Below are 72089 nucleotides of genomic sequence, written 5' to 3' on the forward strand. Positions count from 1 at the left end.
GGCCTACTAAATAATGCATAATCCAATCATAATATGACACCAGACAATGTTTTTCTTTTCATTTTCAGGATGACTGGGGAAAAAAACAGACATTCCTCCTGTAATTGATGTAAAACAAAAGTACAGCTTGTGGTCTTGAAGTGATGAAGGGTGACATCAAAGTCCTCGGGCAGAGGGGCTGTAATCCAGACAGTCACGTGACTAGGAACCCCTTCTCTAACCCCTGTGAGTGTAAGGAAGGAAAAACATTGTCAACGTCGAGGGTGTGCATGTGTGTGTGCGTCACCAAAAGTCACATGCATGTGTGTGTCGACAGTGTGTGTGTGGTAGGATGGAAACGAGGAGGGTGGAGCGAACGTCTACTGTGGGTTTAGCATCACTGTACACCCCCTCCTATTCAATTAAGAGCTAAAGCTCATTAGTGGCAGCGCCACATCATTACCTCTGAAATGGTTAATGACTTCAAATCCATTTAGATTAATGTAGCAGTAAAATCACGGCTAGGCCTGCTCAAATTCAACAAGGCCATGCTTACACATACAGTATACACACACACACACACACGCACGCACGCACGCACACACACACAGTCTATCTAGCCTATCCATTACTCTTAGGGAATCATGTTGGTGGTGGCGGACTGAGCTTTCTTGCAAATTCACTTTCAAATTGGACTTGTGGTTAATTTGAAAACTAAATCCGAATGATAGATGACTTTGGGAGATTCGGACACTAGGTGGTATTTTACCGATTAGTGTCAAATATTTCATGCCATCGTTGAATATTCAGTATCCCCTGAATTGCTGTCTTCACTGCAATTTGCAAATTAGATGCAAATATTCTGCCTACCACAGGAGGGTATTTTATGTGTGGAGACTACACAGTACTTTCTACATCAAGTCTGAAGTACTCTAGGTACTCCACCATTTCCTGCAAAAAAAATAATAGTGTAGTGGATCAAACGGAAAGGGACAAAGATATTACGCAAGTAGAGAGAAACCAACACAATTCGGAAGAAATTCGGAGTGTATGTGAAGTGTGGATATTATAAGTGAAGAAAAGGAGACACATTCCATGTGTCCTGCCTGCTGACACAAGGACAAAAGGCTGGACACAAGGTGTGTGTGTCCTTGCGTGCGTATTTTCATGTATGTGTGTGCACTGTATGTGTATGCATGTGTTTGTGTATTTTTGTGTGTATGCATGTGTGTTTGTATATGTGTGTATTTGTGTGTGTGTGTGAGTGTGTGTTTACACACCCACAGCACCGTCAAGAATCACAGCGTGGCTGTATCTCAGAATGACCTCCAAGCCAGTCGGCAGCTGTGTGGACCTCACAGCCACGTAGGTACACCATCACGGTGGCTGGCACACACAAGGCGAGCCAAACCCCCTCCATTCTCAGCCCCCAAACCCTCCTAATGATTCAACGCTCTGTCTCTGTTGCATCACTTTCTATCACCACAGCAATACCACTCCTAGTAGTGTGACTCACATTCAGCTGTGGCCTCCTATCGGCCTCAGTCCAGTCCAGGTTTCAACATAATGGGGGGGGGGGGCGGACATTCTCTCAATGTGTCAAGTACTTTTTTGCAACAAAATAAGGGTGAGATTTACTCAGCATGTGAAGAAAATATGCAAATACGGTGAGTGTACAAAACATTAAGAACATCTTCCTAATATTGGGTTGCACCTAGCCTTTTGCACTCAGAACAGACTCAATTTGTCGGAGCATGGACTCTACAAGGTGTCGAAAACGGTCCATGTTGACTCCAATGCTTCCCACAGTTGTGTCAAGTTGGTTGGATGTCCAACTTGACGTAAAACTGTTGAGCGTGAAAAACCCAGCAGCATTGTCGTTCTTGACACACTCAAACCAGTGTATCTGGCACTTACTACCATACCCCATTCAAAGGCACTTAAATATTTTGTCTTGCCCATTCAACCTCTGAATGTCACACATACACAATACATGTCTCAATTGTCTCAAGATCTTTTTCTAACCTGTCTCCTCCCCTTCAGCTACACTGAATTAAGTTGATTTAACAGGTGACATTAATAAGGGATCACAGCTTTCAACTGGATTCACCTGGCCAGTCTATGGCATGGAAAGAGCAGGTGTTCCTAATGTTTTGTACACTCAGTGTAAATTGCACCTCTTATTTCTAGCGTGGAAAATGTCTGTATATCTGCTTGTCTGTCGGTCTGTTGGTCTGTCTGTCTGCTTGTCTATCTGTCTGTCTATCTGTCTGTCTGGAGGTCTGCCTCACTGTCTGGAGGTATACCTGGGGACCACAAGGTGGTAGACCTACATTGGAACCTGTTTTGGGAGGTGTGATGGGAACTGGAGCACTGGGATTTGGAATAGCTCCATGCTGAACTGATGATGTCCAAACCAGAGGTCCCCGTAAAAGACCAGTGAAACCCTACAGTATACGGCCAGCCCTAGCCAGTCAGTCAGCCAGCCAGGCCATGTGTGATCAGGGGCTAAATTGAAGGGGAACAGAGTGGAACAGATGGGAGCATACAGTGGGAATTGAAGCGATTCTCTGTTAAAAATGGTCATCGAAATTGCAACCCCTTTTGGGGACAGTTTTATAGCACTTTAAAAAATAATTCCCATTTGAACCTCTTTGTGCGTCTAGGTGTGTGTGCGCGTGCACACTCACACATGCGCGCCTGTGCAAGTTTGTGTGCGTTGTGCATGTGCGTGTGTGCGTGCGTGCGCGCGCAAGTGTGCACTCAGTGCCGTCAACTGTTCTTTTGTGAGCACTGAAGACCATCTCAGACTCACTATTTTTTAATTAACATATTCCCTTTATTTCAACTGTATACAAATCAAATTCCTGGCTCTTATTTGATTGTGTAAATAAATAAAAGATATCAGCCATGATAATTGGGATGTTTCAATTGAGCCTATATTTGACACACTGAACTTCATCTGACAGTTGTTCCATCTTTGATGTCTTGTTTAAATGTGATCTCCCTACTGATGCTCTGATAGTGTGTTAACTGGGACAGCTCAGCTCTAATTAGGACTCAGATAGATAATTCTACATTGGTGCTATAATTATCATTGGGAGACACAGCACTAGGGCTAGTGGAATGAGTGTGTGTGTCTGTGGGTGAGCGCGCGTGTGTCACACAGCAATCACAAATGCACACGATAGGCTACATTCCCAGATTGTTCTCTAAATATGGGACAATGGTTATTGATTTCTTATTTTCAATTGTTATTTTTTATCAGCACGCTATTATAAATGATACATAGATTAAAAGTATCTGCTTAGACAGATCCAATCTCATAGCCTACAATAGTCTACTGTAGCTTTTACTTGAACACAATCACGAGCTTCTGCTTATTTCCCAATACAATGCCGCCTCGATGTCTATTGGTATAACACGATAATAACCTTGCATAATTACCCCTTTACGCGGGACTTTGAATTTCTGGTCTTTGCAGCTAGACGCATGCGCAATGCAAGGCATACTGGTCAGTCTCCGAAGCAGCTGTTTTAGGGTTTGAAATTCCAACATGGCAGTGGCTGTGGTCAGTGTTGCCTGCGCTAACTTGGAATGGTTTTAAATCGCAGGCAGCCTCGCTTAACCCACCGCACACTCATTCATCAGCAAGCTCTACCGTGGATCGATGTTGCTCTAACCCCAGAGGTCGACCTGTCGCACATACAGGTAAGCCTTTCCAGAACTAGTTTCGAGATGTCCGCAATTAAAGTAGCCGATATTAGGCGAGTCTTGCCTTAGCAAGGCACCCAAGCGCTTTATACGTAAAGACACCACCACCCTCCGAGACGCAATGGATCATACGGGATTTAAGTATTCACAGTTAAAAACAAGTTTTAGTGGTTTTGCAAATCATGTATCAACGAGTTTGTTCGTTTTAGAATTGTAAAGTAGCGCATTTGCGTTTTGGATTAGTGGCACTTAAAACCGCATGGGTATGTTGTGTTCTTATTTAGGCGATCCAAGGGCTATTGCTCGGTTCGAATGACAGTGCACGGGGGGGTTCTTTGAATTGTTTCAAAGTAGCCAACTTTTATACATGCACACGGTGATTACAACAAGTATCCATCCCTATGTATCTTATCGTTCGCATGAGCGGATGCAATATCACAGTCCTTATGACACGCTATCTATTGTTAAAGCACGAGAGTAGCCTATGCTAGAGCTTGTGTATTTTTATTAGGCGAGAGCGAATTCACCACATGTAACTTTCTCGATAACATAATAACAGTAATCAATGCGCAAATGATCTGGTGTGAACCAAGTGGGTGCACCATCATATGATTCCCCCCCCCCCCCCCCCCCCTCTCTCTCTACAGCGCTATCCAACAGCGTTTTGCTGCCAGGGTCCACTTTCCCTGTAATAGTATGCATGTAGGCTAGATGAGTATTGAGTAGCCCTGACTAGAAGGACTCACGTTAAACTGAAATGTGAGAGTGGAGAGTATTGCTTCTTATGTAAAACAACATTTGGAATTCCTCCTCGTCCAAATTCCAATTCCAATGCTCTCCCCTCTTCTTCCCCGTTATTCGCAGCGAGACATGATCAGTAGCAGCAGCGTCTATGGTAGGTTCTTTTTTTCCCCAATCTTTCATTTGATGAACTGTTGTTGTTATTTATTAAATTGTGGTTGTTTTGACCGTGCTTGTTTTCAAGCATGCGTTTTGTGTCAGTTTCTTTAAAACAATGTCAGGAAATATTACTGATGTACGATGAGATATGTTGCATGCGTGTACATTGTTTTGTGAGAGTTTAGCAATGTAGGCCTACATGTTGATTTTTCCACGCTATTAGGTCTATCATCTTCAGGCTTGTGTCCAAGTTAAAACGATTCAAATATCAAAATGATTTTGCATCATACTCCATCTTGGCCGAATTGTTGCCACTCTCGGAAAACAAATGATTACTATATTATACCTAATGGAATATGCCTCGCATCAGATGGTCGCGGTGAATGCAAACGGACCCTTGACGTCTGTCTTCTGTGCTGGTTTTGAATGCACATCACTATGACGCCGATATGTTTTCTGAATTGCTGCACCCAGAACCCCTTTCACACGCTGTGCTTGGGCAATAGTAGGCTAACAGGAATGTCTCCCAGGTCCACTTGTTTTGTCGGCTATATTCAGAATATATTAGTCTGCTTAAATTATGACTAATATACCGGTACACGTGTTATACTAATCTTCTAACGTTGTTATTATGGATATACTACTAGTAAATGAGTATAATCAAATTATTAGGAGAATAGACTGTAAGGTTAGCTTTTGTTAGTCTCAGGTGTGGCAAACAATCTGTAATGTAAACACAATATATCAGTCATTTATCAGTAATTTGTTTTAATAGAATGTTTCTTGTACCAGAAACCTACCCTACAAATAATAAATATAGATAGTAATTTATTATTAACCTCATCAGAAATGACAAACAGCAGTTTTAAGCAGCTATTAATTAACACATTAAGAGGTCATATTTGTCACCATTAGGCCTTTATCAACATGGAACACTGAAATATATAGCCTAGTTAGGCTATTAGACACATATTTCAAATTGATAAAAGACTATTGAGATATTTTGCATCAAAAACCAAAATATCCCGAATGAGCATGACAATAATTCCACTTTGTCCTGAATATGTGATTGTAGAAGATTTTGGCCTATCCCATTTCCGGACTGGCTTTGTGACGTTGATCCGTATGCATCGTACAAACTGTAATGTGAGGTGTGCAATTCAAAAAGGGACAAGAATGAACTTTAAAAAAAAAGAGTGTTTGTTCTTTAGATAATGTAGTGGAACAGTCATCATCACAAGGTAGGCCAGACAGAATGTTATGCACCACGTCTAATGTGTATTTCTCTGTGTGTTCCGAGAAATAACAAATAGGACTTAGCCTACTTTCTTCAACATCAACATTTTGTTAATTTGTCATGTTAATTTGTCACTAAGTTTTCACTTGTTGTTTTATACCTTAGTATAGAGATGAATGTTAATATTAGCCTCTCTCTCGCTCTCTCTCTCTGAAACGCACCACAGCTCGTGGTCACATATGTCGATTGATTATCCATTTCCACCCCCGTACTTTACTAATTCATTCATTTCATGTAAATCCACTGTATATTTGCTGAATGATAGAATAGATTCGTTTTCATTAGATTAGCCCACATAATGCAGCTTGTTATAGTGTAGGCTAATACAGCCAAGAACTTCTCTGGAATGAAGATGAAGACTGTTTCAGATGGAGATATTTCCACTGCATTGTAAAAAAGTCCCCTTGCTATAGTGCTGTTGTTTGATTCATTCTCAAATGTATTTTGCTTGATTTATACAGTACATCTCTGTTTTCGATTCTATTACGCACATCATAGAGCCTGTTTGCAAATCCAAATATCTCAGTTTGGGCCCCTACAGATGAGTGATCTCTTGTCGTATAAGTCAAGGCAAAAGCCTGTGTGAACATTAAACACGATTTATTCCTTAAAAAAATTTTAAAAATCAGGACAACTATCTGTACTGATATTTACTGGATTTAATTTGGTTATTTCCTAAATAAGGAAGTTGACGTTCTACGTCATTTAGTGTAGGGATGGATAGCAGGTATGCACCGAGCAGTCTCTTAGTGGTGTTTCTACCCGGTGGTTCTCCTGATAAATTGATAGAGAGAGGGAAGTTGTGGAGGCTACAGGCACAGAGAGTGACTTATACCCCGTGTCATTTATACTGGCTGTTGCTGATGTAATGAGAGTTGTGTGTGTGGGACGGGGGGTGGGACGGGGGTGGGGGGGTGGAGTGTGTGTATGTGTGGGTGTGTTGGATGTATGTGTGTGCGCGTGTGCATTCACTCTCACATAGTATTATCATGTTGTACTAAAGATCTAAACACTAAAGATCACTATCCACTACACATCCCTACTATATTAGAAACTGAAACTGACAGCACCAATGATTCCCCTCATTATGTACACATTGTCTCATTTTATGTCTTTGTCAGAAGCGCCGTAATAGTTGCTCAAAGAGATAATGAAGGGGATAGTAGAGATATTAGAGAGGGTTAAAGAAAACGGTATTCACAAACAGAGACACTAATATATAACAGTGTCCTCGCGATTACTTTGTTTATCTAGCTAGTGATTTTCCCTCTGACTCAGAGTGAATACAGAGAGCGGTTTGGCGTTAAGGCTAGCTGGACTATTCCCCGTGGGACTAAAGACAGGAATTAGCCTGACAGTTTCTATCCGTCTGTAATGTTTACCATTAAAGAAGCCATCTCTCTTATTAACGTTCCAAAATGACACCCTTGCATATACTGAACCCTGGGGAATTACTGCTCAGGAAGATGTATGTAGATGGATTCCTTGTAATGTTAAAGAAAGAGACACTTGTCAGGCGCTCTCTCTCTCTCTCGCGCAAATATCAGTGGACTTTTCTCGTCTGCCGCTCCTGACAAAGGCCGGCTTCAAATGAGATCTAGGTAGGGTTGTCATCTTTTAGCAAATATGTTAAGTGTTGTCTTTTGTGCTCTCCCCGTTTCAGCGAGCGAGGAATGACCCCAAGGGAGCCTGGCTCATGCAAATCCCCCTCCCCCCTCTCTCTCACTCTCTCCAAAAACTAGTCCCTGGACTTGTGGCAGCTGGCTATGTTGTCTTTGTGCGTGTCTCTCTGTGTGTGCTGACAACCCTCTCAGTGATCTAAGTTAGAGAGGCACACAGCGCTGGAAACGGGAGGCAGCTGTCTGTTGCTATACTGTCTGTGAGACGAAGAAGCATTCGTTCTGCTGCTGCAAAGATGAACGGCCGCCAATCCGTAAATCCTTGACATCCAGCCTGCCCCTCCTCGCTCTCCTCCTGCGCCCCCTCCTCGTCTTCCTCCTCCTTCATTTCTTTGGATCCGTCTGTCAGCACTGGATGTCTGTTTAGATGTTTTTTTGTGTTTGGTGTTCCTCTGACTGACAGTGTATGGGCAAAGGCATTCTTTTGGAAAGTATGATAGTCCCAGAGACAAACGCCTAAATCCTTCCTCTAGCCATTTGAACAGTGATCTGTTTGTTCTTCCCCTCTGTCATCAGACTGTTATCATTCTGAGTGCTGACAGCCCTGTGTCTTGTGGGGGTTTAGGAGAGAAATAGGCCTCCTGATGTACAGTATCTGGTTTAGTACAGTAATACTTGTTACTGAATCTGGTCTAGGAGCATATATACAATACATTGCCCTCAGAAAGTATTCACACCCCTTTACCTTTTCTACATTTTGTTGTGTTACAGCCTGAATTTAAAATGAATTCAATTTAGATTTGTTGTCACTGGCCCACACACAATACCCCATTATGTCAAAGTGGAATTATTTAAAAAAAACATTTTTACAAATTAATTAAAAAAAATGGAAAGCTATAATGCCTTGAGTCAATAAGTATTCAACCCCTTTTCTATGGCAAGTCTAAATAAGTAAATAAGGAGTAAAAAAAATAAGGAGTAGAAATGTGCTTCAGAAGTCACATAATAAAACAAGCACACATTTGATACACACCTTGGATGGTGTATCAATATACCCAGTCACTACAAAGGTACAGGTGTCCTTCCTAACTCAGTTGCTGGAGAGGAAGGAAACTGCTCAGGAATTTCACCATGAGGCCAATGGTGACTTTAAAAAAGTTACAGAGTTTAATATCTGTTATAGGAGAAAACTGAGGATGGATCAACAACATTGTATTTAACCTAACTGACAGAGGGAAAAGAAGGAAGCATGTACAGAATAATTATATTCCAAAACATGCATTCTGTTTGCAATAAGGCACTAAAGTAATGCTGTGTTAATACAACACATTACTGAGTACCACTCTCCATATTTTCAAGCAGAGTGGTGACTATATCATGTTATGGGTATGCTTGTAATCATTAAGGACTGGGGAGTTTTTCAGGATAAAAAATAAATAGAATTGAGCTAAGCACAGGCAAAATCCTAGATGAAAACCTGATTCAGTCTGCTTTCCACCAGACATTGAGAGATGAATTCACCTTTCAGAAGGACAATAACCTAAAACACAAGGCCAAATCTACACTGGAGTTGCTTACCAAGATAACAGTGGATGTTCCTGAGTGTCCAAGTTACAGTTTTGACTTAAATCTACTTGAAAATGTATTGCAAGAGCTACAAATTATTGTCTAGCAATGACCAACAACCAATTTGACAGAGCTTAATTAATTTTTAAAAGAATAATGGGCAAATGTTGCACAATCCAGGCGTGCAAAGCTCTTAGAGACGAAACCAGAAAGAGTCACAGCTGTAATCTTTGCAGGTGCTTCTGCAAAGTATAGACTCAGGGGTGTGAATACTTATGTAAATCAGACATGAATGTATTTCATTTTCAATACATTTGCAAAAAATGTCTAAAAACCTGTTTTCACTTTGTCATTATGGGGTATTGTGTATAAATGAAAATAAATAAATGCATTACATTTTGAATTCAAGCTGTTACGCAACGGTATGTGGAAGAGTGTAAGTCAAGAGGTGTGAATACTTTCTGAAGGCACAGTACTTTAGGTATCACCATATACCCAGTAATAAGGGGAGGGATATTTTTTTTGCATGTGTGGATGTTTTCATTATGGTGACGATAATCTGCACTTTGTATTCATTAGCCTATTTAGTATTTTGAGTATGCTATTTTAAGTGGGCCCCATTATTATAAAATCTATTGTTATAATTTTTTTAAATGTAAAATACTTTCCCCACCATTCAACATTACAAGTTGGTTTCAGGGAGGTTTGTTTCTGACGTTGTTGTAATTGGAGCAGAAAGACAAGTTTGAGAGCTCAGGTGTGTGTTGAGATTTGTGGTAGTAAATTAATAGACAAGTAAAGGGATCAGTATGGGGCCTGGAAGGAGAAGCAGTGACAGACAACAGTCCACTAGTGACCATCCACCGTTTAAAACACTTTTACCCATCATGCAATTATACTCATCTGTCTCAGGAACATCGCACTGTTTCCTCATCCAGAGTTCAGCTAAATTCACCTTGGTGTGAATACAGCAATTAAAAGAATATCTTCCCTGTGCATGGCAAGTGCTCAAAGTGTTTGAAGTTCCCCTGTTTTTTATGTCATGCGCCATTTTCATAGGTTTAATCAAATCGAAGCTATGGATTTTTTTCCCTCCTTTTTTCACTGCCCATCCAGAATTTTAATCAGTCATTTCTCACCCCGCGTGGCTTCTCTCCTGCTCAATCTCTCCATACTACCCATGGCTAAGATTCTCCTAGATATTAACACATTCTACCTAGATGATGGGAAAAGTTAAATATGCTAAAGACTTATTAAAGCTAACGTCCTGCTACCGGATATTCGGCTTCGTAAGATCCACTATAGACCACGGCTTATCCTGTACATTGTATTTTCAAATGAGACCTTTGATGGTTCTAATTAAGTTATTGATATGGACATCTGAGTTAAACGGTGCATTGATATGCGAATTGCCTGATGAGGGAACCAGTTATTAAACGATGACTGCTTTTTTCAGGGCTGCTGGGAGGAGAGAAAAAGACAGCAGCAGAGAGAGAGAGAGAATTGAGTCATCTCTCATCTGCCTGTGATCTGATCCTATATCTTACTCTGTGCGTCTCGGCTGGTGTACAGCTTGATTAGGCAGACGATCATTGGAGAATCGCACAATCTCTCTCTCTCTTTCTCTTGTCAGCCGCGGTCAAGTAAGTCCCTGCCTGGCATATTCATTCACCCAGCCCCTCTCTCCGCAGAGTTGTGTGTGTGTGTGTGTGTGTCTGACAGCTTGGCAGGCTGCCAGGGGGTGGCACAAAGGACCTTGAGTGGCTGGGCTGGGTGTGTTATGTGTGTGTGTGCGGCACGGCCAGCACGGCAGCCTGTGGCCTGTCTCCGGGAGGGAGGGGAGAGAAACAGACAGCGAGGACGGAGGAGAGTAGTGTTTTGTAAAGTGCCGCGTCCAGCAGAAGCGTGTGCATAATCAGGTTGATCTGCGGGGGACCTGTGGAGAAGGGTGTGTGTCTGTGTGTGGCAATGTGTATGCAAGCATGTTTTTGTCTTGTGTGTTAGAGTCTCTATCAGTTTTTGTGTGTTTGTGTCGGGTGCGGGTTTGGCTGTGTTTGAGAATGTAGACTCTGCTAAGGATGGTACTGTATGCACTGGGTAATGAGATGCAGCTCTGAGCTCCTCAACCTGGTTTCATACATTATCCATATAGGCAGATACACGCGTGGTATTGACTTTAGAGTGGGTGTGCATCAGTCGTGGGAGTTGTTTTGGGTCAAAGAGGAAGATTTGTTTTTCAAACCCAACCGATGCAATTGCTTCCATTATTTTCAGAAGGTTTTGTTTGACATGTAGAAAATATATCCTCTTATACTTGTAACTCACCACTCGCTTGTTTTAGTCTTATTAGATAGAAAACATGCAAAAATCAGTGTGTGTGTGTGTGTGTTCTTCTTGTATGTGTTTCTGTTCTTAGAGTGTGTATGGCAAAAGAACCTCATCACATTTAGACAGAGTGTTGAATTGAGAGACTTGGCCAACTTCCACCCTCCACCCGGTCCACACATTAATCCTGTTCTCCACACTCCTCCGGGCCAATGAGAACCCTGGGGGGTCTCAATGACATGATTACTAATGTGTGCTTTGGAATAAAGACTGCCGTTGTGTCCTGCAAAGCTCATAAACCACTGTGTGATTTGTCCATTGTTGTCAAATCACTTTGCTTTCGCCAAGAACGAGGCATTTCACTGAGGGCTTAATGCTTTTGAAACCGTCAGCGACGTATTCGAGTTCCTCTTTTGTTACTTTGGCCGGGAAACTGCCAAGAGCGCTGCGCTGAATATTGTTGTCAGGATAGAAAAGGGGGGGTTTTGCCAGAAGAGTCCATTGAGCAGACTGAATGGACCATTCATATTTAAGAAGAATTACCGAGGCGCCATATTGTTGGCGCAACAAGGCTAAACGCTCTCCAACAAGGGAGAGATTGTGCGTATTTTGACGAGTTGTGAAAGTGTAGAAAGCATGGGTCCTTAAAATTTTTTCAAAAAGGACTGCGGTGGGCCGTATGAATGGAATTAAATCATTGTTGCAATATTTTGAAAAGTGGTGTGAGTATTTTGAAAGTGGTAGTAGATAGGGCTGGTAATTGGCAGGTGTCGATGCAATATGTATTGTGATTCTCACGATTCTATATGTATTGCGATTCGAAGATGGAGAACAAGCTATGAAGGGAAAATACTGGAGTTTTAGTGCAGGTACAGCCAACTAGCGCAAAAATAATATTGTAGTTTTGTCAAAACGGTACGATGCGAAATATCTTCAAAAATAATATCCCGATATGTAACTGTATCGATTCCGGTAGCTGTAGATTTATCTCAGGGTCGAACACATTTGTCATTTTAGAGACGGCTAGAGGTGATAGTTTTATGGTTGTACTTCAAAGCACCATATTAAATTCACAATGTATTGTTAAGAAAGCAAAAGGTTCACTTACTGTTCTCCAGAATGGGTTTTTATTGAAGCTCGTGATACTGCAACATTTCAACTGACCCATATTTGTCCCGTGCCAGTGTCAGTTATCCCTCTCTTTCCATGAATTTTGCAATGTAACCCAGTTATTTGCTACAGACACCTTTCCCCCAGCATTCTCCACTAATAATTCTAATAGCAGAATATTCTTAACAACAGAAACAACTTTTAGAATGTACTACCCAGCCCAACACATTTTGATTCCAAGAACGTTGTAGGAAAACCAAAAGAGAACCTTTCGGGAATGTTACGGGAATGTTCTGTGCTAGCTGGGCACAGTACCACACCCTTTAATTTGTTCTGTAAGCACTAGAATCTCTGCTCCCTTGGAAGGCAGTCCAGTCCTGTTTACAGTACGGTATTAGCTCGCTAGGCTATCCCTTAGCATAGTGTCATCTAGTCTAGGGCCTTTATGTCACCCTGGCCATGCATTCACCCGGGTATTAATCACCACTGTGGATCTGCGTATTAGAGGATTATCAAATTTATTGTTTGGCTGTCTGGGACTGTAATGGGTGTTTAATTACTCAATAAAAGCGCTTTTATGGATTCCAGTCCTCCCGTGTATCGAGCAAATGGTATTGATCTGGCTCTCCGCTGCAACACGATCGCCTGTGAAGGAGAATTAGAGATGCCCGCCTGCCTGCCAATGGGCCTGCTCGTTCATTAGTAGCACATTACATACCGGGTTGGTTCAGACATAAGATTGGTAAGATCAGGGTCTAGACAAGACAAACAGTTAGCTTCTGTACCTTAAACGTGTAGATTTCCTGATATTACACGTTTTCCGGAAGTTAGTCTGATTTCAATAGTATCATTATGAATATGGTTATGTGGTGTTCTGTTAGCACAATTAAGACTCTCTCCTATGACTTGCTATAGTCTAGCTGAGATAGAGTTAAGCTCTGAGATGTCTACCTGCTAAACAGCTTGTTTCTGTAATCTGTGTGCCCATTGTGGTCCCCCAGGCACAATGCTCATAATGCCGTATTTCTCCCAGCCCTCCCCCGAACGATTACAGGGGTGTGAAATCATCCTAACACGAGGGAAAATGTATTTCTATTAGCAGATAATAGTAGTTGAGTGCTATCTTTAAGTAGGTCTTTCATTGTGTGTTCGCGCATGCGTGGAACGACAGTACCAAATATCTGATTTGGCAATCTCTTGGTTTTTAGGCCACACCTGAATAACGTGATAAAGACTACATCTAATCCTTAATACTGTAAGTTTATAGGTCACCTAAGGCAAATCAATCATAGTCTCTCTCATATCTTCAAGCATTTGAAATGAATGTTTCCCCACTTAACAGTGAGACAGAGGAGTCAGTGTGGAGATGTTAGTGAAAAAAAAGAGAGGGCCGCGTAGCGTGGGGTAGACGGACCTCGACAGACCATAATAGCAGCACTGTCCAATATGGACCACAGTGCCTTCGTAGATAAAGGGATTTTCATGGCGATTCACTTGAACACAGACATGAGTGAAATGTGCTCGGACTGTGGATAATATGAAGTTATTCTCACCTCTCGCAACTATAGTTGAATCCTTTGTACTGTGCCGGTGGTCAGGGAGAGATATTGTACGGTTGTATTTAATAGATATTAGATTTAGAGCTTAGTGTCCATGTGCGGCCACATCAATCATCAACCACACTCTATCACTTGTAAATAACCTGAGATGATCATTACTTCAGTCCTGGGGTCATGGTTTTCCACCATTTTCACATTGAGGACCACAACATATCTTTCAGACTGTCAAATATCCCTAGCTTCCATTAAACATCATATAGATTACTTTATGGTTAGCAGCCAAATTATTATTTTGATGAAAAGAAAAACGAGGTTAATTTGACATAGAATGGGCTATCTACATACTTATGTGCACTTGCATTCGTCTATGTCTGATTAATGTACATGAGCAATCTGTAAACATAAAGATATGCATATTCCCTCCCCTTTTACCCTCATGTACCCCCCCAGTACCATCTCTGTGGTCAGAGTGAGTGTTGGAGAAGACTATTCATTCCGTGCTGAACCGGTGAACTAAGTAATCTGAATGTGCAAGAGGGACAGGCCTATTGGTTTACAAATCAATTGGCTGCATGTCCATGCCATTAGGTTGACATGTTACGGACGCAGTAAGAAGTGGTCGTAGAGGCAGGCTGTGGTTTGTTCCCCTGCTCCCCTGGACCTAGTCCAGCTACTAGACTCGCTTATCTCTGTTTCCATTCATTCTCTCTGTCTTTTCTTCGCTTCACCACTGTTTGGCTATATTCAGTGGATGAGTGCTTCAGGGGATATTGCTTACGGGAAAGTGTTTGTGTGTGTGTGTGTGTGTGTGTGTGTGTGCAGAGGAGATATTTTGGCCAATGAACCCTTGTTTAGCTCCATCCTCCAGCTCTGCTTTCTTGGAGTGAGTAAGTGCTCCCCAGGGAGAGAGGGCTGTAGTTTACCCAGGCTTAATGCACACATGCACACACACACACACACACACACACACACACACACACAGCATACACAGGCTGGCTCAGTGCTGTGTGGTGCTGTGGGATAGAAAACAAAAGTAATCTTAAGAGATTCCCATGTTGGACACTGCCTCATAGCCTCATTTCTCTTGGCTGAAGTCAATTTAGGAATGTGTTTGAATAGCTCATTTAATACACAGTTCAAAATTGCCCCCACCTCTATAAAAAATCAAATCAAATTTTATTGGTCACATACACATGGTTAGCAGATGTTAATGCGAGTGTAGCGAAATGCTTGTGCTTCTAGTTCCAACAGTGCAGTAATATCTAACAAGTAATCTAACAATTCCCAACAACTACCTAATACACACAAATCTAACAAGTAATCTAACAATTCCCCAACAACTACCAAATACACACAAATCTAAAGGGGTAAATGAGAATATGTACGTACGTATAAGTATATGGATGAGTGATGGCCGAGTGGCATAGGCAAGGTGCAATAGATGGTATATAATACAGTATATACATGTGATATGAGTAATGTAAGGTATGTAAACATTATTAAAGCGCCATTATTTAAAGTGACTAGTGATCCATTTATTAAAGTGTCCAGTGATTGGCTCTCAATACAGTATATACATGTGATATGAGTAATGTAATATATTTAAACATTATTAAAGTGGAATTATTTAGAGTGGCATTGTTTAAGGTGACTAGTGATCTATTTATTAAAGTGTCGAGTGATCGGGTCTCAATGTAGGCAACAGCCTCTCTGAGTTAGTGATTGCTGTTTAGCAGTCGGATGGCCTTGAGATAGAAGCTGTTTCTCAATCTCTCGGTCCCAGCTTTGATGCACCTGTACTGACCTCGCCTTCTGGATGATAGCGGTGTGAACAGGCAGTGGCTCGGGTGGTTGTTGTCCTATAATAAGGCCCATTGCAAAATGTTATATGCAATTCACTACAGGTGTAGATCTAGTCTAGCTGGGCTAGGATGTTGTAATTCACTGCAGGTTGTCATGTACACATTTTCCCAGGGTGGAATAGTTCTCAATCGTTCTAATTGTGGAGTCATATTGTAAAAAAATTCACAGCGTGGAAATGTTCCCAGTCAATAATTGCATGCACACCTCTGTGGGTGGCTGAGCTCATGCAGATGATTCTTTCACACCTCCTCTCTCTTGATTTAGCTAGCTAGCATAATTAGCTGTAAACTGGTCAAGATGACTTGTTCTCAGAGGTGTGCCATTTTAATTTGTTTGTATAGCTAGCTAACTAACTAACAAACAAATATATGCACTGTCAATCGAAAACGTGGTGCCCAAGTCTTTGCAATCGCAAAAAATCTCTCCTCACATCAACCCTCAGCACTTTGGCATGTGAGTCCGGGTATTTCTATGCTGAACTCACGGCTCAACAAGCTTCTGATTGGTCAGAGTTAACACTCCTGGCCACCGTTGATTGGCAGATGTGTGAAGCAAATGCACATGCCCACAGAACAGTTTTTCGAGGTTGAGGCAGGGTGTGAAAGAAACATCCACACGAGCTCAGCCATCCACATAAAGAGACGAGCTCAGCCATCCACATGAAGAGACGAGCTCAGCCATCCACATGAAGAGACGAGCTCAGCCATCCACATAAAGAGACAAGCTCAGCCATCCACATGAAGAGACGAGCTCAGCCATCCACATGAAGAGACGAGCTAAGCCATCCACATGAAGAGACGAGCTCAGCCATCCACATAAAGAGACGAGCTCAGCCATCCACATAAAGAGACGAGCTCAGCCATCCATTAAGAGACGAGCTCAGCCATCCACATGAAGAGACGAGCTCAGCCATCCACATAAAGAGACGAGCTCAGCCATCCATTAAGAGACGAGCCCAGCCGTCCACATAAAGAGACGAGCTCAGCCATCCACATGAAGAGACGAGCTCAGCCATCCACATGAAGAGACGAGCTCAGCCATCCACATGAAGAGACGAGCTCAGCCATCCATTAAGAGACTAGCCCAGCCATCCACATAAAGAGACGAGCTCAGCCATCCATTAAGAGACGAGCCCAGCCGTCCACAGAAAGAGACGAGCTCAGCCATCCACATGAAGAGACGAGCTCAGCCATCCACATAAAGAGACAAGCTCAGCCATCCACATGAAGAGACGAGCTAAGCCATCCACATGAAGAGACGAGCTCAGCCATCCACATAAAGAGACGAGCTCAGCGATCCACATAAAGAGACGAGCTCAGCCATCCACATGAAGAGACGAGCTCAGCCATCCATTAAGAGACGAGCTCAGCCATCCACATAAAGAAACGAGCTCAGCCATCCACATGAAGAGACAAACTCAGCCATCCATTAAGAGACGAGCTCAGCCATCCATTAAGAGACGAGCTCAGCCGTCCACATGAAAAGACGAGCTCAGACATCCATATGAAGAGACGAACTCAGCCATCCATTAAGAGACGAGCTCAGCCGTCCACATGAAAAGACGAGCTCAGACATCCATATGAAGAGACGAACTCAGCCATCCATTAAGAGACGAGCTCAGCCGTCCACATGAGAAGACGAGCTCAGACATCCATATGAAGAGACGAACTCAGCCATCCATTAAGAGACGAGCTCAGCCGTCCACATGAAAAGACGAGCTCAGACATCCATATGAAGAGACGAACTCAGCCATCCATTAAGAGACGAGCTCAGCCGTCCACATGAAGAGACGAGCTCAGACATCCACATGAAGAGACGAGCTCAGCCATCCACATAAAGAAACGAGCTCAGCCATCCACATGAAGAGACAAGCTCAGCCATCCACATAGAGACGAGCTCAGCCATCCACATAAAGAGATGAGCTCAGCCATCCACATGAAGAGACAAGCTCAGCCATCCATTAAGAGACGAGCTCAGCCATCCACATGAAGAGACGAACTCAGCCATCCACATGAAGAGACGAGCTCAGCCATCCACATGAAGAGACGAGCTCAGCCATCCACATGAAGAGACGAGCTCAGCCATCCACATGAAGAGATGAGCTCAGCCATCCACATGAAGAGACGAGCTCAGCCATCCACATAAAGAGATGAGCTCAGCCATCCACATAAAGAGATGAGCTCAGCCATCCACATAAAGAGATGAGCTCAGCCATCCACATGAAGAGACGAACTCAGCCATCCACATGAAGAGATGAGCTCAGCCATCCACATAAAGAGATGAGCTCAGCCGTCCACATGAAGAGACGAGCTCAGCCATCCATGAAGAGACGAGCTCAGCCATCCATTTGAAGAGACGAGCTCAGCCATCCACATGAAGAGACGAACTCAGCCATCCACATAAAGAGACAAGCTCAGCCATCCACATGAAGAGACGAGCTCAGCCATCCACATGAAGAGACGAGCTCAGCCATCCACATGAAGAGACGAACTCAGCCATCCACATGAAGAAACGAGCTCAGCCATCCACATGAAGAGACGAGCTCAGCCATCCACATGAAGAGACGAGCTCAGCCATCCACATGAAGAGACGAGCTCAGCCATCCACATAAAGAGATGAGCTCAGCCATCCACATAAAGAGATGAGCTCAGCCATCCACATAAAGAGATGAGCTCAGCCATCCACATAAAGAGATGAGCTCAGCCATCCACATAAAGAGATGAGCTCAGCCATCCACATAAAGAGATGTGCGTGCAATTATTTAACTGGGAACTATTTCACAGATTATTACATGACACAGGTACCTGTGTGAGCAAGGCTAGCTGGGCTAGCATGTTGCTCCATCCTCCAGCTCACACAGGTACTTGTAGTGGATTACAACATGCTAGCCCAGCAAGCCTTGCTCACACAGGTACATGTGTCGTGTAGCCCAATGTACATGTTCATTGAACACTTGCTCCCTTTAATAATGTTTACATAATGTTTTACCCATTTCATATCTATATACTGTTTCTAGTCAAGGCTCATTTTATATAACTACTGCTGTACACACCTTTGATATTCATTTTACACCTTTGATGTCCATACGGTCAATATACAACATTATATACATTGTATATATTTATATATAGCTCGGGGTGGCAGGTAGCCTAGTGGTTAGAGCGTTGGGCCAGTAACCGAAAGGTTGCTAGATTGAATCCCAGAGCTGACAAGGTAAAAGTCTGTCGTTCTGCCCCTGAACAGGCAGTTAACCCACTGTTCCTAGGCGGTCATTGTAAATGAGAATTTGTCCTTAATTAACTGACTTGCCTAGTTAAATAAAGGTTAAATAAAAAATACTCTTAACTCTGACATTGCTCGTTCTATTTCTTAATTTTTATTTTGGGGATTTGTGTGTATTATTACGTATATTGCACTGTTGGAGCTAGAAACACAAGCATTTCGCTGCACCTGCGATAACATCTGCAAAATATGTCTAGGGACCAGTAACATTTGATTTGTAATTGGGTGTGAGCTAGGCTAGCATGGCTATCATGTTGTAATTGGGCTAATGTGTAGAGCTAGGCTACCTGGGCTATCATGTTGTAATTGGGTTAATGTGTAGAGCTAGGCTACCTGGGCTATCATGTTGTAATTGGGTTAATGTGTAGAGCTAGGCTACCTGGGCTATCATGTTGTAATTGGGCTAATGTGTAGAGCTAGGCTACCTGGGCTATCATGTTGTAATTGGGTTAATGTGTAGAGCTAGGCTACCTGGGCTATCATGTTGTAATTGGGTTAATGTGTACCTGGTCTTGGAGGGTCAGTCAAGTGGTGTGTCGCATTTCCTTTCCTTTATTTTCCTCTCTCTCTCTCTCTCTCTCTCTCTCTCCATCGCTCTCTCTCTCTTTCTCTCTCACTCTCTCTCTCTCGCTCTCTCGCTCTCTCGCTCTCTCTCTCTCTCTCTCTCTGATTGTCTGAAAGTGTGATCACAGTAAGGTAGGAGATGACTGACTTATTGCAGTACTGTGTTGTCCAGAGGAAGGAGGTAGACGTTGCCCATAGCAACTGATTTAGGGTCAGATATTTTCACCGAAGCTAATGATGTCATCTCCTCAGCACCGTTAAGGTTCATTGCACTCTTTCACTTTTACCATTACGAAGCCATTTTAGGCGCTCTCATTCAAATCAATGTCCTTGTTTTTTGAAGTGAGATACTGGTCAAACGTTTGACGGTGCTCACATGAAAAGTGTGTTTCTAATATCCGCTTTACACTGGTTTATCTGTAGTACAGCTTAGACCACTCTAACACCTTTCGGGTACATTAACGGTGAATGTGATTAAAGCCAGAGATCGATAGAGACTGACACACTGCTGGTGGGTGTCACCAGAGGTGTGTGTGTTTACGTGTGTGTGTGTGTGTGTGTGTGTGTGTGTGTGTGTGTGTGTCACAGTGCACCCACCCCAGTAATATGAGAGCAGACACTGCCTGTTAACAGGCCTACAGCTGCTGTCAGGCACTCTCTCTAACTCTGTTAGGGCCCTTATTGATTGCTCATTATTACTGTTCCCTGAAAGATGAGCTTCCCTTATGATTACATTAAATCTGCTCTCTCTTATTCCTCTGAGACACCGTCTGGCTTATTGCTACCCCCCATCACGTTCCAACCTCCTAGATGCCATATTAAGGAGGAGGTAGGCGTTTTGTAATCGCCGTGGTTTTGCCTGTTTAGTTCGATGCTTCCAAATACCTGTCTGGAAATTGTTTGAGGAATTGACTAACCTGGTCTCTCTGTGAAATGGAAGTAAGCGATGATTTGATATTCTTTTTGTCAATTGTAATTATACTTAAAATAACAATTTCTTTATTTCCTCCCCACTAATTTGATGTAATACTAAAACAGTTGTTGTAAAACAAAAGGGAAAATAAAGGATAAGAGATGAAATTATGACTAATGACATTAAAGATATTTTCTTTGTCAATGAAGCAAGTGTCTGTGTCTTTCCTCTTCTTGTGGTGTGATATCATGAGTGAGTTGTCTGAAACATATATTGATCAGTCAGTCACGGGCTGGTTCTTGTAAAGTTTGGACTTTTCCAAATCTACCCCTCAGTCTCAGAGCTGCATCAGAGGCCATCTTATCACTCAGTCCCAATGAATTATTCAAAGGAATCGACGGCGTCAGTTCAGTCTGAGAACCTGTGATGATGTTACGCTGACTGCCTAGCTGGCTTGATATTCACTCAGAGAACTGTAATGGATGTCCTCATAGAGTTAAACTAACAGCTTATTCCAACTTCCAAAAGCACAAATGTCTCGGGAGCAAAGAGACTGAAATATGTGTGGTGTAGTTTGGTTGGAGTTATTTATATTTTGAGTGTGTGTGTGTGTGTGGAGGAGGGGGGTGTTGCGGCTCCTCAGAGGTAGACTGGGGAACGCTAGTGAGAATCTCTTGCCCCCTCGACACGTCTGGCTCAGTCTCAATGCCACAGATCGATGGCCATATTGATCCACTGTTTGAGTGTTTAGACAACCTGTGTGAATTCCACCAGAATGAAATCCACATTGAATTCAAAGTAGAGGTATTTTAGACTACAAATGAGTCTGTAATTAACCAATGGTTTTTGTCATGTTTTACCAAATTGTAAAATATTATTAGCAATATTAAAGTAAACACATTTTTTAAATTCCGTATAATTTCAGGCATGAATGAAATAATTGAAAACGGTCAATAATGTCCTTTTATTTGGTGTGTCTGTATCCCTTCATGTAGATTTTTGTTGGATGAGAAACCCGCTGGCAGTGCCTGATGTGAAGTGTGAATGACTTGACACCTTTGACGTCCAAACTGATCCCATGCATTTACAGTTCAATATGGAGGTTGGGGTTATTTCAGAATGGTGCTGTTCAGTAGTAGAGACAGGCTGTGCTCTGCTGACAGCAGTTTTTAATCTGAGCCAACTCCTGTTTGGAGCGGGCCTTTCTGACCCCCATCTCACCAACACACGGTCGCCCGCCTTTTCCTCTTTTGGAGGATTGTCAGGGTGGCTATCGTCAGATAATTAGCAGCAGCAGAACTCTTAACTGGTGACTCCTCTCTCTGTTGGAGGGGTTTGCACTGTTGGCTATGGCAGTGTATAATTTATTCTGACACAAACCACTATCAAGAAGCGCATGCATTCGATGCACACAAGCACGCACGCACGCACGCATACACACTCATTCACAAACAGTGTCACTTTGACAGCCATGCCTGGCTCGTCTGTCAAAAGCTTAACGTTACCGTGCCTGCCGCAGCACACACACACACAGACAGAAAGCCAGTGACAACAGACAACGTGATGCATCAGTGGCTGGTGTTATATAACCATTCAAGAGGTTCCACTGTTGTCAGAAGGTTAAAAGTTATGTGACAAAACTCTTTCAAATGAAGATAATAGTAATTGTAGGTATTTCTTGTACGTGAAATGTACCAAATTGGCTTTAATTGACATTTGATTTCCATTAACAATATTTTTCAAGTCGACACCAGACTGGCACTCAAGGAATCATGCAGGAATATGAACATATTGGAAACAGCATATCTCGAGTCCACATTCGTTGTAGGGGACTTTAACATAATAAATCTAAGGACATTCCCAAAATTCCACCAACACATCTCTTGCCTCTTGCAGGAAAAATAAGTTGGACCATTCTCCATTCCGAGACGGACACAAAGCCCTCCTTCAACCCCCTTCGGAAAATCAGTCCACACCTTCATTCTGATCCTGCAAGTCAACAAACAGAAATGAAAACAGGAAAACCCATGGTAAGATTTGTGAAACGCTGGTCTGACCAATCAGAATTTATGCTCCAAGACTGAGAAATTTTCTGGGTTGCCTCTGACAATAGCATCAACGAGTACACAGACTCAGTCACAGGGTTCATCAGGAAATGCATAGAGGATGTTATCCCAACAATGACTATTCACACATATCCCAAACAGAAACTGTAGTTCAATAGCAACATCCGTGCAAAACTGAGAGCGCGAACCAGCGCATTCAACTTGGATTTCTGGGAATATGGATGAATACAAAAAGACCAGCTACGACCTCCAGAAATAAAACCAAAGATGAAAAGAGACAGTACAGGGATTGCATTTAGACGGCTCTGGTGCTAGACGCATGTGGCAAGGACTACAAACCATTACGGACTACAAGGGGAAAACTATCAGCATGGCGAACACAGATGCCTTTCTCCTAGACAAGCTAAACAACCTCTTCTGTAGGCTCGTTTCGAGGTAATCAACATTGATCCCTCTACGAGGCCCCCTACTGCTGTAGAGGACTGAGCTCTCAATCTCTGTGACTGATGTGAGTAGGACCTTCAAGCATGTGAATACTCGCAGAGCAGCCGGCCCAGACGGCATCCCCGGCCGCGTCCTCAGAGCATGTGCAGACCAGCTGGCTGGAGTATTCAAACTCTCCCTGTCCCAGTCTGTGGTGCCCACATGCTTCAAGATGTCCATCATTGTCCCTTTACCCAAGCAAACTAAGGCAACTCGCCTAAATTACAATCGCCCTTGTGAGAATATTCAACAATAAATACAAAACTCAGAGAACTAGAGATCAAGGGAGCTAGTTGTTTTTCAGTTCAACATCTGTTTAGAATCTGTGTATGGAGTCCAGTTCGGGACTCATAGCTGCGTGTGGCAAGTTCTCATTGGTCCAAACTATCTATACATTGAAGCCTGAAACAGGATACTTTGTATTTGGCCATTGGCCCAATTTTACTGCAGTGAATTCTAGTTAGTCAACCACAGGCTAGGCGTCGGTATAAACTACATCCTGTCTCAGTGGAGAAACAATGAGAACAGAGAAGAATGAACATCGAACATCCACTTTCAAGCATAACAACTATGAAATGTTCTCTTTGAATAAATCTATTTCCCCCCCTGATTTGCTTTGGGGTCTGTGATGTTGAAGAATAACATCAACTGCTAGCATCCTGTAGCACTCACTTCTGTCATCATGAAGTGCTTCAACAAGCGGGTCAAGGACCACATCTGCTCCACCTTACCTGACACCCTGGACCCACTCCAATTTGCATACCTCCCCAACAGATCCACAGATGACGCAATCACCATTGCGCTACACACTACCCTTTCCCACCTGGACAAGAGGAACACCTATGTGAGAATGCTGTTCATTGCTTACAGCTCAGCGTTCAACACCATAGTCCCCTTCAAGCTTGACACTAAGCTCAAGGCCCGGGGTATGAGGACCATCTGCAATTGGATCCTGGACTTCCTGACAGGCAGACCCCAGGTGGTGAGGGTAGGCAACAACACCTCTGCCACGCTGACCCTCAACACGGGGGCCCCATACGGGTGCATGCTCAGCCCCCTCCTCTGCTCCCTGTGGTACCAGGGAAACAGCCTCTCCCTCAGCGTCAGCCAAACCAAGGAGCTGATAGTGGACTACAGGAAACAGGGGGAGGAGCCCTACCCTATTGTCATTGACAGGTTTGCAGTGGAGAGGGTCAAAAGCTCCAAGTTCCTCAGCGTCCACATCACAGAGAACCTGACATGGTCCGATTACACTACCACTGTAGGCGCCTGAAGAAATTTGGCATGGGCCCTCAGATCCTAATGAAGTTCTACAGCTGCACAATCCACACCCTGGTACGGCAACTGATTCGCCGAAAACCAGAAGGCCCTATAGAGGGCCTAATACATCACTTTGGGCGACCTTCCTGCCTTTCAGGACATCTACACCAGGCGGTGCTTGAGGAAGGCCCAAAAGATCATCAAGGACTCCAGTCACCCGAGCCACAGACTTTTCACTCTGTTACCATCCGGCAAGCGGTATTGGAATATCGGGTCACGGACCAACAGGCTCCGAGACAGCTTCTGCCATCAGACTGCTGAAAAACTCAACCTAGCTCTCCCTGCACAGACCTGCACATTAGAGACTATTTGCACCGGAGAGACTATATATGGGCCATAGAAATTATTTGCACTGACTACCCACATATCCGACCACACACACACACACACACACACACACACACACACACACACACACACACAGTCAACGCAGCTGTTCTATTATATACTATTGATCTCACTACCCACTTAATATTAGTAAATACTGTGTAAATCCAGTCCATTATTAACAGTATAGCTTCCGTCCCCCTCCTTGCCCCTACCTGGGCTCGAACCAGGAACACATCGACAACAGCCACACTCGAAGCATCGTTACCCATCGCTCCACAAAAGCCACGGCCCTTGCAGCGCAAGGGGAGTAACTACTCCAAATCTAAAAGCGAGTGATGTTTGAAACGCTACTAGCGCGCACCCCGCTAACTAGCTAGCCATTTCACATTGGTTACACCAGCCATTAGGCTGATAGGCTTGAAGTCATGAACAACACGGTGCTTGCGAAGAGCTGCTGGCAAAACGCACGAAAGTGCTGTTTGAATGAATGATTACGGGCCTGCTGCTGCTCAGTCAGACTGCTCTACCAAATCAGACTTAATTATAACATAATAACACACAGAAATACGAGCCTTTGGTCATTAATATGATCGAATCCGGAAACTATCATTTCGAAAACAAAACGTTTATTATTTCAGTGAAATACGGAACCGTTCGGTATTTTATCTAACGGGTGGCATCCCTAAGTCTAAATATTCTTGTTACATTGCACAACCTTCAATGTGTGTCATAATTACGTAAAATTCTGGCAAATTAGTTTGCAATGAGCAGGCAGCCCAAACTGTTGCATATACCCTGACTCTGCGTGCAATGAACGCTAGAGAAATGACACAATTTCACCTGGTTAATATTGCCTGCTAAACTGGATTAGTAGTTATAACTAGTGATTATGATTGATTGTTTTTTCTAAGATAAGTTTCATGCAAGCTAGCAATTTACCTTGACTTCTACTGCATTCGCGTAACAGGCAGGCTACTCGTGGAGTGCAATGGTTAGAGTGTTGGACTAGTTAACTGTGCGGTTGCAAGAATCGGGACCCCTGAGCTGACAAGGTGAAAATCTGTCGTTTCGCCCCTGAACAAGGCAGTTAACCCACAGTTTCTAGGCAGTCATTGAAAATAAGAATGTGTTCTTAACTGACTTGCCTAGTTAAATAAAGTTAATAGTTAAATAGAAGGTATAAAAAAAAATATTTAAAAAATAAAATAATAATAATCGGAAATCGGCGCCCAAAAATACCGATTTCCGATTGTTATGAAAACTTGAAATTGGCCCTAATTAATCGGCCATTCCGATTAATCGGTCGACCTCTAATGCATATGTTGATATTGTGTCTCATTTAGTACCTACAGACCGTGAATCCGATGGCCTGCTCTGTGATTTCGTTGTCATCATGTGGATTATTCTCTGACTAGTACATTAGAATAATGAGCCTTTCTCTTCTAGTGTCTCTTTGTGCTGCTGCGGTAACAACCCCGTGAATAGTTATTTTGGATTACCTATCAAAGTCTTCTTTCCCCAAGCACCCAATAGATGGTACTTCTAGAAATGAGTCACTTGAAAATGATAATCGTCCAACACCGTATAAGGTAATGGATAACCATCACACTCCATTTCCCTGCCTCCTCACCCACACAAACGCAGCACTCTTGAAATATGATGCATCTACTGTGCTTAGCGGGCACTTAATGTCTGAAAGCACCCTGTTTGCGTTGATTTACCGACCGCAACGGTAAAAAAAAGAGTGCGCCTCGCGACATTTAGTGTCTCGCCGCTTGTTCACTCAATAATTATCTCATTTTATTTACGCAGACAGACAACTTTAGACGAGGTGAGAGCCTTCCCCTCCATTATCTGTAGGTGGGCCTCTCTCGCTGCCTTTCTACTGCACCCCCACCCTCAGAGTCCACAGTCCCTTAATGACGTCCTCCACGTCGAGGACTTTTCCAAGTTTCGATTTCACGAGGAACACACAGTGCACATAGACATGTAGGCACGCGCGCACACGCACGCACGCACACACACACACACACACACACACACACACACACACACACACACACACACACACACACACTCCACCTGTGTTAAAAAATAAACGTTGAACTGAATGACACAATGACTCTCCTCTGCCGGTCGTCCAATCAATGTGGTTTCTAAAAGGATTAGGGCCTTCAGTCTGAAATCTATTTTAATTACTTAACAAGCAGGTAAACAAAGTCGCGGTGGCACCGCCAGTATAGATCCAGGCTGGGGTGTATCAATACCACCTAGCCCTGTGTTAACCCCTGCAGACCCCCTAAAGAAAGGAGATCTTGGGCCCCTCCCAAATTGTAGCTTATTACCTATAAAGTGCACTACGTTTGAACAGGGCACATATAGCACTGGTGAAAAGTAGTGCACTGTATAGGGAATAGGGTGCCATTTGGAACAAAGTCCTGGACTACGCCACCAGGAGGATCCCATCACCTCTAACAGGTTTAGAATATATGTAGATGAGGTCCCTCAGCAGTGGCTTACTGTTTTAAATGAGCCCTGTTTTTTCTACCGTCCTGAGTGTCAGCACATTCTGGGGACGTATTAGGACATGTCCATGCTTGTTAAGGTGAATCTGCAGGATTGCAGTTTGTGTGTGTTCGTGTGTGTGGAAGGTGTTGGAGATGAGGGAGGAGTAAGAGGGGGGAGTCATTATGTTGGCTAACAGCGGTGAAAGACATTGTCGGTGTTAACACTGGGTTAAAATGATGTCTCAGTGGGCTACAGGCCCGGTGTGTGTTTATGTATGTGTGTGCTGTGTCTTTGAGAGTGCCATCGTGGGTATAACCGGGTGATTAGGCACGGTGCGCCAGTCACAGGAAATGGACTGTCTGAATGACAGGCCCGACTGCATTAAAGATGAATGGCGAGGCGCTAGGGCGTTAGCGTCCCCGTGTCGCCGCGGCGGCGGCTTAGAGCTCACTCTGAATATCTCTCAATTTCCTCCCTGACTGACACGTGAAGCCATGCACAATTTCCTTGATCCGGAGCATTTGTTTAACTGCGCTCTCCGTTTAACCCAGAGCTCTGATAGTAGGTCTAGTAAAAGGCAATTTATCCCGTGTCAATTTATTATACAGCTCGGGGGAAAGTGTCACTATATTTGCCTAGGTAGATTTGTTTGTGCTCAATGGAGTAATCAAAAGTGTCTGTATTGTCATGTATCTGTATTGTCATGTGTCTGTATTGTCATGTATCTGTATTGTCATGTGTCTGTATTGTCATGTGTCTGTATTGTCATGTGTCTGTATTGACATGTGTCTGTATTGTCATGTATCTGTATTGTCATGTGTCTGTATTGTCATGTGTCTGTATTGTCATGTGTCTGTATTGTCATGTGTCTGTATTGTCATGTGTCTGTATTGACATGTGTCTGTATTGTCATGTGTCTGTATTGACATGTGTCTGTATTGTCATGTGTCTGTATTGTCATGTGTCTGTATTGTCATGTGTCTGTATTGACATGGACTCTTCAAAACATTAGCTCACTTTTAAGGTCTGAAAACATCTGGCAAACTTTTACTGGAGAGTGAACTATCACTTTAACTATCCCTGAAAACATCTGGCAAACTTTTACTGGAGAGTGAACTATCACTTTAACTATCCCTGAAAACATCTGGCAAACTGTTACTGGAGAGTGAACTATCACTTTAACTATCCCTGAAAACATCTGGCAAACTGTTACTGGAGAGTGAACTATCACTTTAACTATCCCTGAAAACATCTGGCAAACTTTTACTGGAGAGTGAACTATCACTTTAACTATCCCTGAAAACATCTGGCAAACTTTTACTGGAGAGTGAACTATCACTTTAACTATCCCTGAAAACATCTGGCAAACTGTTACTGGAGAGTGAACTATCACTTTAACTATCCCTGAAAACATCTGGCAAACTCTGTTACTGGAGAGTGAACTATCACTTTAACTATCCCTGAAAACTGGCGGGTTATAGTTTCAAGAGCAAATCCATACATGAGGGAGAATTAGTAGGGATGAGGGATCACCAAATTACTAGGAATATTTAAAGGATATCTGTTGGATTTTCTAAAATGACGTGTCACTCAGAATTTCCAGAATTCCAGTTGGTGTTGTAATGTTTTTTAATATAAAATCTCATTTTGGTTGATGACAGTTTATCTTTTGTGTCTGTATTGTCATGTGTCTGTATTGTCATGTGTCTGTATTGTCATGTGTCTGTATTGTCATGTGTCTGTATTGTCATGTGTCTGTATTGAAAGTGGAAAGTCACTGCTCGCTGTCTGCACTTTTAACTCGCTCTGCTTTTGTGGTTGTTGTTTTCCCTCAGTCTAGATGTTGTCATGGTAGGCCACCGAACAGCGGTTGGGCTTCAAAGGCTGCAACCCTTGGTTTTTGTTTATCTTTACAGTTTCAGAGGAAATGTGTGTGTGTGTGTGTGTGTGGGCGGAGGGGGGGGGGGGGGGGTGCTTGGTCTTTGCTTGGACTGTGGGGGTTTGTAACTAATTGGTCAGGCTTTGGGTTCAAGCTATTTTATTTTAATTTTGTTTTCTATATATTTCTGTTTTGGAAGGGATCTGTGGAGTGACAGATCATATTTTGGGGATGAAATTATCTGATCCTCAGACATTGGAATTTAAACATTGACGCGAGGTGTTCCAGCTCCATCTTCTCAGACACAAAGTACCTATTTAAATCTGCATTTACATACCAACAGACGAGAAACAAATACTTAAAATATAACTTCATTTGTTTCTATCGTCTTTGAGGTTGAACCCCAGACTCCCAAGTCCTCGCTTTCCCTTCCGTTTCAAGCTCTATAAACAGGCAGCTTGATTCTAAGTGGAGTTTTCTGCCTGACAATCTATTGTATACAGCTACCCACATTTCTGAACAGCACTATGAGTAGTAGTGGGCCACCACACAATAGTTACCTTCATTAGAAGTACACAAGCGTTTAGGAATCCAGATGACAACATTGATGCAATGTTATGGTTGGGTCATACACTAAGAGTCAAACTGTAACTTCTTAGCTTAGGGACCTGACATCAGTATTTGTAAGTGCAGCGGTTCAATCAATTAACCAAAACACTGAAGCAATTTTGATTGCAGTGTCTGACACTCATTCACGACTAATTACTTAATTAATTGCATTTTAGAGGGCTTAATCACATTATTTTACACGGCAGGTAGTGTGCCAATACGCCATCGCCACTGGCTTAGTAACAGTGTCAATGTGGCAGCCTCATTAACAAGGTGACGCACACACACACACGCACGTACACACACACACACACACACAATATCTCGCTGAATTCGAGGTTAAATGATGCCCTCTGCTCTATTTCAGTAATTGCTGTGACCATTTCCTCATGAAATTTAATTGGTCTCTTATTCTCATTTGATGAAGTTAGATCACTTGTCAATCAGTTGCTGCCACAAATTCAGTCTTTCACCACATTTCATTTCAAAACTCGTCGCCGAACATGTTCTGAATATATTGCGGCATAACTTGTTTTGGCGTGCATAGTACAAGATGACTCGTCGGAAGAGAAGGATCTTTGGATGTGTGTTTGTTCACGTCTGTCTCTGTAAACGCATGGGTCTGAATTATGACAGGGCTGAAATAGGCCGTCGCTCACACACTACACTCTCTGTGCAGAATCACAAAGCAGACGGACTTCAAAGAGCTCATTAGTGCTTTCTAAAGACCTGTTTACTCCACACACACAGACACACACGCACGCATACACACACACACACCTTTCTAATATGCAGCCGCGTTGATGCCAATGTCCAGAAGCAGAAATTAGTTAGATTTGACCTTCTATATGACGGACAGAAAGGACAACAGACATGCCTTGATGCTCTCTGGACGTATCCAGATGTTGTTGGATGTTGTTGCAGATGAGTGCATTAATGCTCGGCCAGACTCACACACTCTCACTCTCTCTCAGAGAGCGCACACACACGCACACACACACAGTTCCTGATCAAAGTCTAGTTGCTCTTGACAATTTTGCTACACGGTCATTCATGGTGATCCATATTCTTGCATTGGATGTTAATATTTAGAATGTTTTCAATTAGAGTGGGATAATAGTTTTTCTAAGATTAGAGATGTGTGTATTCCATGTTTTAACCATCACGTAGACTACAACGTATGATTCAAGTGCCAGTCTTAGGGCCTGTTCCATGTCTTTGTGGAAGTGCATGAGGTTCAAAGAGTTGAGTTCAAACTCATATGCCCTCATCTGAATAACAGGAGAGTAATCAGTGTTACCTGATTTAAATAGTGCAAGTTATCATTTGGCCCTCATTTGCATAGTGGAGGTAATCACCCTGTGTGCGTCTCAAATAGGACCCTATTCCCTATATATTGCACCTCTGGACCAGGGCCTATGGGGCTATGGTCAAAAGTAGTGCACCATGTAGGGAATAGGACACCATTGAGACGCATGTTTGGCTTTACATTAACCCCCTGATTGGAGAGATGAAGGCACTGATGGAGCCTGACACGTCTCTTAGAAGTGTTGGCTTTATTGATGATGGAATTATAAAGATTCCATGTTTTCTAAATGGATTTAAATAAGATAGGGGTGATTGAGGTTTTCTATGTTAATATTACGGTGTTAAAAGGGAGGTTAGGTAGTTGTTTTAAGTGGGCTGGAATTTGGAAGATGTGTTTTATTTTTTTACTGCGTAGAAGGTCGTGTGGGTGTGTATTTATTTGTGTGTGTGTGTGTGCTTGAATCCGTTGGCACTGCATACCCTCTCTCTCACCCTCTATTTCCCCTATAGCTTCTCTCTCTCCCTTTGTCCCTCTCCCCCTCTGTCATCCCCCTCTCTTTCCCTCCTTCCCTCCTGTGTGTTTCTCTCCATTGACATGCTGGCAGCTGAACCGTGGTCCCCAGAGCAAGGCCCAGTACACAGTACTAGGAGTCAGACTGTGAATTCTCCAACACAGGCAGGGAGGAGGGAGGGAGGGAGGCATCTCTAGTTAATAATGACACTGTGAGGGGAGAGACTAGCTAGCACTCCAAGGAGAGAGACCATACTGCTGTGAAGAGAGAGAAAGAGAGAGATGTTGTTTGGGTAGACCAGGTTATTGTGAGAGAGATACAAGAAGATATACTGTTGTGTTGAAATATTGAAGAGAGATACTATATTTTTAAGAGAGTACAGAAGGCTCTTTATCCCACCCAAACTGTTACTACCATAACCTCTGAACTACTTAATACTCTGCTATCTACAATTGAAATGATCATTCTTTCAATAAATTATATTTACCCCAAAAATTGAAACGCCATCGAAGTATTATAGAACTTTGGACAAATATTGCAGCTATCGTATAATGGGGAAGTTGGGACGTTTTTGAACCTCACAATTAGTGTAAAGGATGTGAGAAATACTGCAATAACCACCCACATAGCTATCGGGTGTAATGTCTTGCTGGGTACAAGACATAACCTTCTCCATTAGCTGACCATGACAAATATTATTATGAACCGGAAAATCACAGAGTTGAGAAGAATATTTTCTGCTGATGCTTTTTTTTTTAAATGTAAATGTATTTAAATCCGGATGCATTATGTTTTAGAATTCTCAAATGACCTGCATTGGCAAATGAATACCTTTTTGTTTTTAACTCCCATCCTTACCTAAACTTCAACTTTTTTTTTACATTTTGGCAATTAGTTCACTTCTGTGTCCAACCTCTAAGCCCAAAATATACGTTGAGTATATCCAAACACATTTGACTTTTTTTTACAAAACAAGAAAATAATACAGATGCTATATGATTCATTATCAATGACAACAATTATTCCCATCATGCAGCAGTTCTTTTTCAGAAACCACTGTCAATGAAAACGTCATGTCACCAAACACACCACACTGTTCCGTTATATTAGCTGATTGCTGTTTATTGATCAATTTGATCCAGGCTGAAGTATTTCCAAGCCCTTTCTGTCCGTGGAGTTTCATATAGTCATTACAATAAGGAGCGTGACATGCGTGCCAGCCCCGGCAAGACTCCCCTCGGCTAAAACCTTGTAAATGAACACAATTAGCAAATCGTCATCCTGCTAATTAGCTGCTGGTGTCTGGCGAGACGTCTGGGAGAGAGAATCAGAGAGGAGTCTGGGGGATTTCCCCCGCTCTATTACCAAGCAAACACCATGCTATGCTGACACGCCGAACGTACTGGAGATGTGTGTTTGTGAATATGTGTGTGTGTGTGTGTGTTCACGCCAGTTCCACTTAAAAAACCCAAGAGGAACGTCCGTGGTACGGTAATTGTAAGGCATGCAGTGCTTAAAGGGCCTCCGACAGTGGATTCATAAGACATGCTACTGAGACTGAAGAAAGGACAGAGGATGGTCATAAATGATCCTCATAATCCGCTGTGTGTTAAATCAAATCAAACAGAGTCCCATCTGAGAGGAGGCTCCTACGACGATGTGGGTCTGGCCTTTGATAGCACCATGCTTTGATAGTGAGATGACTGTGTGTGTGTGTGTGTGTGTGTGTGTGTGTGTGTGTGTGTGTGTGTGTGTGTGTGTTAGTATTTGCAGATAGTCTTCGGGGATTATATAAAATAGTGGCTCTTGAGCCTCAGAGGCAACAAAGGGAGCTAGGTGACTGAAGTGTGTGTGAGATGTAGCGAACGAGCCAGAGGAGGGGGGGGGGGGGGGATGAGGACAAAGATGGGAGGGGGTAATGAGAGAGGGTGGACAGGGAAAAGGTGCGAGAGAGAAAGGGAAAGAGAAAGGTAGGAGAAAATGGAGATGGAAAGGCAGAGAGAGAAAGAGAGGTGACGGGGTGGAGGTGCAGTCCGGCACTGTGCGGTGGATAGCGGAGGCCTCATACACAGGGTGTTGTAATTCATAGCCAGCTGTGGCTCTGGTGTGTGTGTGTGTGTGTATTGATGAAAGCAGCAGAACACTGACGACGGGGGGAGATTGCTTTGCTGCACTAGGCGAGGCGCGCTCTGAAACCATCTCCGGCCGCCTGAGATGAGAGAGGGATTATGGAGTGACCTGCCTTGTCTGTGTCATATTGTTCTGTGCAGGGTGCATTATTTTGTCCTAACCTGGTAGCGACCAGCCCGGTCCCAAGGCAGAGAGGCGGTGTCCTTCATGTGATCTGTCAGTACTCGTGTCATATTTACCATCCGTATTCCTAGAAACAAAAGAACTGCGAGAGGCCGAAAAGAATCAAGACAACTTAAATGTCAAGAATGTTCGTTAGTTAGTCATTTTCATGAATGTAATATTTTACGTTTATTAAAGATGCACCTTGCAGAAATCGCTCTGCCATTTCCTGGCTGCAAAAATTATAATAGTTCGCCTAATTTCAGTTTATGTGACAAAATAAGCGAGTATAGTGTAGAGAATCATTGTACCATCTAAACCGCTGTGTAATATATTTTCCATAACCAAAAATATTGTATTTTTAGCTGTTTGAAGCTGGTGAACAAAACTCAAAGTAAAAGACGCAAAAACTAAGCTTATGAACAGAAAGCATGAAAATAGCGCACATAGAACAGATCTACCGCTTCTTAGACTTTCAATGAGAATGACAGATCTATAAAATACATTTCTATGTGAATTTGGTCGGGTCGCCCAAAATGTTACATATTGCCGCTTTAAGCCATTCACTAAATGAAACTGATGGACGCCAAAAATAAAATATACAATTATTATTCACAGTAATTATTATTCAATATACAGTAGCACGTAATGTAACATTTCATTAAACTAGAACACATTTTTCTCAGTAGTACATTAGTCATCATGGATGTTAATTATTGATCATGATGTGTGAATCATGTCATAAATGACCCACTGTATAACCTCATAAATGACCCATTGTTTAACCTCCGAGCTCAGATTCATATACACATTCATGAGTTGTATTCTCGATTTTATATTGAAGAAATGGCAGCAGTGAATCTCCATGATTAAGCAAAATACAGTGAGTACTATCATAAGCATGACAGTGTTTGATCACTCCCAATAAACTGTCATCACATCACAGCCATTATAATCAATCCGTTGACAGCATAGTGAAGACCAATTGACAGAGAGCCTAAGTGAAGAGATGCTGAATTTTGAGTGGCTGTACCTTTTCTTATAAATAAGACCATCCTAACTGTCCTGTCTGTCTCTATGCTCTTGCCGTTGCAGGCCTAAAGATGCAGTGGACCCCAGAGCACGCGCAGTGGGCGGAGCAGCACTTTGACATCACCTCCACCACGCGCTCGCCGGCCCACAAGGCCGAGGCTTACCGGGGTCACCTGCAGCGCGGCAGCAGCACATACCAGTACGCCTGGGCCAACGACGACATTTCTGCGCTCACCGCCTCCAACCTGCTCAAAAAGTACGCTGAGAAGTACTCTGGCATCCTGGAGATGCCCAGTGAGAGGGCCCTGCTGAACTCCTACGCCGAGGCCGGGATGAACGGCAGGAAGGGGGAGGGCGAGGCCTGGCAGGAGGGGGTCTACTGCGTCCCCGAGGGGATGTCTATGAGGAAAGGAGGGGTGGCGGCGGAGGTGGCTGGTATGTGCAGCTCTCCGTCCCCGAGCCTGGCCTCCAGCGGCCTAACAGAGCCTGGTTACTCCAGCAGCAGCTGTGGTAGTCACACCGCCACGGCCCTCCACTCCTCTGCAGGCTCCTCTCAGGAATACGGCCCCAGCTACAGTGGCTCCTACCTGGGCTACAGCTCCCAGGTCACCACCTCCCCGCTTCACAGCTCCGGTCTCTTGCAGCCCCCTCCTCCGCCCCCCCACCCCTCCCTGGTCCCGACCTACAATGGGGGATCCTCCAACCTCTCTGGCTACAATTACCCACATGCCGGGTACCCCTCCCAGAGCTCTGTGGGGCCAGGCTACAGCCCCGGGGGAGCCCCCCCTCCATCCTCCTACCTACCGTCAGGGATCGCCGCTCCCACCCCCCTGCCCCCCTCCTCCACACTCCCCGGGTACCCCTACCAGTCGCACAACCTCGGCCCCATCGCGCCCACGCCTCTGAATGGCAGCTCGTCCAACTCTCTGAAGAGAAAAGCCTTCTACATGACAGGGCAAGGAGAGATGGACTCCACTTATGGAAATTTTGTCTATGGCCAGGCGCGCAGCTCCGCAGAGAGTCCCATGTACAGGGTACCGGACAGCAGCATCTCAAATGCGGGCGGAGGGAACAGTTTTGACAGGATCGCTGACAAGTCATCTTTGCCGTTTAATCCCCACAAGCAGCCCATGGCCTCTGAGCAGTCTGCAGGCGGAGCACTCACCCCTCCGTCCTATGCCTCCACCTTGGGTGGCTCGCGCTCGGCCGACTCCCTGGGCAGCTTCACCTCTCCCTCCCTAAGCGACCAAGGGGACGAGCACCGCGTGCACCTCTCCCACCTCTCCCTGACGGGGGCGACCTCATCCTCCCGGCCCGCTGAGGAGCAGCTGAAGAGCAGTGACCCCCACCTCCTGGACATGGTGACCTCTGAGATCCTGCAGCAGGGACCCCCGGTGGACTGGAGTGACATTGCAGGCCTGGAGCTGGCCAAGGCCACTCTGAAGGAGGAGGTTCTCTGGCCCATGCTACGTCCGGACATGTTCAGGGGCCTAGGTTCGGCCCCGAGGTGCATTCTACTGTTTGGTCCCAGAGGGACGGGCCGGACGTTGCTGGGCCGCTGCATGGCCAGCCAGCTGGGGGCGCCCTTCCTGCAGCTCAGAGGCTCCACCTTGGCCACCAAGTGGCTGGCAGAGGGTGACAAGATCCTGCAGGCCTCCTTCCTGGTGGCGCGCTGCCGCCAGCCCTCAGTGCTGTTCATCAGCGATGTGGACATGCTGCTATCGGCCCAGCTCAACAACGAGAGCCCCGTTCACCGGCTCAAGGCCGAGCTCCTAGCCCAGCTTGATGCGTTGCTCCTTGGGCCGGCGGATGACTCCAACAACCACGTCCTGGTGGTCTGCTCCACCAGCAAGCCCCAGGACATGGACGAGGGGCTGCGACGGTACTTTGGCCGGCGGGTCCTGGTGCCGCTGCCGGACGGTTCGTCCCGCCACCGCATGCTGAGCCAGCTGCTGTCCCAGTCCCAGCGGAAGTACTGCCTCAGTGAGGAGGAGCTGGTGCTGCTGGTCCAGCGCACCGAGGGCTTCTCCGGCCTGGACGTGGCAAGGCTGTGCCAGGAGGCCCTGGTGGGCATGCTGCACACCTCCTCCCAAGGCCTGGACCTCTCGGTGAGCATTATGCCCACAGGCCAGATGCGACCCCTCACCTACCAGGACTTTGACAGTGTTTTTTGCAAATTCCAGCCCAGTATATCGCAGAAAGAGATCGACACGTACACCGAGTGGAACAAAATGTTTGGGTGCGGTCAGTGAACCTCGTGGGGTGGGGGGAGTCCTCAAGAAAGAGGCGTTGGGAATTCTTTGACCTGGCTGTGGTGCTAACCAGAGAGGAAGTCACACAAGAGGGGCGACGTAACCCCCCCCCCCCCACACACGAGACCTGACACCAGACGTGGAGAAACATCAAAAGACTTGGTTGGAGTGATACCTGATGGTTTGGCAGGTAACGAGCAGAGATCTCATTAGGATGCTTGACACTGCTAAAGCCAGGCATTGTTTACACATTTTGAAGGGGTCAACTTGAGACAGAGGAGGACCCTGTGTGTATATATATATATATATATATACCTTTGTTGTTGTCCCCTAAAATGTAGTTGGCTAACCAAGTGCCTGTAGTGGTGCTTTCTAAATTCTAATTTCTTTTTTTTATGTATAATGATTTCGTTTGCCTCACAATCTACATTAATGGCATGTGCTGATATTAAGAGCTTTAAACTTCAACAGCGAGATTAAAATTAGAGTGGCGGTTGCCAATGGAGATGGTCAATGTTTTTCTCCTGCCATTTCACCAAGTATCAACAGTATTCCTCAGGGGGTGACAGTAATCTGGACCCCCGATCCATACACTTCATCTCTTTTGATCCTCTGTCTGCAAAAAAAACTCAGGAAAGTGTTTGTGAATTGTACAGTACCTCAACGACATCACCACACATAAGCACTATGATCCTCTGAGAGTATTAAGACCAGGATTTTTGTCATTTATATAATATCTAGAGAAACAGTGTTAGGTTTACCTCGAACCTTCTAGGCGAGACGGTCAAGGAGATGAAAATGAATGTAACCAGATTTAGTTCTGGAACGACGGGACAAATAAGTCAATATGGAGGTGCTTAAAGTGAAGAATTTGGTGATGAGTTCCGTTTCCCATGTTAAGGTTTTTCGAAAATGCGATGCCCTAGTGTGTTTTTCTGATCCTGCCTTGTGTATTGATTGAATCAAGAGCGTTGTTCACCTGGTGTTTTAATGAGGCACAGATGACCACGTATAGTGGATTATATTGTTGTCAACAACCCACAACTCTTTAGAGGGAACGGTGGACTTCGGTTGCTATTGCGTTATCACAGGAAGCCATAGAACTGCTGTACTTGACGATGAAGCAGAAACCAAATGAAAGAAAGCGAACAGTGCCGTGACACAGTTGTGTGACTCCGTATATTCCCAGAATAAATGCAACATCAGGATCACACATACTTTCTGTTCCACCTTGGTTGGTTTTAACTCACCTAGGAGGCAGCAGAGCAGTCGGGGGACAGCCTCAGACCCAAAATGGCTAGTTGCTAATGACTGCTCTATGTCAGCCAGTTGAGTCGGTTTGAATGAGAAAAGGCTGCCATCTTTATTCATCACCGAGGTCAGAGGTTCAGCACCAGGGGCTCAATTCCAAACCGGTTTTCAGTTCCTTACCAGAGGTCCTCATTGGCTTAACCAGGTACAGATCTGACATGATTGGATTGTTCACATCGGTATGGCTATAGAGCCACCTAGGCCTCTGGAATGCTCTGGGGATTTTCGGTCATATTGCTAACACCTATCCAGTTGTGTCATATCTGCAAGGAGACTCAACAAGGGCTTGCGGGTAGGAGCTAGAAATTGTTTTAAGATATTTGACCAATCGCATCTTCATTGTACAGTATGTGCACACATTACCCCAAGAACATGGTCAGGGTGAATATACTACTAATTTGACACTCGTCCTGGCCCAGTACAGTCAAAAATGTGATTTTTCTGTGTTTTATATATATTTCCACACTATGAGGTCAGAATCAGAATAATACTGGGAAATTGTGAAAATTATGATAATGTAATTTTAGTGTAAGAGCTGTTTGAAAAGACTGCCTGAAATTTCTGCCTGTTTTGGTGGGATGGAGTTTTGGCCATTCGTGGTGATATCACCATGCGGTAAATTAGTTATTAGACCAATAAGAAAGAGAGTACCAAACCTCTCTGCCAATAACAGCACATGTTCTGTTTTCCACTCCACACTCAGACCACTCCCAGGATGTCCTAGCAAAATTCTTGCTTGAGAAATTGCCCTTTGCTGAGAGCTATATATATATATATATATATATATATATATATATATATATATATATATATATATATATATACCATTTTAATTGAAAGCAATCACAGTAAGGTACTTCAATGTTACCCAGAAATGATTTGAAATTGAGATAAAAACAGCTGCATTGCACCTTTAAGAAACGTCCAGTCAGTCTACTGTGGTCAGTACCAAAAGACCCACAGAACAGTGATTCATAGCTCATTGTGTTGCATTTGAATGTATTTTGTTGCTCTTCTTTTGTTCTCTGTGCGTGACTGTTGCTAAGCACCACAATGGTGATGTTGAAGTACCCTAGGTGTATTATTATTATTGTACAACAGCTGCACTAGAGCATTCCTTTGTGTGTATTTCTGTCTCGTCTTTAATAATCACGGGTTTGCAATCCCCGAGCACTGAGATTGCCAGTACCACGTTGCTTGCGTTTACGTTTTTGTTTGTTTTGTCAACTTGTGACCAGTGTAACGCTTATCTCTTCCTTTGATTGGTATTATTTCCAATTCTGGTTTGCATACCTTTTCCATTTTAGCACTCAACGGATTTTAGATGGAACTTGCTGTGACTGCACAGGCGCTAGTCTACCACGATGTCTCGGATATTTAAGATTGAACACTTCTCCAATTTCTCTCACTTGGGTAGATTAAAGGGTGGATCCACGGAAGTAACACGGCCATAATATAACCACTTACATGGCCTTTGAAACTTTGACTCAAATTATACTTCACTCATATAAAATAATGGTAGGTGGGTGAAATGTACAATGTTTTATCGATATACTACAAACAAACAAACCTTAAAACATCCATGTTGAGCTCTCCGCTTTTGTTCACCTCCGGAGTTACTTAAGAATTAGCTGAATGCACTTTCACATAACTTTAATTCATCGGAATGTTCAAATGTTTCACAAACTTGATACGGTGTCAACAGACTTACACACAGCCTGAGTGTGCTGTATGTGTAAAAGCTCATCGCTAGAAGGCTTATTCTGGAAATAGAAAATGGAGTCTCCTACATTCTCCTTGACCCGCAGCCCAGGCGTGTGAATCTCACTTCTCCATTCACTCTCACCGAGGAGAGGAAAGGACACGCTGAGGTGTGTGTGTGTGTGTGTGTGTGTGTGTGTGTGTGTGTGTGTGTGACAGCGCGGCAACAGCACATGGAAACTGCAGTGCAGTCTGTCAACAGCCTGACCAGAACGCGGTCTATCCCATAATTCAGTCTGCCATCTCTAAACTGGTGTACATGAGAGCACAAAAATCCCATTCCTTCACATATACAGTACTTTCAACACAACCAAATCACTTGAATTGTACTTTCCAACCAATCTTATATTCTTTGTTTTGTTGCTATGTACTTGGCTTCATTTTTGTCTTTGTACCAGAACTGGCAAGCAATGTTATTGGTGGTTTCTGTGTTTGTTTATTTTTCCCTTTCTATTCAATCATTTTATTATAGTGTTCTTTAAAACATTTCTACCTCATGGCTACATATTATACATGTAGTATTTCATTTATGTCTTTTGAATGTCCTACATTTGTTGAAAAATCGAACAAAAGAAAAAGAAAAAGGAAATGGGTGGGGAGCAGGAAATCACAGGTCCTTGAGCTTGAGTCTACCTCAGAGGCACTGAGCAGAGGAGATGGTGGTACAGTCTAACGTGTGTCTGACAAAACTGGATGCACACTCACTCAAGACACCGAGCGACATATAGATACACAACACCCGCAAGGAAACATTTTTAGTGGACGGGAGAAAACTGTTGGACTTTGCAGGTCCTCTCCGAGGTTTCTCTTGATGCATCAACCAATGCGTTGCTTTAATCTTTGGTGAACTGTAGTTGTGTGATTGTGTATATTACGTGGGCACACATGAATATGATTTGGTTTGTGTGGGATTTTATATATAATTAGTATATATAAAACACACATGCACAAAACTTTAACTGAGTGTAACGTGTTTCTGTTGTACATATTTATATACATAAATACAAACAAAATGCACCACATACATGTTTATATGTGTGAATATGTTGCCATACTTGCAGTCGACTTAAATGTATTTTCATGTAATCTGTCTGAGGTACAAAAGACAACAACTGATTCATTAAAGATGTTTTCTTGAAATAACATTTTCTGGTTGTATTTTTTTAAGATCTAAGGTCTTCAATTGGGTTTTTGTGTTCCTTGAAAATAAAGCTTGTTTTCATGACATCCTCTAACTGTGTTGAATGCCAACATAACAGTAGAGTTTACACTCTTAGAAAAAAAGGTGCCATACAGGGTTCTCCGGTTTGTCCCCATAGGGGAACCTTTTTTGGTGCTAGGTAGAACCCTTTACCTAAAACCCTCTATGTGGGACTCTTAAAAATAACCCCCTGTATATGGTTCTACCTAGAACCCTCTGAAGGATCCTTCCAATAACCATTTTTTATAATCCAAAGGTTCTTCCTAGAACCCTTTATGAATGGTTCCACCAGCCTTTAAATGAATTGTAACAATACATTATACACTGATTGTACAAAACATTATGAACACCTTCTTACTAATGAGTTGCACCCCCTCCCCCTTTTTGCCCTCAGAAGCTCCTTCATTTGTCAGGGCATGGACTCTACAAGCGTTTCAAAGGGATGCTGGCCCATGTTGACTCCAATGCTTCCCAGAGTTGTGTCAAGTTAGCTGGATGCTCTTCTTTATACACACAGGAAGCTGTTGAGCGGGATAAACCCAGCAGCGTTGCAGTTCTTGACACACTCAAACTGGTGTGCCTGGCACCTACTATCATACCCCGTTCAAATGCACTTAAATCTTTAGTTTTGCCCATTCACCCTCTGAATGGCACACATACACAATCCATGTCTCAATTGTCTCAAAAATCCTTATTTAACCTGTCTCCTCCCCTTGAAGTGGTTTTAACTGTTGACATCAATAAGGGATCATAGCTTTCACTTGGTCAGTCTATGTCATGGAAAGAGCATGTGTTCCTAATGTTTTGTACACTGTATATATCATGAGGCCTTTCATTGAGGGCATAGTTATACCCTAACAGAGTGGTGTTAGGAAACCCTGGTTTACAGGCACTTCAGGCCTGCAATTCACATTATGCTATCTTGCAAAGTGATGTGTAATTCCTAATGGAATCCAGACAGAGTTAGGATATCCAACAAGTCAATTTGTTTATCACCCGCAACATTCATTCAGAATTAGGGAAGATTGAATACTGAGACTACCTCAATGATCTAAACTGTAACAACCATCTCTTTAACGTGGGCAATAAGTCCAACGACTAACAGATTGGTTTAGTTAAAAAATATGTCATTTGTCTTTGTGTAGCATAAAATTAAATCAACCAATCAATGTACATGCAAGAACACATTTGAAACAATTCTAAAAATCCCCCTGAAATAGAATATGCTGGAAAATATGATATATGGTTCCATGTAGAATCCCTCTTGCCTTCAAAAGATCCCTTATTGCCTTTCCGAAGAATCCTTGCCTTCCAAAGATCCCTTATTGCCTTTCCGAAGAATCGTTCTTGCCTTCCAAAGAATCATCAAAGAACCCTTTCTTCCAAAAACGGTTCTTAGGATGTTATAATTCTAGGTAGAATCTGCCTTACAAAGAAATGTTGTCTTCCTAAAGGGGTTCTTCAGATCAAAACAGTTCTTGGTAGAACCCTATCCCTCTGCAAATAACCCTTTTGGAACCCTTTTTTCTAAAAGTGTAGTTTCGATTTAAATCAAGGCAGTACTTTTGAAAAAACAAAGTCCCTGCTCTGCGAGATCTTAGTAATATTTTTTTTGTGTGCACATTTGTTTAACAAACCCTGTGCCACCTCAACCTACAACATGTGCAATTCAAATATTAGTTATTTTGCAGTGCACCAAAAGTCTAGTCATACATTTCTCTCATTAAAATGTAACAATTCATTTATTTTTGTGGGGAAAGTGTCAAGTAAAAACACTAAATCCTTACCTCACACAAAGAATTCACATAAAATGACTACCATGAATGTAAATTAGGTGATTTTTTCTCTACCATTTTTGAAAGCATCATTATATGGTTGATGGTAAGCGTAGGAAGCTAGCTACAGTGTAATTAGCTGTGCAAAGCAGACAGAGATTTCAGGTTGCTGAGCAATGGAGTTTCTGCTTGGTCTTTGTCTATTGTACTTTGCTACATGTTATCTCTCTGAGGTCTGTGAGATTTGAGGTTCAGCCACTGCTCCTTTTTCTTGCCTTGTTTTTAAAACAAAACATGAAATGTTAAGTTGATTTGAAAAGCTACAACCAGTCCCATCCTTACTGCGTGTATGTACATTCTATTACAGTTTGGCCCAATATGTTGCAGGCCCAAGGTCTTCTCATTACAATACAAACCTTGGATGGGCTTATAGATACAGTACATAATGTTAGCTCATTCAGGTTTCATTGAAACAGTTATATATGTATGTATTGTAATGGTAATCTTATGAGTACCGGTAGATCATTGGTGGAGCTCTGTTAAATCAATGTGTTGGCATTTTGTTGATATCAAAGAGGCACTTACTCCTGTGCTCTTCATTTGCATTGCAAATATTGGTGTGTGTGGGTGCCTGCGTGCGTGTGTGTTTGTGTACGTGTATGTGTGAACTTGGAGGGTTACTCTGGTCACCACTGCACACCTAGAATCACCTGGCCAGAGCAAGACTCAATAGGATACACCTAACATACCTCTCTCCGCACAACAATTCAAATATGCAACGTGATAATTCTCTTTATGTACCCTTAAATGTGCAATAGATTCAAATTGTGAGAGGAAATTGCCCAAAGCTCTAGAAGAGGTGGATGGAAAGAATACATTATGCAAATAACACAAAGGACTGAAGCACTTGAAAGCCTAATTCCACTATAATCAGCATACTGTGTCGTTTAATATGTTTTCACCTCTTATTAAAAGTGACTGTTCTTCTGCACTGTCAGCCGGCTGGATCTGACATTGGACTGAGACAACGGACAGACCATCACGCTTTCGCATTCCGCCGCCAGAGCTTTTAGATGATGGTTACATATTCCACCCCCCCCCCCACAAGTAATTATGCGCCGGAGAGTCCAGAAATAAGGTTTAATTACACAGTAATCGCCTCTGATGGACACTAGGAAGTGGTGAGCACTGCCAGACTGCAATCCATCAATGACAAACCTCTGTCCACTTTTAATTCCTCCTCATTTGCATCATAACCTCCGCACCAAGTTGCACAACCGCTGTTAAATGCTAATGGGACCTGTCTCTCCACTCAAAATGAATGCTTAAGCCCCATTTCACTCCCTCGCTCTTTTATCCCACTCTATCCTTTCTCTCTCTTTTTTTCTCTCTCACTGTCCATCGCTTCTCCCTTTCTCTCCCTCCCTGCTCTTCCCCCTCCCTCCCTGCTCTTCCCCCTCCCTCCCTCTCTCAGCCAGCGTTAACGGGTGAAGAGAACCCACAGCGTGGTCAGTGATGCGCTAATTGGGAGCAGTTTTATCTCTCCAGCACTAATAGCGGCCCTGCACCGACAACCCTCAGCATGGGTGGTGGAGGGTGTGAGAGGAGGATGGAGAGAAGAGGCGAGGAAAGGAGGAGAGTAGTGGGCATGTCCTGTATAGGAAATGTAGATCACAGCACAGATCTAAGTATGATTGGCCCCTCCAGTCATAGTTAATGCGAGTCTGGAGGGACCCCGTACACAATTTCCAGCTTCATTAATTGAAAATTGTGTTTTTTTTTTAAATAAAATAAAACACCATGGCCATTTATCAAGCATTTTGTCTGTTTTATTCCCGCCACTCATTGACGATGAAGTGGGGGACTATCTAATAATCGGTGCCATCTTGAAGAGTCGCTATAATCCAAGCCTTGATTGTTTCACCGCTCTAACAGAGAAGTAAATACCCACAATGTTTTGCTGTGTTGATGCAGACACTGTGTGGAAAATAATAATTTGAAGTCTCATCACAACACACATCATGGAAATAAATCTGATATTAAATATTCCACACTGGCTCTTGATAGCGCACACAAACACCTTCTTTTTTCATCATTAGCGCATCTTGTTCATTGCTTTTTACCGTAATTGGAATCAACATGTATTGTTCGAATTCGTGACCTCCTACTTGTTTTCCCTCAGATGCACAAAAACAATATATTAATGTTGAGAGGGACTGATAGCAAAGAACACAAGGTACTATTTTTTTAAATTAGCATTTGTTTCATTAGCGTCATGTTTCTTTTAGCAAAGTGTTGTGGAAAGAGGCCCTTAGTGGCTCAAAGTTCTTATTTTAATCCATTTCAGTGTTTTAGAATAAGAATTTTGCATTCTTAAGAAAATACATTCTACTACTTAATCTATCATCTGTGTGTCTGTTTTCAAACAGGTCATATTTTTAAGCAAATTATTTGGGGTGTAGGTTTTTAGAACAAAACGTAAGACACATTCTTAAGTATAATCTTGAAGAGTGCACAGACTTTGTTTCCTCAACAATGTCTGTTTTCCTAGAGCTGGTCTCTTCCCAACACTGTCACTCCTCAGGCAGCCTCAATGCCTCCCTCTCAGAAGACATGACATTAATTTGTGCCCTTTAAAAACAAGCGTGCTTGGAGGTTTCAGAGAGACATCGCAAAACAATATATATCTTAGAATGTTTTTAAAGGGATAGTTCACCCAAATTACAAAAAAAGCGATTTTTTTGTCATTTGAGTGAACAATCCTCTTTAAGGTTGTCAGGACTGGATATTTTTTGCTGATGCTTAATATGTAACTCTGGTTTATTAGTCCTTTCCCTATGCAAATTATACATTATTAATAATGTATTCTTTTTATGATAATACATGATTATGATAATGAGAGACATCTTTAATGCATGACATTGACATTGAGACATTGATAACACGTTGCATTTTGTCATGCAAATTGTATGTCTGGAACTTATGGAGTAAGCCTAATTGACACTTACTTCAGGTTGTCGATAAATACATGGACAGTTCAGTCTAAGAGATAACTGCCATTTGTTATACTCAAGCCAATACACCATTCACTTATTCAGTTTCATTCATGATGCCTTATCATATCCGATAGAGACAAGATCAAATGTTCTGTCTCTTCACTATAGCACTGCTATTCATAGATGTACAGTATCTTCATTGACTATCATCACAAGTCATCAGAGATGTAGCCTATCCGTATCCCTGCCCATACATTTTAGATTAGAGTTGATAGAGCTAATAGAAAATATGGCGGGTATAACGTCCCTTATCAGTGCGGTGCTCCGTCTATTACTGAGCCCCAAACGTTCGCTAATGACTCAAACAAGCGGAGATCAGTTTCATCCAGTCCCCCTCAATGACGGGGAGTCAGATGCTGATGTCTTCACTTCATCTCCCTTCTTTAATGCTTAAAAGGGACTCTGTTGAGTCGGTCGTCACAGGAGAGTAGAGCTTTATTAAAAACAATGGCTATAAAGTAGAGGTTTATTAAAAACAATGGCTATAGAGTAGAGCTTTATTAAAAACAATGGCTAGAGTAGAGCTTTATTTAAACAATGGTTATAGAGTAGAGCTTTATTAAAACAATGGTTATAGAGTAGAGCTTTATTAAAACAATGGGTACAGAGTAGAGCTTTATTAAAACAATGGGTACAGAGTAGAGCTTTATTAAAACAATGGTTATAGAGTAGAGCTTTATTGAAACAATGGTTATAGAGTAGAGCTTTATTGAAACAATGGTTATAGAGTAGAGCTTTATTAAAAACAATGGCTAGAGTAGAGCTTTATTAAAACAATGGTTAAAGAGTAGAGCTTTATTAAAACAATGGGTACAGAGTAGAGCTTTCATAGCTATTTTAGAGCTCTTACTGCTTTGTGTTGTCAGATTACACTGTGCTTTAACGCTCTCAGACACACAGGCAGAGGCTGTCATGTTTGACTCAACCGTGACTGATGGACAGGCAGACAGATATGCAGCAGAGGCCTACTGTGGGGCATCAGCGTGCGTTCACAGCGCTAGATAGCCTGACAAAAGACAGACTGTGAAGTTCTGAAGGGATTTTTGGTGGGTTTCTCCTCGAATCTATTGTCTGGTGTGTGTGTGTTTGTCAGACTGACTGCTTGACTGCTTTTTGTTCAGATCATCGTTTCTTCCTTTCTGTAGACAGTGGAGTAAAATAGTTGGGAGAAAGACCAAAAAAAACCTAGCACATGGAATTGAAGCTGAAGCAAAGGACATTCGTTATCCTTCCCCATCAACCTGGCCTCAGAGCATTTCGTATTATTTTGTATGTACAGTTGAAGACGGAAGTTTACATACACTTAGGTTGGAGTCATTAAAACTCGTTTTTCAACCACTCCACAAATTTCTTGTTAACAAACTATAGTTTTGCCAAGTTGGTTAGGACATCTACTTCGTACATACCACAAATACATTTTCCAACGATTGTTTACAGACAGATTATTTCACTTATAATTCACTGTATCACAATTCCAGTGGGTCAGAAGTTGGGTCCAATTCCAGTGGGTCATAAAATGATGTCTTGGCTTTAGAAGCTTCTGATAGGCTAATTGACATCATTTGAGTCAATTGGAGGTGTACCTGTGGATGTATTTCAAGGCCTACCTTCAAACTCAGTGCCTCTTTGCTTGACATCATGGGAAAATCAAAAGAAATCAGCAAAGACCTCAGAAAAAAAAATTCTAGACCTCCACAAGTCTGGTTCATTCTTGGGAGCAATTTCCAAATGCCTGAAGGTACCACGTTCATCTATACAAACAATAGTATGCAAGTATAAACACCATGGGACCACGCAGTCGTCATACCGCTCAGGAAGGAGACGTGTTCGGTCTCCTAGAGATTAATGTTCTTTGGTGCGAAAAGTGCAAATCAATCACAGAACAACAGCAAAGGACCTTGTGAAGATGCTGGAGGAAACAGGTACAAAAGTATCTATATCCACAGTAAAACGAGTCCTATATCGACACAACCTGAAAGGCCGCTCAGCAAGGAAGAAGCCACTGCTCCAAAACCACCATAAAAAAGCCAGACGACAGTTTGCAACTGCATATGGGGACAAAGATCAAACTTTTTGGAGAAATGTCCTCTGGTCTGATGAAACAAAAATAGAACTGTTTGGCCATAATGACCATCGTTATGTTTGGAGGAAAAAGGGGGAGGCTTGCAAGCCGAAGAACACCATCCCAATCGTGAAGCACGGGTTGGCAGCATCATGTAGTGGGGGTGCTTTGCTGCAGGAGGGACTGGTGCACTTCACAAAATAGATGGCATCATGAGGAAAGGAAATTATGTGGATCTATTGAAGCAACATCTCAAGACATCAGTCAGGAAGTTAAAGCTTGGTTAAAGCTGGGTCGCAAATGGGTCTTCCAAATGGACAATGACCCCAAGCATACTTCCAAAGTTGTGGAAAAATGGCTTAAGGACAATAAAGTCAAGGTATTGGAGTGGCCATCACAAATCCCTGACCTCAATCCTATAGAAAATTTGTGAGCAGAATTGAAAAAGTGCGAGCAAGGAAGCCTACAAACCTGACTCAGTTACACCAGCTCTGTCAGGAGGAACGGGCCAAAATTCACCCAACTTATTGTGGGAAGCTTGTGGAAGGCTACCCGAAGCATTTGACCCAAGTTAAACAATTTAAAGTCAATGCTACCAAATACTAATTTAGTGTATGTAAACTTCTGACCCACTGGGAATGTGATGAAAGAAATGAAAGCTGAAATAAATCTCTCTCTACAATTATTCTGACATTTCACATTCTTAAAATAAAGTGGTGATCCTAACTAAGAAAGCAAATTTTTACTAGGATTAAATGTCAGGAATTGTGAAACTGAGTTTAAATGTATTTGGCTAATGTGTATGTAAACTTCTGCAGGTGTATGTAAACTTCAACTGTAAATATCTGAATTCACATTTACAGTGTTACGTGAGACCTGGCTGTCAACATAGGCGGTTTGGTGCCACTTTCTATGAGGACCTCTGTTCATAGCAGTGGAGGCTGGTGACTTGAATAATTGAGGATGATAGGAGACCCACGGTATAGGCGCAGAATGCACGGAGACAACAAAGTGTGTTTAAAAAAATCGTCAAAGACTAATTATTTTAACCTAAAGCATTTAATAAAGTCATTTATGGTACAATATTATGGGGAATGAGGGGGCTACTTACACCATGTTGGAAAGGGATCACAGCAGTGATTGAATGAAGGTATGAGGCATGAGATGAGGTGTTCAGAGGCTTGACCAATGCAGGACAGGATTTGACTGGGAAGACAAAAAACAATAACACAACACATTACACAGTTAGACAAAAGAGCTAAGAATGAGTTAGTCCAAGCAAGGAGTAAAATCACTGATGTGTAATAATGTGATTGTGCATGTGATTGTCTCTACATACAGTAGTGGGAGAAAATTTGTAGGGGTACTCACAGTGCTTGGAGGGGAAGTATTCAATGTGCGTGCCAGTGTAAGAGCGGGCACATGAGAAGGGGCTTCAGTTAATGTCAGGAGAAAGTTGACAAAGGTAGTGAAGTGGAGTAGTCATCACCTCTTAAATCAGGGAACAGGAGGGGACTTGGCTGTAAATACAAATAGCAGATACATTCCATTACAGCTGCGCCATCGTAGGTTTGAACAACGACTTGCTCTATGAAGTCTCAAAATGAATAAAGTCAAACACGGACTACACATCTCGCTCACTTGACACATCAATGTATCCAAAGAAATGTTCCTGACTAAAGCCCTGATCATCCACATACCTGATGATAACGGACAACTGCAAGCAGACTGGTGGCACCATAGGTCCCAGAGCGATGGCAATTTTTACCCACTGAGACCTGGAGTTTTTCCTTATATAACTAGGAAAACTCTATGACAGTGTATGACAGTGATTAATCAGTTGTAAAAAAGGTTTTATATGGGCTATGATGTGACCAGTTTTCCTAATCAGGTCACATGGTTTGAAAAAAACTCCTGGCCCTGAAAACTCTGTCAAACTGCAGCTACCTTTTATTTGTTCATCTAAATTATATTTAGAAAAGATTAGAAGTGGGATTTCGTCGACCCAGACACATAGATAACAACTGATAGACAATAGACCTCACAGGGCTGAGCTTGCTTTATGCATGTTTTCATCATGCAGGCCTATGCAACTGTAGGCCTTATAAAAAATGTACTCAAATCTGTCATCACTATTATGTTGATTAATTAATTCCAGTTAATCGTTTTGGATTTTAAAAATATAGGCAGCCAAGCCAGCCCAATTTTGAATAGAAACTAAATTTGATCACATACATATTTTCTCCTGACACACAAATGGACTATTAATACATAACGTTACCAATTAGTTTACCCTGACCAGATGGACAGGGTGCATAGGCTGTATGCATCTGCTCTTATTAGTAGCCTACAGTTGATCAGACTGTTTTCAACCCAGATTTCTCATGTTTAGGTGTAGCCTAGGCTGCTGCAACATTTATGTAATGACTTTTTGCTTGTGTCTGTCCGGAGTGATTATGTGTTATCATTTTTGCTAAATAAATAGCGGAAGAAAGTGGAAAGTCTACTTGAGTGTACAAGAAAAAATGCGCTGCGTCAACCGCTCCCTTTAATCTAACTTGTAATGGATGATGCGATGGAAGCTATCAAATCGTTCGGAATTGTTTTCGACAAAGCAGAAAAGACAGAGAGTTCCATATGTTCAGCAAGTGTTAGTCCATCGTAACGTGCAATTACCTCTGCAAGCTCCTTGTAGTAGTTGCCCTTGTTGGTGGAACTTTACCTCTCGTCGTGATAAGCAGCTTGATAATATCCCTGTTTCTTCTTACTTTCTAGTTGTGTTGCGCAGTTTGAATACGCAGACCTTTGTCATAATCGATGCAGCTTTTTTCCAGAAGCTTGAATCTGATGTGGGCATTTATATGCTCCCTGCTTCTGTTTTGCCATTTAGCTGAACGATCAATGTTCTTCAGGTCACTGTACCCACCTTTCGACCAAGGCTCAGACTTTCCAAAAAGCAGGTAAGGTCAGCAATAAATGCGGCTTCGATGAAAGTTCCCTGTTAACCAGATATACTTTTGATACCAGTTGGTATTGAACGCCCTCAACTTTTCATCCTTCATGAAGCTGAGCTCAGGCAGAGGTCGACCCCTGCATTTAATTTGCAACTTTTCCATGTACCCCAGAAAATGAAAGGGGTTCTTCAACAAAAAGTCCATAACATTTTCGGCAGCATTGACCATTCTGGCAGAGAAAACTACACATTCGCGCTGGTAGCTAGCTAGCTACTGAAGTTAGCAAGGCAAGTTTAAATAAATTGCACTAACTGGACACAAAAATAAAGTTCTAAAACCAAGAAAACAATTCATAATATACCTCCTCCATCTCCTGTAATTTGAAAAAACTAATTTTAATGGAATAATATCCCCAAAATGCTAAACTATCATTCTTCACTCTTAATCCAACAATGTCACCAAATTTCTCAACACATAGAATACCCATAATGCTCTGTGACACAATCCCAATTCAAGACACTAGGTTTATTCTCTGATTGGATGGACAACATGTCAGTTTATACTGCAAAAGCTTTGATTGGTTGGAGGGCGTCTTCCGGAAGTGGTCATAATTACCATGAATGTCTATGGAAGGGTGTGAGGCCTACGAGCCTCCTAGGTTTTGTATTGAAGTCAATGGAGCCAGAGGAGGACAGACGCTAGCTGACCTCAGGCTACACCATGGCGCTACCCCAGACAGTGCTTTTGAAGTTACTGTAGACCTTCATTGCAAAACAATGTATTTCAATCAATTATTTGGTGACATAGGAATATATTTGGTTTAGTTTTATCTAAAAAGGATAACTTTTTAATGTTTCACAATAATACATTAATTTCACTGAGGAGGATGGTCCACCCCTTCCTCCTCTGAGGAGCCTCCATTGGTTCATAGAGGTTAGACGATGTGATTATTCTCTCGGCTACAGAATCACATCATGTATGCCTACCAATGGTTACATCCAATTAGTAGTTTTCCTGGTTGTTTTATGTTAGTTAAGACAACTTACAGTTCACATTATCACCACCACACCACATTTTCCACACGAGTTCACCCGTGTTAGTCCAGTGGGTAGTGGGGATGGGTGGATGGAGGACCGCAATGGACAAAGAAGGGGGAGAGGGGATGTCAATGTCAACCAATCAGGTGTGGATGGAATGGCTTCATTACAACCAGTAGGATTCCAGACCAGACCCTGGTATTGTGTGTGGTTGGGAATGGGGGGTCAGTAGGGAGTGAGGGAGGGATGGAGGGATAGGCAGAAGAGGAATGAGATGGGAATCCTTTTTTTATCCTCTGTGTGATGGAGAGATCCAAATTGATGTCTGCCTGCCTGTCTACCTGTCTGTCTCTGTAGTTTGATAGCCTTCCAGTTACATTTACCAAGACCCAGCCCAAAATGTACAAACCTAGTATAGAAGATGGAAACAGACTTAGTAGTGCTGTTTCAATAGGACAAAAGTAGAAGTACAATAGAGGTTTGTGTTCAAAGACAAACACACGCAGCCGTCTCTCTCAACGCCCTCCAAGGACAGTGACGAACAGCAGAGGAGAGGCAGACAGAGGCCGGCGAGTGTCAACAGACCAAGGTCATTTCAGATTGAGAAGTTTGTCAAAATGTGATGACATCAGCAGCAGTCCGTAAAGCGTTATTGCACCTTGCTGCAGGTGCCACTGTGAAACAGTCTGAAATTACAAAAACGCACAAGCTGCCAGAGCACTGCCAAGAATGATTGCCCCTGGAGTTTTTTCTTTCCTCTCTCTCGTTCTTGCTCTCTCTCTATTCCCCCTACCTTCTCTCTCTCTCCCCCACCCCAGCACCCCCCCCCCCCTCTCTATCTCCTCTCTCTTACACACATGGATAACTGCCAGATGTGAAATGGAGGGAAGGAGGGAGAAATAGGAGGGGGGATACAGATCTAGATTTAATGATATTAAACATGTTTCTTGATGCTCAATAAGAAGCCTATTATGATTGATACAAGGCCACTGACACTTTATCTACGCAGTAACAGAATCATCTGTCACCCAACTGTATTGAATCATTAATATCCGCTCTCTCACTGTGTTTTTTTCCCTACTGTTAACAGTGACTAATCATCTGTCTAGTTGCCGATGTCTCCGGGTGCTTGATCGGATCGTGTTTGTGAAAACCGACGCAGCCAATCCAACGCCGCTCCTGGGAAGATTGAGAGGGGCCCCATTATGTTCGCTAGCTGCCTGTAGCGATACCCGGCTCTTCTTCTCTCTACATAATACAATGCCAGTAAATAAGTCACGGAGTGTCCAGCGCCACTTCCACTCTTTTATTTTGAGTGCTTCTGGTGAGTTGTTCTCCACAGGATGAAATGCTGTTTTATATGTTGGGTGCCTGTCAAGACACTCCGGCGGCAGACTAAGAGAGGCTGGTGTACAGTAGACTCTTCTAGGCTGAGCTGCATGCTCTATAAGGATACTGCCACGGATCCCTCCGGAACTTTCACCACGCACACCTGTCCCCTATTCCAACTGATTAGTGTTTGTAAATATGTGCCCTTTGATTTCCATGGTCTTGTCCATTATTGTTACAATGTCCGTTGGTGCGTGTGAGTACCTGTGCTGTGTGTTTTGGGCTTTCGTGCCCTTGTGGATTGCGCAGATGATTATGGGTCTCGTCCCATGTGTTAATCATTGTGTGCAGGTATTATTTATTCGAGGTACTGCTCGCTCTTTTGTTTGGGTTTCAACCCTGTGTTTTTGTAACGTGTTTGGTCTTCGTCCCCGTGCCTTAACACGGCACACCGTAATTTGAGTAAAATAAAAAACCCTGTTACGCTTTCCTGTGCCTGTCTCCCGAATCATTGTTACCAACATGGCAGAATAATTGACCATTGAGGGAGACAGCGGGAATGACCCGTCCGACGACGCTTCGACTGGTCCGTCCAGCGTCGCTGCAACTTCAGCAGCTGCATCTGGGTCGTCCGACGTCGCCACAACGGGTCCGTCAGACGACGTAACTTCAGCAGCTACAACTGGCCCGTTGCTCTTTGCTCTTTTGTTTGGGTTTCAACCCTGTGTTTTGTGTACGTGTGTGGTTGGTCTCCGTCCCCGTGCCCTTACACGGCACGTCGTAATTCGGGGTATAATAAAGAAACACTATTACGCATTCCTGTGCCTGTCTCCCGTATCTCTTCATACTAACGTTGACAGATACAGTGTAGGCTACAGTATCATAGTACTTTACATGATTTGTTTGAACGTTGAATTGGCAAAGAAAATATGTGTAGCCGGCCGAGGGAAAAACCTTCACTTCGTCAGATTTGGACTTTTAGATTTTTGATAACTGAGATATCTTTATCAGAACCAGAGTTCTGAGATTTTCAAGTTGACTGCAGCCAAAAAGTTCAAACTGACGAAACAGCATTCAAAGATTTTTTTCTAATTCCGCTGAGGCATGAGAGAAAAACACCAACACTCAGCTTGTTTCAAAAGAGATTGTCACTAGATTTGTTATTTTGAAAGTAGCAACTGCTGGTATTGTTTGCATGAAATAATCATTACTAGAACACATTATTATACTGTACAATAATAGATACAAATATTTGAATTGGAATTGTCTGATTATGAATCATCAACAACAAATCCTTAAAAAGAAAAACATTATAGAAAGATCTGATTGATTTGACTATCTACAACACTGGATGGCATGAAAGATGACAAAAATTATGATAATCATTTCAATTCAGCTGTCAGGAACGGGTATTAGAATGAGTTGCCAACTTCATAAAGGCAAAGTAAAAACAATGCAACACTACAAGAAGTAAGCAAAATAGCACAGCACTAGTGTGCAAAAGCCAACAAAGTGACTGTGTAGTGTCGTGTGTTGACTGCGACCTGGTGTTGTTAAAGGCCGGATGGCAGTGGCAAAGAAGGATTTAATTCATTTTGATAATAATGATTCATATTGAGAGTCATGATTATTATCTCTCTCTCTCTCTCTGACAAGCATACACAAAGAGATCTCTAAGACACACAAACACAAACTACTAGGTCATCTTATTTACCTTACTTGAATGCTCCATGGTGACGACCACGTTGGATCCAGCGCTGGCCGCCAGATCCATGAGCGTCCCTTCACCATCTTACCCAGAGGGAAAAAAACATGTTTCAGTACTTTATCAGTCTTTTTTATTTGGGTCCACATTAAAGTCAATAGTCATGGAGACCCAATTATTTTTTAAATACACACACATACTGTACACACACGCAAAGAAGGGTCTCTCTTCCTCTTCAAACTGCTCTCTTATCTCTCTCCCTATCTATCAATTAATTAACATGAACTTATTAGCTACCTAACGTGTTTTGTGGGATACAGGGATGAAAAATACCATGGCTGGTGAAATAGTCGTTGAAACATTTAGGCTAACGTTAGCTATAGCGGCTTGTCTTCAAACTTGTCTTCAATACTACTGTCACTCCAACAACACTGGCTATAGCTTACATAGAACAATACAAAGAAGATGCAGGTAGTGAAATCCTTAAGAGAAGGGGTTGAAACCGGTTCAGGGAATAGTTTCCCGAAAACCAGAAAATTATGGGTTTTTTTAAGGAACAGAAACAGAACATGGAGCAAAAGTGATCCATACTGTTCCGGGAACAGAAGCGTTATTTTTAAAGCATGAGAACCGGTTAATAACATTATTTTACATTCCAGGCACAACAAGACGTAACAAAGCGCCTATGCAAAGCCCTCACTCTGCCACTCAGAAACATATTCCAGTGTCTGCCGACAAGCTGGAAATCTTTGCATGTCGCCTGTCTGTGTTTTGGCTACCTGCTACCTGCTATTTATATTTTTGACTACTTTTACTTCACTACATTCCTTAAGAAAATATTGTACTTTTTACTCCATACATTTTCCTTGACACCCAAATGTACTCGTTACATTTTGAATTCTTAGCAGGACAGGAAAATAGTCAAATTCCCACACTTATCAACCAAACATTCCTTGTCATCCATACGGCCTCTGATCTGGCGGACTCACTAAACACACACACTTTGTTTATAAATTCAGTCTTAATATAATGAATTTTAAATGATTTATACTTTTTTGATACTTAAGCATATTTTAAACCAAATACGTTTCTACTTTTACCCAAGTAGAATTTTACTGGGTGACTTTTACTTTAGTAATTTTCTATTAAGGTATCTTTACTTTTACTCAAGTATGATGGTTGGGAACTTTTTCCACCACTGCCCCTCCCCCCTCCAAAGCATAGGCTACTGTACTGACGTTACAATTGTGATTCAGAAAATAGAGAGAGATTTTTTTATTAGCTAGAGAAGAAATTGATCAACTTTTCTAATGCTAGTTAAGGATACTTTAGGCCTAGTTATCATGTCTCATGTCAGATTTATTAACTACAAAAATGTAGGACGTGTTTTTAATTCTGGTGCCGCTCTGCACACACAAGCTTGTTAGCTAGTTAGCTCAAGATTGTTGGCTAGTTAGCTCAAGATTGTTGGCTAGTTAGCTCAAGATTGTTGGCTAGTTAGCTCAAGATTGTTGGCTAGTTAGCTCAAGATTGTTGGCTAGCTAGCTCAAGATTGTTAGCTAGTTAGCTCAAGACTGTTGGCTAGTTAGCTCAAGATTGTTGGCTAGCTAGCTCAAGATTGTTAGCTAGTTAGCTCAAGATTGTTGGCTAGTTAGCTCAAGATTGTTAGCTAGTTAGCTCAAGATTGTTGGCTAGTTAGCTCAAGATTGTTGGCTAGCTAGCTCAAAGGACATTCAAAGTTCCTCCATAGAAGCTTCTCCTCCTAGGTATAATTCTGTGGACCTAATTTACATAATGCATGTCATAACAAAATCTCCAGGGCTTCAAGCTTCCTCCACATCTCGCGCCATAGGTTACACTTGTCTGTCCATCACGCATGTAAACAACTAGCTTGCCTGCTCTATCCACACTGATTGGGTGAGGCCATTTAATGAGCTAAATGTAAACAACTGTTGAGTTCACAGGTTAAAAAAGGAACAGAAAGGAATGATATAAACCTGGACTTTTTGTTGCATTCTAACATGTTCAGAACTTTATTTTGCTGGTCGGAAAAGTGGAACAAAATTAAGAAAAAAAATACAGAACAAAAGGATTTGAAAATAATTTAGGTTCCAATCCCTGCTATTAGAGTGTGATGCCTGGCCTTAAAATACCTTGCTTGCTCCTCGTTGAAGATGCTCTCTCATCTCTCCATCCATGATCTGAGGTGACAGACAATCGTTGGGACCAATCATAAAATAATCCTTCATTACCAGTAATTCAGAGCATAGTGGCAACTTTGCTCAAAGTAATGACAACTAACTCGCAAAAATCATACAACAAGCAACATGGCTATTTATCTGAGAAGTCAACGGTAATTGATGTCCAACTAGAAAACGGGGAGACAGCATAAGTGCCCATGCACCCTTTCTCACCTGTGCACTCATTCACAGCCCCTCGAAGATTAAAAGCAGTGGACTAGTGTAATCGTATTGGTAGACAAGCAATCTACACCTAATGCTTGTTCATCTTTGAGGGGAGTGAAGGCGAGTGGCCAGGGCTAGGCGGCTTACAAGAAATGGGATGAGGCTCAAAACGTCATGGCTAACCAATGACAAGTTTAGGATAGGATGTCGATTGCTTTGCTTTCTAAAATCGAAATAATTCTGAACTGCTGAAATGACTTCAATACGGTTCATATATTTTGATCAATTTTCATGTCATTTTGGCCAGATAATAGGCCTACCCATTGATCAAGCAACAAGTGTGAACCTCTTTTATGAACATTACTCGTTAGCTCCAGTGTACGGCTACTTGTAGACAAAATCTAAATCTGACCCTTCTACTCATAACTACATTGTTGATTGTAAATTATAACTTTATACTACCGCGTTACTAACTAGCTAGCTATTTATTCTGTGTCTAAACCAGCATGATTTCATTTATTTGTAGCATGTTTTCTTAAATGGGCCAAGTCAGCTGCGACACTCTCAGGTCAGGGAAGTTCGAGCTAACGTCTTCAAATTGGGCATGATAGCTAAATAAAATAAAAAACATGAAAATTAACAATATTTTATAGTATCCAAATAAACCACAAAACAGTTTTCAGTTGCATTTTGGCTTTTTCCCAACAATGAGTCGACGTGACATCCGGTGGTTTCTATAATAATCCATTAATGGATTATTATTTGGAAACACCTGATGAGATTGTATGTTATGATATTCCACCGGATATCTTGTTCCTCTCTTCTTTCGAGCGTTATTACTATAGTCTGAGTCGATATTCACATAATAATAATGATGCCCACAAATTGGGGAAAACAAGCAGTCTTTCCCAGTGTAAAAGAGGCAACTTCGTCGTCGATTTTTTGTTATACAGAAAATAACAAAACATGCCAAAAAGCTGCTGTGTTGTTCAATATACATGTAACCAGGTCAAAAATCCCGACCTACGATTCACAATGCCCCCCACATGCGGAAATAGAGCTTGCGAGAAGTGCCCTGTGGCTTCAGGCCTACGCTAGGCTACACGTAGCAATGTGTGTGAAACATTTAATCACAGGTAAGACATTTTACTTGTTTAGCATAGCTTGTTTGTAACTACATTCACTACTTGAAGCTGTATAGTCCGTTTGAAGCTGTATAGCCCGTTTGAAGCTGTATAGTCCGTTTGAAGCTGTATAGTCCGTTTGAAGCTGTATAGCCAGTTTGAAGCTGTATAGCCAGTTTGAAGCTGTATTGTCAGTTTGAAGCTGTATAGTCCGTTTGAAGCTGTATAGCCAGTTTGAAGCTGTATTGTCCGTTTGAAGCTGTATAGCCAGTTTGAAGCTGTATTGTCCGTTTGAAGCTGTATAGTCCGTTTTCTATCACTTAATCAAACCATGGCTGAACCCTTCATTCTCAACGTGCCAGTGAAATGGTGAACCCAGGTAAACCCTTGGCAGAGGATACGGCATGACTAGTAATCAGCACTAATAAGATACGTCTTCCCTTGAAAGACTCCCAGAAAAGCCCTCAATTCATTCCGAGCACATTCAAAGGCATGGGGACCCTACCCCTCTCTCTCTCTCTCTCTCTCTCTCTCTCTATCTCTCTCTCCCTCTCTCTCTCTCTCTCTCGCTTTCTCTCTCTCTTCTATCTTTCACCTCTCACCCTCTCTGAGGCCTCTTCATTATCATTCTCAGGTTATTCCCAGCTCAGTGAATCTGGGGTGCTCGTGAATTAAGGGAGAATTAAGAAGCTTTTGCGGAGCGAAGCCTCTCCAAATCTCACCCCAGATGAAAGGTGTACAGAGACAAGGCTGTATGTGTGTATCAAGTGTGTGTGTCTCTGTGCGCGTGTGTGTGTGAGTGTGTCTGTGTTGAGTCCATGTGCATGTGTCCATGTCTTTTCCGGGCCACGAGCCAAGCAGAGCTCCCTGCAGGCCACGACTGCTGCAACCGTGGAAACGGGGCCACGCGATGTAGCCCGTTGCTTTCTGACCGCAGGTGTGGCCACATGGGAAACAGTTTTCCAGGGGACCGTGAGGCACAAAACCCTCCTCCCAAGTCCTGCCTCTCCTCCGGCCTCTCCCCCTCCCCTTCCCCATATCCCTCACTGGCGATTAATTACAGTGTTGCCGGAGTAAGACCAAACCACCAGTTATCCGGGGCTAAGCAGCTCTATCATCTCTCCTCCACTACTCTATCATCTCTCTCCCACTCCTCTGTCATATCTCCCCCAATCAAAGAGCACTGAGCAGCAGAGAGAGAGAGATAGAAAGAAAGAGAGAGAGAGAGAGAGAGAGAGAGAGAGAGAGAGAGAGAGAGAGAGAGAGAGAGAATGGTAGAATGGGAACAGAGTAGAAGAGCCTCTGCTGTGGCATTTAAGCTGTGGCATTTGATTTGGAATCCTCAGGTAGGGTGAATCTTCTCTCTCTCTCAACCTCCCTCTCACTCCAATCACTGTCTTTGTCAGTGACTTTCACCACCACTCTAATCAGAATGAGTTTCGGAGTGACTTGTTTGTGAGAAGTGGATGCCAAAAGTATGGGGTGGAGTCAGGATTGAGTGACGTTCCTACTGGAAGTGAACAGGTACTGTGGCCAGTTGGACTTTACAGCAGGTTGAACAATACATGCTGTGTTATCTCTCTCTCTCTCTCTCTCCACCCACACACCCACCCACCCACCCCAGTGGCCAGTGTCAACATACAGAGTGAGAGGTAGGTGAGGGAGGTCATTGTCAGTTCTGCATCTGTCCATCAGTGGGGGAGAAGAGGAGGCGGGGGAGATGGGGGCTGGGGGGGGGGGTGACTTCCAGAGCTGTACCCGTCTGTCCCCTGCCCACGCTGGGCTGTCACATCACGCTCACTCCCCTCTCCTCCCCCTTCTCTGGAGCCATCTCCACTCACACCAGACCAGCCTTCACTCTGTTTCTTTTGTTTTTTAACCCTACTGTCTTTCTTCCATCCTTCCATCCAGATAACCCCTGTGATCCGTTTCCCCATTTCTGCTAGAATTATTCTCTGGTCGTGTAATTATAAAATCACGCCGCCAATGTCAAACAAAGCTGTTGTATCGATTGACCGAGCGGAGGGATTGATTGAGGCGCATTTGCATGGAGACCAGCTTAGAGATCCTAATCGATCAGCCGGGATAAAGTAAAGTCGTCTCTGGACTCCTCGGCTTTCAGAGGTTGAGGTGAAAATGTATTTGTTTGTTTGATACACTTTACACATGAATTGCTCTAATGAATGATACAAATTCACAAGGTACAAAGCAATGTGAAATGACTTGTAAGTTTGTTTCGACTTCATTATCTGATAGAAGAACATTGGAGAATGAATGCTAATGTGCTAATGTGCTAATGTGAATCGATGGGGATACACAGTATTACCATAACTCAGTACAGCAGGCCTACCATAGTCCATCTTTAGGTCCATCAGCATTTTCCCCTCTCGGGCTTACAGCATCAACAATGGGATCTGTTGTTTCTATCATTGAAATGGCTACACTCAAAGACTTTGCCGGGAACATGATGCTTGTGTTGTTCAGTGTTTGCTGGGAGCTTCTTATTTTCTCTTGGGTTCCACCCTAAACATTACAGTACATCTCTTGGAAACAATGCCTTTCCACACGCCGACTGAATTTCACTACTGATAGGACCGTGATCGAATTCACTCATAAATCAATGTTGTTCAAAACCCAAGCTGTTTCTGTTTATTCCAATACAGCTCAGGCATAACAAGTAACGTGTCATATTGGCCCATACTCATAAATTTATATAACACATTTTCTCCTTGGCCAATGTAGCAAATAAAATCTGTAGCGGAGCCAGGAATGGTCACAGCCCCCCTTCTTTCAGATCATTGGGTGCAAGGGAGAGAGAGAGTGAACGAGAGAGAGAGAGAGAGAGAGAAAGAGAGAGAGAACGAGAACGAGAAACAGAGAGGGAGGAGGGGGTGAGGTTTTTGGTGTACACTGTAGTATTGACTGCTGGACCGCAGCCACACGTACACAAGCGCGGCATCCAGATATGGAAGCCTGAACGCTGCCTGTGTCTCGCTGCCTTCTGGCCAGGGCCGAGGGTGAAGGAGACGCTACCACACTCTCCTTGTCAGAGACAAGGGTAATTACTGCTGGCTGGAATTACTCAACATTTGTTTAGAAGGTCCCCTGAGCACCCCTTAAATAGATTGTTTCTACTAGAACGCCGATGCCGTTGAACCCCCCCCCCCCCCCTTGTCTCTTGGTCTCTCCATCACACTGCAGTCCCAACAAACACACACACAATGCATACCCCCAGCCTTGTCCCTTGTTAAAATAAACACAGTAGAAGACAGACCCTGTGGTAGCTGTGATCCCTTCTGCTCTATGTATTGAATGGCAGGGCCGTCCGTGTTAGATAGGCTTTTCATTAGCTTCAATAGCTCATTGGTTCATTTAGGAGGGGTATTGATTGGACTTTGCAGTGTTACACGCTCTGGTTGGTGTTAAAAACAGGTTGTTTTTGTGTACGTTCTTTAGTCATACTTGCAGTGAACCATTGCAGAAACACCAACCCCTCCCTCCACACATAGCTTTACATGTGGTTTGGTTGTTTTAATTCAATATTGATTTCTCTATACCTCTCTCTCTCTTCTCCTTTTTCTCCCACTCTTTTTCTGAAGGCTGGTTGAATTCACACAATGGCAGTGAATCCCCTCAGTATGCATATAAAAGGGAAAAACAGTTGAAGTCAAGGTCTGTCCCTGTATTTATTGTATGAGATGGTTCCTGTCAAAGATGACATTCTGAAACACTTGACCCACAAAAATGAATTCTTGGCCTGTGCCTAGTGACAGCAGATAGTAATTCATTCTTTTGAAATGTGCTGAGAAAGAGGGAGCGTGTGTGTGTGTGTGTGTGTGTGTGTGTGTGTGTGTGTGTGTGTGTGATAGAGAGGGGGAGGTAGAGAGAGAGAGAGGAGGGAGGTAGAGAGAGAGGGGGGGGCAGAGAGATGTATAGGGGGAGAGAGAGGGGGGAGGAGAGAGAGAGAGGGGGGGTGAGAGGAACAGAGAGAGATGGGTAGGAGAGAGCGGGAGAGAGAGAGAGTGAGAGATACGCCCAGGCCGTAAGCGGGCAAACAGGAACAACCCCCACTCTTACACTAGCCCAAGCCAATGGCATGTACCAGATGCTAAGCAAGATCTGCTCACACTTACTGGCCTGAGGCCAAACCACACGACCAAAAACATTGGGCACTTCATGGAACACAAAGTCTTCACTAGCTCATCCTGGAATATCCAAGGCCTGAGGTCATCTGCCTTTGGCCTAAAGAGCAGGAACCTGGACTTCATCAAAGAAATCGGAAATACAGACATTGCCGTCCTACAAGAAACCTGGTATAGAGGAGACAGACCAACTGGTTGCCCTCTAGGTTACAGAAAGCTGGTCGTCCTATCCACCAATTTACCAGGTGTGAAACAAGGAAGTGACTCAGGGGGTATGCTAATTTGATATAGAGCAGACCTAACTCACTCCATTAAATTAATCAAAATTAGAACATTTTACATTTGGCTAGAAATTCAAAAGGAAATTATCTTAACAGACACAAATGTTCTCCTGTGTGTTACATATATCCCCCCACTAGAATCCCCATCCTTTAATGAAGAAAGCTTCTCCATCCTGGAGGGGGAAATCAATCATTTCCAGGCTCAGGTACTAGTCTGTGGCGACCTAAATGCCAGAACCGGACAAGAACCTGACACCCTCAGCACACAGGGGGACAAACACCTGCCTGGAGGTGACAACATTCCCTCCCCCATATGCCCCCCTAGGCACAACTATGACAACATAACCAACAAAAACGGGTCACAACTCCTGCAGCTCTGTCGCACGCTGGGTATGTACGTAGTCAATGGTAGGGTTCGAGGGAAATCCTATGGTAGGTACACCTACAGCTCATTTCTTGGCAGTAGTAGTGTAGCCTACTTTATCACTGACCTCAACCCAGAGTCTCTCAGAGCGTTCACAGTCAGCACACTGATACCCCTAACAGACCACAGCAAAATCACAGTCTACTTGAACAGAGCAATACTCAAGATTCATCAAAGCCAAAGCAACTGAGTAATATTAAGAAATGCTATAGATGGAAGGAATGCAGTTTGGAAACCTACCAAAAATAAATTAGGCAACAACAAATTCAATCCCTTTTAAACAACTTCCTGGACAAAACGTTCCATTGTAATAGTGAAGGTGTAAACTTGGCAGTAGAAAATCTTAACAGTATATTTGACCTCTCAGCTTCCCTATCAAATTTAAAAATCTCAAATAAAAAACGAAGAAAATGAACAACACTGACAAATGGTTTGATGAAGTATGTGTCACGTTCTGACCTCTATTTCCGTTGTTTTTGTATTTATTTAGTATGGTCAGGGCGTGAGTTGGGTGGGTAGTCTATGTTTGTTTTTTCTATGTTTTGGTCTAGTTCTATGTTCGGCCTGATATGGTTCTCAATCAGAGGCAGGTGTTCGTCATTGTCTCTGATTGGGAACCATATTTAGGTAGCCTGGGTTTCACTGTGTGTTTGTGGGTGATTGTTCCTGTCTTTGTGTAGTGTTCACCAGATAGGCTGTATTAGGTTTCACGTTCCGTTTGTTGTTTTCGTATTCATTTAGTTATTTCATGTATCGTCAATTATTGATTAAAGAACATGAGTAATCACCACGCTGCATTTCGGTCCTCTCTTTCAACAAACGAAGAACGCCGTTACAGAATCACCCACCACACCCGGACCGAGCAGCGTGTTAACAGGCAGCAGCGAAAGGAGGACGTTATGGACAGCAACGGCATGGAGTATACTAGTTGGGAGGACGAATTAGACGGTAAAGGACCTTGGGCTCAGCCAGGAGAATATCGCCGCCCCAAGGAAGAACGGGAGGCGGCGAAAGCGGAGAGGCGCTGGTATGAGGAGGCAGCGCGGCGTCGTGGATGGAAGCCCGGGAGTCAGCCCCCAAAATTTCTTGGGGGGGGGCTAACAGGGAGTATGGTTACGCCAGGTAGGAGACCTGCGCAAACTCCCTGTGGTTACCGGGGGGCTAGAGAGACCGGGCAGGCACCGTGTTATGCTGTGGAGCGCACGGTGTCCCCAGTGCGGGTGCACAGCCCGGTGCGGTACATTCCAGCTCCGCGTATCGGCCGGGCTAGAGTGGGCATCGAGCCAAGTGCCATGAAGCCGGCTCTACGCATCTGGTCTCCAGTGCGTCTCCTTGGGCCGGCTTACATGGCACCAGCCTTGCGCACGGTGTCCCCGGTTCGCCTGCATAGCCCAGTGCGGGCTATTCCACCTCGCCGCACTGGCAGGGCGACCGGGACCATTCAACCGGGTAAGGTTGGGCAGGCTCGGTGCTCAAGAGCTCCAGTGCGCCTGCACGGCCCGGTCTATCCGTCACCACCTCCACACCCCAGCCCTCCGGTGGCAGCTCCCCGTACCAGGCTGTCTCTCCGGCCCATCCGTCCAGAGCCTCCCGCCTGTCCGGCGCCGCTGCCGGAGCCTCCCGCCTGTCCGGCGCCTCTGCCGGAGCCTCCCGCCTGTCCGGCGCCTCTGCCGGAGCCTCCCGCCTGTCCGGCGCCTCTGCCGGAGCCTCCCGCCTGTCCGGCGCCGCTGCCGGAGCCTCCCGCCTGCCCGGCGCCGCTGCCGGAGCCTCCCGCCTGTCCGGCGCCTCTGCCGGAGCCTCCCGCCTGCCCGGCGCCTCTGCCGGAGCCTCCCGCCTGTCCGGCGCCTCTGCCGGAGCCTCCCGCCTGTCCGGCGCCGCTGCCGGAGCCTCCCGCCTGTCCGGCGCCGCTGCCGGAGCCTCCCGCCTGTCCGGCGCCTCTGCCGGAGCCTCCCGCCTGTCCGGCGCCTCTGCCGGAGCCTCCCGCCTGTCCGGCGCCTCTGCCGGAGCCTCCCGCCTGTCCGGCGCCTCTGCCGGAGCCTCCCGCCTGTCCGGCGCCGCTGCCGGAGCCTCCCGCCTGTCCGGCGCCGCTGCCGGAGCCTCCCGCCTGTCCGGCGCCTCTGCCGGAGCCTCCCGCCTGTCCGGCGCCGCTGCCGGAGCCTCCCGCCTGCCCGGCGCCTCTGCCGGAGCCCCTCTGTCCCGAGCAGCTGCCCCTCTGTCCCGAGCAGCTGTCCCTCTGTCCCGGGCAGCTGCCCCTCTGTCCCGAGCAGCTGCCCCTCTGTCCCGAGCAGCTGCCCCTCTGTCCCAAGCAGCCCCTCTGTCCAGTGGGGTCATTGAGAGGGGTGGGCAGGGTGAGTAAGCCACGGAGGCGGACAATAAGGCGGACTAGGACAATGGCGAAGTGGGGTCCGCGTCCCGCGCCAGAGCCGCCACCGCGGACAGACGCCCACCCAGACCCTCCCCTATAGGTCAAGGTTTTGCGGCCGGAGTCCGCACCTTTGGGGGGGGGTACTGTCACGTTCTGACCTCTATTTCCGTTGTTTTTGTATTTATTTAGTATGGTCAGGGCGTGAGTTGGGTGGGTAGTCTGTTTGTTTTTCTATGTTTTGGTCTAGTTCTATGTTCGGCCTGATATGGTTCTCAATCAGAGGCAGGTGTTCGTCATTGTCTCTGATTGGGAACCATATTTAGGTAGCCTGGGTTTCACTGTGTGTTTGTGGGTGATTGTTCCTGTCTTTGTGTAGTGTTCACCAGATAGGCTGTATTAGGTTTCACGTTCCGTTTGTTGTTTTCGTATTCATTTAGTTATTTCATGTATCGTCAATTATTGATTAAAGAACATGAGTAATCACCACGCTGCATTTCGGTCCTCTCTTTCAACAAACGAAGAACGCCGTTACAGTATGCAAAAATCTAAGAAAGAAATTGAGAAACCTGTCCAACCAAAAACATAGAGACCCAGAAAACCTGAGTCTATGCCTTCACTACGGTGAATCACTAAGACAATACAGAAAAACACTACGGAAAAAGAAGGAACAGCACGTCAGAAATCAGCTCAATGTAATTGAAGAATCCATAGACTCTAATCACTTCTGGGAAAATTGGAAAACACTAAACAAACAACAACACAAAGAATTATCTATCCAAAATGGAGATGTATGGGTAAACCACTTCTCCAATCTTTTGGGCTCTATAACAAAGAACAAACAGCAAACACATATACATGATCAAATACAAATCTTAGAATAAACTATTAAAGACTACCAGAACTCACTGGATTCTCCAATTACATTGAATGAACTACAGGACAAAATAAAAACCCTCCAACCCAAAAAAGGCCTGTGGTGTTGATGGTATCCTCAATGAAATGATCAAATATACAGACAACAAATTTAAATTGGCTATACTAAAACTCTTTAACATCATCCTTAGCTCTGGCATCTTCCCCAATATTTGGAACCAAGGACTGATCACCCCAATCCACAAAAGTCGAGACCATTTGAACACAATAACTACTATGGGATATGCGTCAACAGCAACCTTGGGAAAATCTTCTGCATTATCATTAACAGCAGACTCGTACATTTCCTCAGTGAAAGCGATGTACTGAGTCAAATGGGCTTTTTACCAAAGTATCATACGACAGACCACGTATTCACCCTGCACACCCTAATTGACAAACAAACAAACCAAAACAAAGGCAAACTCTTCTCATGCTTTGTTAATTTAAAAAAAGCCTTCGACTCAATTTGGCATGCGGGTCTGCTATACAAATTGATGGAAAGTGGTGTTGGGGGAAAAACATACGACATTATAAAATCCATGTACACAAACAACAAGTGTGCGGTTAAAATAGGCAAAAAACACACACATTTCTTCCCACAGGGCCGTGGGGTGAGACAGGGATGCAGCTTAAGCCCCACCCTCTTCAACATATATATCAACGAATTGGCGAGGGCACTAGAAAAGTCTGTAGCACCCGGCCTCACCCTACTAGAATCTGAAGTCAAATGTTTGCTGATGATCTGGTGCTTCTGTCACCAACCAAGGAGGGCCTACAGCAGCACCTAGATCTTCTGCACAGATTTTGCCAAACCTGGGCCCTGACAGTAAATCTCAGTAAAACCAAAATAATGGTGTTCCAAAAAGGTCCAGTTAACAGGACCACAAATACAAATGCCACCTAGACACAGTTTCCCTAGAGCACACAAAAAACTATGCATACCTTGGCTTAAACATCAGGTAACATCCACAAAGCTTTGAAAGATCTGAGAGACAAGGCAAGAAGGGCATTCTATGCCATCAAAAGGAACATAAAATTTGACATACCAATTCGAATCTGGCAAAAAATACTTGAATCAGTTATAGAACCTATTGCCCCTTATGGTTGTGAGGTCTGGGGTCTGCTCACCAACCAATAATTATCCAAATTGGACAAACACCAAATTGAGACAGCAGAATTAGGCCGAGCAGAATTAAGCCGATACCCACTAATTATCAAAATCCAGAAAAGAGCAGTTAAATTCTACAACCACCTAAAAGGAAGCGATTCCCAAACATTCCATAACAAAGCCATCTCATGAAAAAGAGCCTGGAAAAGAGTCCCCTAAGCAAGCCTGTCCTGGGGTTCTGTTCACAAACACAAACACACCCCACAGAGCCCCAGGACAGCAACACAATTAGACACAACCAAATCATGAGAAACCAAAACGATAATTACTTGACACATTGGAAAGAATGAACAAAAAACAGAACAAACTAGAATGCTATTTGGCCCTAAACAGAGAGTAGACAGTGGTAGAATACCTGACCACTGTGACTGACCCAAACTTAAGGAAAGCTTTGAGTATGTACAGACTCAGTGAGCATAGCCTTGCTATTGAGAAAGGCCGCCATAGGAAGACCTGGCTTTCAAGAGAAGACAGGCTATGTGCAAACCCATATTAATGCTTAATTATTTTCCCTTTTGTACTTTAACCATTTGTACATCGTTACAACACTGTAAATATACATAATATGACATTTGTAATGTCTTTATTATTTTGGAACTTCTATGAGTCTAATGTTACTGTTCATTTTTATTGTTTATTTCACTTTTGTATATTATCTACCTCACTTGCTTTGACAAAGTTAACATGTTTCCCATGCCAATAAATCCCCTTGAATTGAATTGATTTGAGAGAGAGAGAAAGAGAGAGAGAGAGAGAGAGAGAGAGAGAGAGACAGACTGGAAAAGAGAGAGAGAAAGAAAGAAAGAAAGAAAGAGAGAAAGAAAGAAAGAAAGAAAGAGGGAGGGAGGGAGGCAGGGAGGCAGGGAGGGAGAGAGATGGGGAGGAAAGAGAGAGATGCAGAGAGAGAGAGAGAGAGAGAGAGGAAGAGAAACATAGGGAGGGAGGGATAGAGGGAGAGAAAGAGAGAGAGAGATGGGGAGAGAGAAGGGGGAAGGAAGTGATAGAGGGTGATAGATGGACAGGGAGGGAAGGATATCTTGTCATTGTGAGACCTGGAGAAATAGAAAATTCTAAAGTGACACATTTTCTAATCACATAAGCTACTGTATGATGATAATGTCTCTATCCTACAGTATAAATATTTGCAGACATACTATATGTTGCTCTAACATAATACCACATTCGAGGCCAATTTGTCTTAATTACAAGAGTATACAGAATCACCCCACAGAGAGAGACATTAGACAGAGCAGGGAATGAGAGCACAGTCTCTGTCTGTTAGAAAGAGTAGACACACACTGACCCCCCCCCCCCCCCCCCCCCCCCACCCCACTCACACCACCAGCCTTCCGCACACATTCCCCCCTACACAAACTGCTGTCAGTTTGTCTAATAAAATCCCTTCTCTGTGGTGCTGTCCAGCCCAGCCGCCCCATCCCTTACCTCCTATGTCGGGGCCTAATGGTTGTCCACCACAGAGGTGACTGTGTGCAAATAAGGCCCGAGCGCCGGTGAACATCCATCACGGACCCCTGGAGGCACATTACACCCCTCTAATGGCCACTCTCGCCTTCATTATGATATTAATACGCCACGTTTCCACTGTGATTTCATTTGTTAAGTGGCAGAGGCTCGCCGTTGGGGGAGACAAACTGTTTTTTCAGCAGCCTACACTAAAGCCTCCCTCCCCACACCCCCCACCTTCCACCCCCACCTCTCTCCTTCCCCTAGTCTCCTACCCTCCAACCCCATCTGATGTCTTTTAGTTTCTGTCCATTATACCATCTACCATCATATTGGTCTTTCTGTTGTTCTCTCTATCTTGTTTAAAAACTAAACAGAACAAATTAATTTTCAAGTTTTATCTTAAGCAGTATGCTCCCAGATACTTCACCGTATTGCCAGAAATGCAGGACAGAGAAAGGAACAGGTTTTGCATATATTCTGGCACTGCAATAAACTAATGGATTTCTGGTGCTCTAGTCATACAGCCACTCAGATTATTTTAGATATGGAATTGGTACATACTCAAGCCTTTACCTCCTTAATCACATGCCAAGTACTACGCTTGACTCAGGCAAGACAAGGTTGCTGATAATTATTTCATACTTTGCAAAGAAATGTATTCTTGTGTGTTGGAAAAATCAAAACCCATCCACTTTTCAACTGTTGTTAAAAACAAGCAGATTTTTTGGGCCATTAGAAAAGTGAACAATGGACCCACATTCCTGCAAGTATGGTCACCTTACTGTCTTTTATTGAAAAAAGCTCTTCAAAAGTGTAATATTTCATCTACATAGTTGGTACTACTTGATTCAAAAAGCTCTGAAAATATATCTGCATTATGAAACCTGCTGTTATATATTACTACTTCATAAAGCTAACTGTACTTTACAATTATATCTGCTGCTATTTATTACTACGTTATAATGCTAACTGTACTTTACAATTATATCTGCTGCTATTTATTACTACGTTATAATGCTAACTGTACTTTACAATTATATCTGCTGCTATTTATTACTACGTTATAATGCTAACTGTACTTTACAATTATATCTGCTGCTATGTATTACTATGTTATAATGCTAACTGTACTTTACAATTATATCTGCTGCTATGTATTACTATGTTATAATGCTAACTGTACTTTACAATTATATCTGCTGCTATTTATTACTACGTTATAATGCTAACTGTACTTTACAATTATATCTGCTGCTATGTATTACTATGTTATAATGCTAACTGTACTTTACAATTATATCTGCTGCTATTTATTACTACGTTATAATGCTAACTGTACTTTACAATTATATCTGCTGCTATTTATTACTATGTTATAATGCTAACTGTACTTTACAATTATATCTGCTGCTATGTATTACTATGTTATAATGCTAACTGTACTTTACAATTATATCTGCTGCTATTTATTACTATGTTATAATGCTAACTGTACTTTACAATTATATCTGCTGCTATTTATTACTATGTTATAATGCTAACTGTACTTTACAATTATATCTGCTGCTATTTATTACTACGTTAGAATGCTAACTGTACTTTACAATTATATCTGCTGCTATGTATTACTACGTTATAATGCTAACTGTACTTTACAATTATATCTGCTGCTATGTATTACTATGTTATAATGCTAACTGTACTTTACAATTATATCTGCTGCTATTTATTACTACGTTATAATGCTAACTGTACTTTACAATTATATCTGCTGCTATTTATTACTACGTTATAAAGCTAACTGTACTTTACAATTATATCTGCTGCTATTTATTACTACGTTATAAAGCTAACTGTACTTTACAATCATATCTGCTGCTATTTATTACTACGTTATAAAGCTAACTGTACTTTGCAATCATATCTGCTGCTATTTATTACTACATTATAATGCTAACTGTACTTTACAATTATATCTGCTGCTATTTATTACTACGTTATAATGCTAACTGTACTTTACAATTATATCTGCTGCTATTTATTACTACGTTATAATGCTAACTGTACTTTACAATTATATCTGCTGCTATTTATTACTACGTTATAATGCTAACTGTACTTTACAATCATATCTGCTGCTATTTATTACTACGTTATAAAGCTAACTGTACTTTACAATCATATCTGCTGCTATTTATTACTACGTTATAAAGCTAACTTTACTTTACAATCATATCTGCTGCTATTTATTACTACGTTATAAAGCTAACTGTACTTTACAATTATATCTGCTGCTATTTATTACTACGTTATAATGCTAACTGT

The 72089-nt window shown here is 43.2% G+C and overlaps 1 protein-coding gene and 1 long non-coding RNA gene across 3 annotated transcripts; one reads left to right on the forward strand and one right to left on the reverse strand.

Moving 5' to 3' along the window:
- Positions 1-3461: 3461 nt before the first annotated feature.
- On the forward strand, positions 3462-37375 carry LOC110528802 (fidgetin-like). Of its 2 annotated transcripts, XM_090242292.1 has the most exons (3): positions 3462-3690; positions 4558-4588; positions 35094-37375. In XM_090242292.1, the coding sequence occupies exons 1-3, from the start codon at positions 3577-3579 to the stop codon at positions 37280-37282; spliced, it is 2334 nt and encodes a 777-aa protein (XP_090098418.1). In that variant the 5' UTR covers positions 3462-3576; the 3' UTR covers positions 37283-37375. The 2 variants fall into 2 exon arrangements, with proteins under 2 accessions (XP_090098418.1, XP_090098420.1); XM_090242294.1 differs by lacking the exon at positions 4558-4588 and having other exon boundaries at positions 3491-3690.
- A 9582-nt stretch (positions 37376-46957) lies between these two features.
- LOC110527421 (uncharacterized) lies at positions 46958-51889 on the reverse strand. Its single transcript, XR_002474132.3, has 4 exons — positions 51125-51889; positions 49820-49968; positions 49560-49654; positions 46958-47525 (listed from the first exon to the last, which is right to left on the reverse strand). It is a non-coding gene; the product is annotated as an uncharacterized LOC110527421 (long non-coding RNA).
- Positions 51890-72089: the final 20200 nt, after the last annotated feature.

This window comes from Oncorhynchus mykiss, chromosome 7 (genome assembly GCF_057628025.1).
Source record: "Oncorhynchus mykiss isolate SJ-2025 chromosome 7, ASM5762802v1, whole genome shotgun sequence".
Classification (NCBI taxonomy): Eukaryota; Metazoa; Chordata; class Actinopteri; order Salmoniformes; family Salmonidae; genus Oncorhynchus; species Oncorhynchus mykiss.

What these genes read in the sequence shown, in the direction of transcription:
- LOC110528802 (XM_090242292.1), top strand. Translation starts at nt 3,577, where the DNA reads ATGGTTTTAAATCGCAGGCAGCCTCGCTTAACCCACCGCACACTCATT. An exon ending in TCGACCTGTCGCACATACAG is followed by an intron (nt 3,691 to 4,557) that starts GTAAGCCTTTCC and finishes CGTTATTCGCAG; the next exon opens with CGAGACATGATCAGTAGCAG. An exon ending in CAGTAGCAGCAGCGTCTATG is followed by an intron (nt 4,589 to 35,093) that starts GTAGGTTCTTTT and finishes TTGCCGTTGCAG; the next exon opens with GCCTAAAGATGCAGTGGACC.